General features: G+C 42.5%; 2 protein-coding genes and 1 pseudogene across 3 annotated transcripts in view; 1 reads left to right on the forward strand and 2 right to left on the reverse strand.

Annotated features, from left to right (window-relative positions):
• Positions 1 to 7,820: 7,820 nt before the first annotated feature.
• Positions 7,821 to 27,146, forward strand: LOC308287609 (myosin heavy chain, fast skeletal muscle-like; the record flags this gene model as incomplete). The annotated part of the gene is made up of 39 exons (XM_080728837.1): positions 7,821 to 8,030; positions 9,136 to 9,279; positions 10,550 to 10,706; positions 10,802 to 10,829; positions 10,927 to 11,026; positions 11,134 to 11,226; positions 11,316 to 11,379; positions 11,461 to 11,559; positions 13,951 to 14,054; positions 14,170 to 14,308; positions 14,816 to 14,934; positions 15,226 to 15,375; positions 15,464 to 15,634; positions 16,062 to 16,365; positions 16,715 to 16,779; positions 17,145 to 17,232; positions 18,556 to 18,673; positions 18,795 to 18,918; positions 19,297 to 19,433; positions 19,921 to 20,176; positions 20,633 to 20,875; positions 20,998 to 21,174; positions 21,267 to 21,412; positions 21,551 to 21,641; positions 21,730 to 22,119; positions 22,244 to 22,370; positions 22,519 to 22,637; positions 22,741 to 22,937; positions 23,031 to 23,214; positions 24,272 to 24,437; positions 24,613 to 24,737; positions 24,862 to 25,170; positions 25,344 to 25,547; positions 25,713 to 25,838; positions 25,943 to 26,113; positions 26,200 to 26,304; positions 26,400 to 26,495; positions 26,895 to 27,023; positions 27,126 to 27,146. 39 exons carry the CDS (start codon positions 7,821 to 7,823, stop codon positions 27,144 to 27,146), a joined length of 5,796 nt encoding a protein of 1,931 aa, XP_080584963.1.
• Positions 27,147 to 32,750: 5,604 nt separating this feature from the next.
• LOC308287607 (myosin heavy chain, fast skeletal muscle-like) lies at positions 32,751 to 54,812 on the reverse strand (the record flags this gene model as incomplete). The annotated part of the gene is made up of 41 exons (XM_080728836.1): positions 54,753 to 54,812; positions 52,470 to 52,509; positions 51,670 to 51,891; positions 50,462 to 50,605; positions 49,014 to 49,170; positions 48,891 to 48,918; positions 48,694 to 48,793; positions 48,494 to 48,586; positions 48,341 to 48,404; positions 48,161 to 48,259; positions 45,666 to 45,769; positions 45,412 to 45,550; positions 44,786 to 44,904; positions 44,345 to 44,494; positions 44,086 to 44,256; positions 43,355 to 43,658; positions 42,941 to 43,005; positions 42,489 to 42,576; positions 41,178 to 41,295; positions 40,933 to 41,056; positions 40,418 to 40,554; positions 39,675 to 39,930; positions 38,976 to 39,218; positions 38,677 to 38,853; positions 38,439 to 38,584; positions 38,210 to 38,300; positions 37,732 to 38,121; positions 37,481 to 37,607; positions 37,214 to 37,332; positions 36,914 to 37,110; positions 36,637 to 36,820; positions 35,415 to 35,580; positions 35,115 to 35,239; positions 34,682 to 34,990; positions 34,351 to 34,554; positions 34,060 to 34,185; positions 33,785 to 33,955; positions 33,594 to 33,698; positions 33,403 to 33,498; positions 32,876 to 33,004; positions 32,751 to 32,771 (listed from the first exon to the last, which is right to left on the reverse strand). The coding sequence occupies exons 3-41, from the start codon at positions 51,877 to 51,879 to the stop codon at positions 32,751 to 32,753; spliced, it is 5,796 nt and encodes a 1,931-aa protein (XP_080584962.1). The 5' UTR covers positions 51,880 to 51,891; positions 52,470 to 52,509; positions 54,753 to 54,812.
• Positions 54,813 to 69,784: 14,972 nt separating this feature from the next.
• The window catches only part of LOC308287608 (myosin heavy chain, fast skeletal muscle-like), a 20,968-nt pseudogene continuing 18,663 nt past the window's right edge, over positions 69,785 to 72,089 (reverse strand). The window contains exons 34-41 of the transcript in view: positions 71,761 to 72,069; positions 71,384 to 71,587; positions 71,093 to 71,218; positions 70,818 to 70,988; positions 70,627 to 70,731; positions 70,436 to 70,531; positions 69,908 to 70,036; positions 69,785 to 69,805 (exon numbers count right to left, since the gene is read on the reverse strand). The product of the transcript in view is annotated as a myosin heavy chain, fast skeletal muscle-like (transcript). The remainder of the gene's footprint in view (positions 69,806 to 69,907; positions 70,037 to 70,435; positions 70,532 to 70,626; positions 70,732 to 70,817; positions 70,989 to 71,092; positions 71,219 to 71,383; positions 71,588 to 71,760; positions 72,070 to 72,089) is intronic.

Here is a 72,089-nt window from a genome sequence, read left to right on the forward strand (position 1 = left end):
CTTTCCATCTTTCCAGATAAAGTTTATTTTGCCGTGCAGTGTTGATTTCGTCGACTAAAACTATGATGAAAAATGTTTGTCGGGGCGCCTGGTGGCCTAGTGGACCAGGCATACCATATAGGCATTGCCATTTCAGCATCAATGCCTGTCGGCGTCGCCGGTTCGATTCCCGATCCGAGCGACCTTTGCCGCATGTCACTTCCTGTCTCTCCCCCATTTCCTGTCAGTCTACTGTCCTATCCAATAAAGGCAAAAAGCCCAAATCAAATCTGCGTTTTTTCACTGACGACAACGAAATAAAAACGAAATAAAAAATAAACTGTGATGACTAAAACTAAGACTAAATATATGTGTCCCAATTTGGCTGGGAGCCAGTCATTTGAAAGCTGGGGATCATAGCTACAAAATGATATATTGGTTGTGGAGATTGACCCAACAGTTTTGAAGATATGGCTTATAGAATGATGCCATGCTGAAATACTACTTTTGAGATATTCAAGTTCTAAATAAATTTCTAACCTGCAAATGACCTGACGATCTCTCACATTAATTAAAAAAAGTCTTATTTACATGCAGAGTTAAGCTCTGGCGTTTAAGTGAAATGTAGCCTGAAATTTATGAAATGCTTTAGTGGCTTTATCACATTTTAGTGAGAAAAAAAAAAAAAAGGTATTTTCAGTCCCTGTCTAAAGCTGTACTTTCCGAGATGACTGGCTCTCAGTGAGATTGGGACACATATTGACAATTTCGCCAACAAAATAAAAACTAGACTAAAACGTTAGGGAGGGACTAGTGGAGAAGAGTAATTTTATGTTTGGTGCTCTCAGGGTGAGACGCGTTGTGAGCTTAGTAGCTCGGCTATTTTCAGCACGCAACCAAGTGAAAAATCTGTCATTACGATGCCATCAAGGCCTGCCAAAATACATTTTACTTGACCAAATCAACTGTAGATTTAGTCGCCTAAAAACGTATGATATTTAGTTGACTAAAATTAGACTAAAACTAAAACCTTTCAGGTGACTAAATTATATCTAAATTAAATTACATTTTATTCAAAAGACTATGACTAAAACTAAATCAAAATTTGCTGCCAAAAACAACATTGTTGCTCTGCCGCTCCTCCCACAGCTTTGGTGACAAGCACTTGCAGCAGCAGTGCAGCGCAGAACAACCGTGGTTGGTGGGGGGGATTAGTCATCAAACCATGTGTGAGCAGCGTGATTCAAAATAACGGCGCAGTTCGGCTAGTGGAGACGCCCCTATACTCTATAGAGCTTAACACACACACATATAACTGACACTTTTGTGCTGTGCTCAAAATAAACTTGACACTTACTTTGAAAGGCCTCTCATTTAATTTATCTTCTGTGCTGGGTGTCTTTTAATGGGTTGGCATGGTACAAAAGAGAAATTAGAATTAGTGAAAACGGCTCACAACACACTTTGAAAAGATAAAAATATACTGTCTTGTTTTGTTCACCACTAGAAAATGCAGACATAACTTAGAAGATATACTGTTTATTTACAACAGCCAAACATGTAATACAGTTGTAAAACATGGGCTGTAGGAAACAATTAAGGAAACCATAAAATGTGAATTAACGTTCATACTCAGCATTTCCTTAAAGCTTATTCGAATTCGCCTTTACTTTAACATTAAAACCCGAACTATATAACTTTATAATTTGTCGGGTTAATAAAGTCACGCGCTACGTGCCTGATAGAGATGACAGCGTCCCCACCCGGGTGCCGCCACGGGCCAATCAGAGGCAAGCGGAACGAGAGGGGCGTCTCCACTAGCCGAACTGCGCCGTTATTTTGAATCACGCGTTGAGCATGTGTGTGTGTGTGTGTGTGTGTGTGTGTGTGTGTGTGTGTGTGTGTGTGTGTGTGTGTGTGTGTGTGTAGGGCGGGGGGGGTGGTTTACTGCCCACACACAAGCTGTGTGCTGTGACCCCGCCCACTGTGCTGTGACCCCGCCCACCCAGCCACCAGACCCCCAATCTGGAACAATGAAGCTCCATATGGGAGCGCGTCGTCGATATTGCGACGTAACATTTTTGTTCGACGTTCCATTTGTTCGCCGCGGGTGAACGTTAACCTGGTGAATGCTAACCTGGTGAATGTTATAACCTGGTGAATGTTAACCACTATGCCTAAACCTAAACCAAACCCTAACCTTAGTACCGTGTTGTTTGATTTAGTTTTAGTCATAGTTTTTTCAATAAAATCATCATTTAGTCACCTGAAAAGTTTTAGTTTTAGTCTAAATTTGGTCGACTAAATATCATATGTTTTTAGGAGACTAAATCTACAGTTGATTTAGTCAACTAAAATGTATTTTGGCAGGCCTTGATGACATTGTAATGACTGATTTTACATTGGTTGCGTGCTGAAAATAGCCGATCTACAAGTTCACAACGTTGTGAGCTTGTAGATCTGCTATTTTCAGCATGCAACACCTGAGAGCAACCAAACATAAAATGACTCTCTTCAGCACTAGTCCCTCCCCCGTTTTAGTCAAGTTTTTATTTTGTTGAGGAAATTGTCAATATATTTAGTCTTAGTTTTAGTCATCACAGCTTACTTTTTATCTAGTTTTTATTTATTTTTCGTCGGTGAAAAGAACGCAGTCGACAAACATTTTTCTTCATAGTTTTAGTCAACAAAATCAACACTGCCTTAGTAATTTCCCCATTCCATATCATAATGAGTTCATATCTCTCTGTTTCATCCTTAAAGTGAGGTGGCTTCTGCTAGGTGGACGTGTGTTACTTTTTTATGAATGTGAACATTGTTTCCTGTACATTTCAGAGTATGTTAATGATGCGTGTTCAAAGTATTTAAATGTCTTTCCCCCTGTGCCACCATTCACACACACACACACACACACACACACACACACACACACACACACACACACACACACACACACACACACACACACACACACACACACACACACACACACACAGTATCGTATCGTGACCCAGAATGACTCCTGCTACTATATTTGTGGGTGCTTTTGTACAGTACTGTACAGTGCAATGCGGGATAATAATAATTACAACTTTATTTATACAGCACCTTTCTAGACATGTCTGGACAAAGTGCTGCACAAACATGAATTTAGCAAAGAGAAGTGAAAATAAAGTTACACAAATACAGTAATTAAAAGGTAAAGAAACAGATAAAAGGTTATTTACAGGAATGCTTTCTGGAACATGCGTGTTTTTAATTAAAGGACAACTTTGTTTACAACAAGGCTTCATATTTCAGATAACTATTTTAGTAATTAGAGAAAAGAAAAAGTGAGTGTTAAAATGTTTTCATTTGCTTTGTTCTATTGTTTTAGCGCGTTTACCATGCTAAAATGTGTGGCATGCGTACGCATGGGGGCATGCGTACAATTGGCTAAAATGTATTTTTAGACACAATAAGCCAGCAGTTTCTTTATTGATAATTACAGAAGTAATTAGTAACACTTCTAGCCCCCATAAGTCACTTCCAAATGATCCAACCTGGAATCTTGGATCAGAGTTGTTTTGGGGTCAACTACCCACTTGGCAGCAGGGCTCGGCTTGGCTGCTTGATGTGATGCAATCAAGCAGCTGCATGTGCTGTAACAGCAACCCTTGGACTGTATATCAGCTTGTGTGTGCAATTATTACATTACACATGTCTGTTAATGCATGTATTCATGGTGAAATGTAATGCTGAGATGAAATGTGATGAGTACAAGGAATGGAAACAACATTAGGGGGGGACACTTTTTTATGGGCCAGTCAAGGATTAAATGACAGTAGTGTCCCCACAGTGAAGTCATTCCATTTTAAGCCAGTGCCAGACTATTCATAAACATCTGAACTGTGACATGGCCAGTGTTGATTTTGTCGACTAAAACTATGACAACAATGTTTGTCGACTGTGTTTTTTTTTTTCACTGACGAAAACTAAATAAAAACGAAATAAAAACTAAGCTGTGATGATTAAAACTAAGACTAAATATATTGGCAATTTCGTCAACAAAATAAAAACTAGACTAAAACGTTAGGGAGGGATTAGTGGAGAAGAAATCTTATCATTTTATGTTTGGTTGCTCTCAGGTGTTGAAAATAGCAGATCTACAAGCTCACAACGCGTCGCAGTTGTGAGCTTGTAGATCTGCTATTTTCAGCATGCAACCAAGTGTAAAATCAGTGATTACGATGCCATCAAGGCTTGCCAAAATTTCAGTTGACTAAATCAACTGTAGATTTAGTCAACTAAAATCTTATATTTAGTCGATAAAATTTGACTAAAACTAAAACTTTTCATGTGACTAAATTATGACTAAAACTAAATTACATTTTATTCAAAAAACTATGACTAAAAGAAATCTAAATCAAAATTTGCTGTCAAAAACAACACTGGACATGACTAATGTCCAACCCCTCAAATACAAAAATAGGGATGGGCAAAAATACATTAAAAAGGGGGGGGAGGGGGGGGGGGGAGAGAAAAGAAAAGAAAAGTCAAATACTGACCAGGATACTGCAGTCTCCTGGTGACAGTATTTCACATATTATTTTTAATTTGTATTTCAAATATGTTTTTTATTGTATTTTCGCCCATCTCTGCCCAAAAAGTAACTAAATTCCCTGCAAGCCAAATGATGTCATGATGACGTCATGATAACGTCCTCCGGTGACTCCGGTGACGTTCAGAACTAGGCCAGGTCACATGGGGATGATCCTGACGTCATTAGGATGTCATATGGACTTATGGATTATTGTTATTGTTTGTAATGTTAGTTGAAATATGAGCATGTAAGGTCATATTCTGGGACATATCTGACTAGTTATGATCGGACCCTCTCTGATTAATCCAGGACGTCCGTTTTTGTGGGCAGGATTTACGGTTGTGCTAAAAATTATTCAACCCCCCCCCCCCCTCTGCAAATCTGTTTTATTGGCTAAATTCACAAACTGACAACTGAATTAAATAAATAAATCATACGAACAAGAATAGCTTTTGTCGTGTTTTTTTTTCAAATGCAATGCTAAATGACGCCACTTTCATTTTCAATTATTCAACTCTTAATTATTCCTGAAAACATCTGTAATCAACTGCAATCGACTAATCAACGGCTTAAATAGTCGCATCAGATGTGCAATCTGGCCTGACTAGAGGTTTGTTGACTTGTTGACTGTGATTAGAGCAGTTAGAAACATGACTAAGTTTAAGGAATGGTCAGAAAAGTTCAGAGAAGAGATTATTGCTTTGTAAAACAAAAGGAAAAGGATATGAAACAATTGCAAAGACACTGAATGTTCCATAAAGTACAGTTTTGAGCATAGTTGAAGTTCTAAGTCAAAGGAACGGTGGTTACACTAATGAACAAATTTGTCAACAGACAACTGCATGTTGGTTTAAATCAGGTGATATTCTAGGCCAGATCTGATTATGGTTTGACTTGATCTGATTCCTAAAAAAACAGGGGCTTACCGTGGTAGGAGATGCAGGTTTACTCAGTCTCACCAGTCTCACCCGAAGCCACCATACCAGAACCCTTCTCAGGGGCCCACGCTTTCGCGGCTGCAGCCCCCAGGCTATGGAACAACCTGCCCCTTTCGATTAGGTCTGCTCCATCTATAACTGTTTTTAAATCTCAGGTTAAAACTCACCTATTTTCTCTAGCTTTTAATCTCACCTGAGGTCTTTTAAATGTTTTGCTTTTATACCGCATATATGTGTGTTGTGTTTTCTTGTTGACACTTGTTATATGTACCGTATACAGTATATGCTCATGCTTTTATTGTTTGCTCTTTCTCTGTACAGCACTTTGGTCAATTCAGGTTGTTTTAAATGTGCTTTATAAATAAAGTTTGATTTGATTTGATTTGATCTGACCCCAATCGAGACGTCACTGAATGGTCCGGGTCCTGACGTGCTTTGCTGGGAAGCTGTCAAATTTAGTGAAGTGATTCCTCCTCAAAAGGAGCGGAGTATGAAGTAACATATCAAGTAAATAACAAGCACACCCTGCCAATAGACTACTATTTTTATACCATGGCACTGGCATGGACATTAAACACATAGCCAAGGAGCACTAGTACCAAGTATCATGTGAGTGAATAAATATAAATGGATACGATTGCAATGTCAACAGGAATGAGAGGACCTTGAAAGGCAGTTCCTACTTTTACTTTCTGCACAGCATGCAATGAACACCTAATATAAGGCATGCTGAGATGGCTGTCAGGGACCCATTGCAGAGATCATCAGAGTTCCATTTGGTCGGTGAGTGAGACTTTCCATCTGTGATGTTTTCATGGCTTCATAGTCGTATAGATGTTTTAGAGATGTCTGCTAATCATAGTCATATCCTGGTGTCAGCTTTTAATAGTTGAATAAATCTATTAGTCCTGTTATTCATTTCTAACATGACTCCGTACATAGTGCCACATAGCTGCGGACATTATTACAGACACTGAATGTTAAGTGCAGAGAATAATATGTCATATTGATGAACAGGTTTACAGTTCTTTTGTTTTAAATGATATGGTTTAGGCCAGATTGGAATTAGATATTGATCTTTCATTTTTATTTAGACGTTTCAATTATGTTATGATTATTTAAATAATAATTAGTTGTTTCACCAGATACTTTTGTACTCTTAATCAAGTAATTATTTGGAAGAGTACCTTTACATCTATGGAGTTATTATTCGTTTAAAGTAACACCATTAGTTTATTTATTTTATTTTACAGTTTGGCTAGTCTGCCCACCTGTAACCTTAATTCATACAATGGAATAAAAGTGTGAGAAAGAAATCTAGCATTGCTTCAGTACAAATAAAAAAAAAAAAAATCTAGAAGCATGGCTGTGATGACTTAAGATAATTTGGTGGAATTAAGCATAAGCGAAACACCAACAAACAAACAAACAAAGGAATAAAACATAATGGGCAAGTTACATTTAATTTCATTGCATGTAACTAATATTGAAATAACTCTTTTCAAACTTGGAACTGATGAGAAATGTTAAAATGTCTCTGGTGCAAAGTGTTGTGTGGCAAGAATGAACATTAGGATTCATATAATTAATATAATCCAGTTTGATTCATGATTATAAATTGTATTGAATCATTCAACTCCTGTTAATGTCCTCAAAATGATGTGTTTTCTCCACACTAAAGGCTGCACACAAGATTCCACCGCTACTGGTAGAGGAGAAAAGTGAGTGTTCATAATTTTCCTAATAAATCTACAATTAGCTATAACCATAAGAATAGTCCTACAATTATCTACTCAGATCTCAAGTCAGCAATTGCATAAACACCATCTATTTGTCCGCCTTCATAATAAAGTATTAATTAACACGAACGGGTACACCTTATTGTGTATCATTATTTTATGCTTTAACTATTGAACAATAGCAGATATACAAGCTCACAGCGCGGCACCGAGTGCCGCGCTGCGAGCTTGTAGATCTGCTATTTTTGAAAAATCGTGAACATTTGAATTTTGACCCGATTCTATAAGTGTCTTTTGAATCCTTCTAAGGTTTTTTGAAAAAAAAACTATGTTTCTATGTCAGCAATCTGGCCAGCCATCGTCAAAGAAAAGGTCCTTTTCACTTAACTGGAGCTCCGTTATTCTGTTCTTGACAGACTACTATGTCAGTGGTTCTCAAACCTTTTCATGTGAAGGACCCCCAAAATGATATGTATTTGGCCACGGACCCCCATCTCAAAATATTTAGTTCCAGGGACCACCCAGAAGCAACATTAATATAATTAACACCATCTATTTGTCCGTCTACAGAAAGCCGCCACCATGAGTACGGACGAAGAGATGAAGCAGTATGGCAAGGCCGCCATTTATCTCCGTAAGCCAGAGAAGGAGAGAATGGAGGCTCAGGCTTCGCCCTTTGATGCCAAAACGGCAGCATATGTGGCCGACAAAGCCGAGCTGTACCTCAAGTGTAAAATCGTAAAGAAGGACGGTGCCAAAGTCACCGTGGAACTAATTGGGGACAAGAAGGAGGTAAAGGTTTATCTAAAATCAAGTACCACTGTCTGTAAGGGCCGATGTATACTCCACTTTTAGAGCCCACTTTAAATCGGTTCGGCTCTGTTCAAACTACAATATCGTCACCTTAATAAACTAACTTGAATGAGCTGTCCTAACAACCTCCAGGTTCTGGTGCCGCCAAGCCTGTGCTGCCCACACAAAGATCTGAGCTATCCGTGTGCGAAAGATCTCCATATATGGGATCTCTGTATCTCTCAGTCCTTGTCCCCTTTTATGGGCATATTCGTTGGATCGGCGGTTCTACTGAAAAATTACGTTTTGTACAACTGTGCATCATGTAAGTACAGTAACGGCAGGGGAAGTAGCTAAGTATGTAGGCAAAGATCTGGGCTACTCTGCGTGCGAAAGTTGGAGTCTGTAGAACCAACCATGTGCTGTGAGACCTCTTTCATGTGATTTGGGCCAATTCGGCCTCGGCATCAATTAGTAGTCAGGATGGCCTATAAGTCACTGTTTGAGAAAAATGATATTTTTGGGGGGGGTGCTGCCGAGATGTTGTGACACCCAGGACCAAATTTAACTCTAAAAGTGGAGTAGGCCTACATGCAGGCCAGTGGTGTAAAGTAACTAAGTACTTTCACTTACAGTAAGTGCTAAGTACGGTTTTGAGGTACTTTTACTTTACTGGAGTATTTCCAATTACTTCTACTCCACTACATTCTAGATCCAGAAAATGTTACTTTTACTCCACTACATTTATTTGAAAACTTTAGTTACTATTTACTTTGCGGATATAAATTATAATATTATAAAAGATACATTAACCACTTTAGCCCTATTTTATGCCTATAGGCATTTGAAAATAGCCTACAAGCTCACAACGCGTCGCCAAGTGACGCGTTGTGAGCTTGTAGATCAGCTATTTTCAAACATTTTGTACTTTTACTTTTGGTACTTTAAGTACGGTACATTTTGATGCCAATATTTTCGTTGTATTTTACTTGTAACAGAGTACTTCTACATTGCAGTAATGATACTTTTATTCACGTAAAAAAATTGAGTACTTTTTCCACCACTGATGCAGGCCCTAATCACGATTATTATTATATTTTTCTAGGAAAGAACTGTGCCTGAGGCTGACGTCACCCCCATGAACCCTCCCAAGTATGACAAGATTGAGGACATGGCCATGATGACCCACCTCACTGAAGCCACCGTCCTGTATAACCTCAAAGAGCGTTATGCAGCATGGATGATCTACGTAAGGTTTTAGACTTGTGATTTTTGCGGGTCGACTTGACTCAGTAAAAAGTTGAGTTGAAGTCGACTTTACCCTTCGATGACGTCATCACATCACACACGACCCCCCAATTATGTTGGGGGGGGCCCCCCAGACGATTAACTTAATGTGCAACATTGTTTTCTCACTCAACTGTAAACAAACCAACAACGTTTAAGTATATAGACATACAGTAGAGGGTATCTTCACATTTCTTAAGTGCCAATTTAAGGACTTTTTAATACCTCTAAATTAATTAGACTATTAAACATTGTCCAAATTGTCAGATATATAGAGGCAGAAATTGTGAAAATAGCCGATCTACATGCTCACAACGCCTCGCATTGCGAGGCGTTGTGAGCATGTAGATCTGCTATTTTCACAATAGAACCATGTTATACCAAATGTAATGTAGCACTGTAATATTGGATCATTCCGTCCTTGGCAATAAGCAATCCTACTGTTTGAATGCTGTACAGAAGCACACATGGAGCAAACATAATGATAGAGGATAGAACTTCGACTTTCAACTTTCTCTGGTGGGAGTCGACTTGTGTAATGAAGTCGACTCAGTCGACTTGTTGACTTTTTCGCTAATGCCCTATTTTCTACATGCTGAGAACAGTTCATGGTTGTTGCACCTGTCGATAGGAAAGAGAGAAAAATACACAGTACAATTTATATCATCAAGTGAAACCCATAGAGAAAACAACAGTATGTAAATAACAAACTTTTTTTTTTTTGTTAACAAAAGTTAACTTGTTAATTTAGTTGATGCCTCTTCTAACTCGTAACATTAATCCCAGCGGAGATCAGTCTTTTTGCCTTTGAGTGAGTTTGCATTTCCAGAGCGGAAGGGAGCGGGTGGAAGTAGGGGGTCCAATGAGTTTCTTTAGATAGGAGGGGGTATTGCTGTGGATCCACTGATGGGTAAGAAGGCAGATCCTTGAAGGCTACTCCATCCTGAAGGAGATGGGAAGCTAGTGTAGAGAATGGAGTATGGCTGTGATATGTTCTCTCTCATCATCAGGATCCTATATAGCAGCACATGACATTCTAGCTACTCAGACTATAAATAGGCAACCACACTCGCAATTTCCCAGAATTTTATCTTTCTAGTTCTGAATGTACTGGAGCTTCTGGATGCTCATGTTAGGGACCCCGATGAGAAGTGCGTTGCAGACAGTAGTCAAAGCCTTGAGGAGACAAGGGTGAGCAAGTTAATGTTCTTTCTCTTCTCCCCTTCCTTCAGACCTACTCTGGCTTGTTCTGTGCGACTGTGAACCCCTACAAGTGGCTCCCAGTGTACGACCAGGAGGTTGTGAATGCCTACAGAGGCAAGAAGCGTATTGAGGCCCCACCTCACATCTTCTCCGTCTCTGACAACGCCTATCAGTTCATGCTGATGGGTACGTACTGTCCTAGTGAGGATAATGTAAAACATACATAACTATAACGGTCTTGTGCCGTATTTGTGACTAAAGGTTTGATTTACATTTTACAGACAAAGAGAACCAGTCTGTCCTGATCACGTAAGTTTCTGTCATCTACTAACTAGGCATTAAAAACAAGAACATTGTACACAAATTGACTAACTGCATTTCTCTGAATGTATGCATTTATAACCAGTGGAGAATCCGGTGCTGGAAAGACTGTGAACACCAAGCGTGTCATCCAGTACTTTGCAACAGCTAGTTCTGCTGGAGAGGGTGGTGCCACTAAAATCAAGGTATATACAGGTTTTAACTTTAACAAATAAATATTTTTGAACATTTTGAAAATTTGAAAAAAATCTGACCAAATGTTAAACTGGGCAATGTCTGAAACATTCCATAGGGGTCACTGGAGGATCAGATTATTGCAGCCAACCCCTTGCTGGAGGCCTATGGTAATGCCAAGACCATTAGGAATGACAACTCCTCTCGCTTTGTAAGTTTAAAAATAATGTCATTTTATGAGAATACCCGCAACAATTCCACAATGTAGAGAGATGAAACAAAGTGTGCTCTATCAAACAGGGTAAATTCATCAGAATCCATTTTGGCGGAACCGGTAAACTGGCCAGTGCTGATATTGAGACATGTAAGTATGAAGTTCACAGATGGTAAATGATATATCCCTTTATGTGAGGATTACATTTTGACTTATGTACAACCCATATAGATCTGCTGGAGAAGTCCAGAGTGACCTTCCAGCTTCCTGCTGAGAGAGGCTACCACATCTTCTTCCAGATGATGACCAACCACAAACCTGAGATCATTGGTAAGTGGAATTACTATTATAGTTTATTATTATTATAGATTATTGTCTCCGCCAGGCCGAAAGGCATGGTCGAGAGACTGTTGCACCCTGTCTGTCTGTCTGTCTGTCTGTGCAGCTAATCTCTGACGCCGTTGGCCCGGTGCGAAACTGTGCACACATACACTTCCTGGATGCCAATTCAGAACCTCTGCCCCACATTTTTCACATGGGCCTGTTCTAGCGCCACCATGAGTCAGATTTTTACAAAACTTTGAACAACTCCTACAGATTTTGTCCAAAGATCACGCAAATCGGTAGACAGTATCTCTACAGTCATGTGATCAACGTGAATCTGTCCAATTTACCATATTCCATCCCGTTTGGCTAAGATTGGCTTCCAAAGTTTGCAGGATTGCTCTGTTATGAACAAAATGCCTCAAATCATGAACACGCAGCGTGCAGTTTTCATGAAACTGGCACACACATCCCCACTTCCCAAAAGGACGATTGTTTCCTATAACTCCACCGATCAGTTTAAAACTATCTATGCGCACTCCCTAGCGGCCAAGGAAAAAACATTTGCCCTGCATTTTTCACATCTGCCTTTTATAGCACCACCAGGAGGCCGACTTATGTAAAACATATTCTTTGATATTAGTCCTTCAGATTTTATCCAAAGATTATGCATATCACTACACACTGTGTAGTGATCACTATAGATATACTGTGTAGTACACAGTATATCTATAGTGATGTGATCAAGACAGATTTTTCTGATATTTCATATTCTATCCTGATTGGCTAACATTGGGTTTCAGGATTGGTCCGTTTTGAACAAAATGCCTCAAATCATGAACGCAGCCTGTGATTTGCGTGGAATGTTGCGCACACATTCCCACTAGGCCAAGGAACAAATGCCACCCTTTTCACATTGCCTTATTATAGCGTCACCAGCAGGTCAACTTTTGCTAAACACATTTTTGGAACAAAATGCCTCAAATCATGCATGCAGCGTCTGAATGCCATGAAAGGCCCAAGAACACATGGCACCCTTTTCACATTGGCCTATTGTAGCGCCACCAGGAGGCCACAATAACCTACCTGACTTGGCGGAGAGCGCTGTTTCTAGTTGTTAAATGGAATTACTGATGCTGATGCAGTGAGATAACCCGACTCCGACCAGATGGCGGTGGAATTGAGTTCACAAGTTAAAGGACAACTCCGCCCTAAATCACTTCTAGGCTGATTTTCCTACTTCCAAAAAGACTGTCCATGGGGTCTATTAGGCACAAATGCCCCTGTTGTCCATTTTCCCCTGCAGAACCAAGCAGCTCTCATAGCATAGAGTGGAGCTTATAAGCCTATCGCTTTTACACTATTTGTTGCGGTCAAAAGTGATTTATTTTTTCATGACTGTGTTACTAGTTGTCATTACAAACACATCCATGCCTTGATTGCACCACACAAGCCACCACAATGGCAAAAATCATGTTTTGGGGTGAGCATTCGGCACAACTGCCAATCAAAGTGACTGTATTGGCCAATCACAGTGTGTCTTTTCCGGGACTTGGCAAAACACATAAAAGCATAACATCTGTTTAGCAGAGTGTCATGACTTTTGTGGGACAACGATGGCATGGATGTGTTTGTAATGACAACTAGTAACACATTCATGAAAAATAAAAACTTTTAACCACAACAAATAGTGTAAAAGCGATAGGCTTATAGGCTCCACTCTATGCTATGAGAGCTGCAGGGTTCTGCTGGGGAAACTGGACAACATGGGCATTTGTGCCTAATAGACCCCATGGACAGTCTTTTTGGATCAATATAAGTAGGAAAATGAGCCTAGAAGTGATTTAGGGCGGAGTTGTCCTTTAAGTTCACAAAGTATTGTGAACTTGTGAACTCAATACCACTGAGTGAGATTAGCATTGGTTGATTGATTGAAGACTTTATTAGAAGTTTGCATAGGAAAAGGTACAGTTTCATGACGGTACAGTTCACTGGTACAAGGTCTACTAAAAGGAGATCCATGAAAAGACTAAGCTTATTTCCACAGGAAACCATTAAAGTATCTCAGATAGTATATAGCAGTGAGAGCAGAGAGGGAAGCACGCACATCTCCAAAAGATGTTTCAGGTGCTGAACCAAAAATACACACCATAGGAAGAAGGGAAGTCCGCACACTGTTCTGTAGCTCCAGCGACAATTTTATTGAGGAGAAACAACGTTTTGACCCCGGTGCGTCTTCATCAGGAGACGACCCACCAGGGTCGAAACGTTGTATCTTCTCAATAAAATTGTCGCACAACAGTGTGCGGACTTCCCCTCTTCCTATAAGATTAGCAGTGAGAACATCAATGAATGAATAAAAAACACATGTTCACACCTTTTTTAATCCCTTTTCAGAGCAGTGTCTGATCACCGCCAACCCCTACGACTTCCCCCTGATCAGCATGGGTCAGATCGTTGTGGCCAGCATCGATGACAAACTGGAACTCGAAGCTACTGATGTCAGTGAACATTTAGTTTACCGTTGAGTTGTAGCCTACACAATTCTAATTGGATGTTTGTTGATCTAATGCTTAATTTCAATCTCTTGAATACATCTCTGCTCGTTGACATCAGGACGCTATTGACGTCCTGGGCTTCAGTCTCGAGGAGAAACAGGGCATCTACAAGTTCACCGGCGCTGTGATGCACCATGGTGTCTTGACCTTCAAACAGAAGCAGCGCGAGGAACAGGCAGAACCAGACGGCACTGAGGGTGAGAGGAATGAAAATAATGCTGTAATGCTTTGTCACAAAGATTGTATTTAGTTATATTCTAAATGAACTAAGCCAGTGGTTCTCAACCCTTTTACACTAGAAGATCTGTCTCTATACCACTATAAAAACTGATATAAATACAGTTGTGTAGACCTACCCCATCCTATTCAGCTATGCACAGTTAACACAGGAGGCCAATATATTCCTTGAATTCATGGAGATTGTTTAGTTTAGTTTGTTGCATTCCTAAGCTAATAATTTGATGACCGGGTCCATATTTAGCTACTATACTCTGTGAACTTCCCATGCAAATTGCACAAGCCGCGGAGTCTATTGAAGTTGCAACAGCACTGCTGCAGAGACTCTGTTAGAAGGATGGTTATTGGGTTTACCTACTATTCTAGATTACTGTCTCTTTGCAATTGACGTATTACCTTGTGTTTACCTTGCTTACTGTTAAAGCGTCTGATAAATACCTAAATTGCAAATTGTGTGAACATTTCAGTGGCAGACAAGATTTGCTACCTTTTGGGCCTGAACTCAGCAGATATGCTTAAGGCATTCTGCTACCCCAGAGTCAAAGTGGGAAATGAGTATGTCACTAAGGGACAAACTGTGCCACAGGTGAGTAACTTGACATTTTTGTATGTATGATATCTGATTTCATACGCACCTTACATTCTCAACGCAGCACAAGAACTCTAATGTATTTTTGCAGGATTAATCGGTAGTAGTATCTCTATAGTCATTAAACTAGTAATTATTTACTTAAGACTAGATTTGATATGATATATTACCTTGTGTTTTCCTTGCTTACTGTAAATTGGTCTGGATTAAGAGTGGCTAAATCTTTAATTCTACATTCTGAATTGTGTATTTAAATACCGCTACTAAATAACGTTCCTACTTCCTTAGGTCATGAACTCAGTTGGTGCCTTGGCCAAGTCCATCTATGAGAAGCTGTTCTTGTGGATGGTCATTAGGATCAACGAGCAGCTGAGCACACCAGCTCAGAGAAACTACTACATTGGTGTGCTGGACATCGCTGGTTTTGAAATCTTTGATGTAAGAATTGACTTGTTTTAAGTGGGATACTCATTATTTTTTGTCACAAAGTTAGGGACTAACAGGCTAATGATATTTCAACTTACAGTTCAACACCCTGGAGCAACTGTGCATCAACTTCGTCAATGAGAAACTGCAACAGTTTTTCAACCACACAATGTTTGTTCTGGAGCAAGAGGAGTACCTGAAGGAGGGAATTCCCTGGGATCTCGTTGACTTCGGCATGGACTTGGCTGTCTGCATTGAGCTCATTGAGAAGGTATACAATTATTATTATATTTGCATGTATTATCTTGGACTTGGCTATCTGCATTGAGCTCATTGAGAAGGTATCATTATTGCGACCATAGGTTGCAGTTTAGTATGTGAACGGTCACATCCTGTCCGTATGTATCTCTGTCTGTCTGTCACGCCTGACACTGTGGTGCTATGGGTTTGTCCCTCTGACAAATAACCCCATTGACTTGAATGGGAAAATACAAAAACGGAGAACCACACTTGCAATTTCCCAACATTGCATCTTTCTAGTTAGTGTCATATACTATTGTTATCAGCTGGAGTTTACGGAGTAACATATAGCTTCATTGAGAAGGTAAACAATTATTTTGTGCTTTAATGGACATGATTTTAATATTTTTTTTAGTTTGTTTTTTGTTGATTTGTCTCTTTTGTCTCCTCTACAAAAGCCCTTGGGCATCTTCTCCATCCTTGAGGAGCAGTGCATGTTCCCTAAGGCTACGGACAAATCCTTCGCCGAGAAGTTGATTGACCAGCATCTTGGGAAGAACAAGGCCTTTGAGAAACCCAAACCAGGGAAAGGCAAAGGTGAAGCCCACTTCTCCCTGGTCCACTACGCTGGAACCGTGGACTACAGCATCACAGGCTGGCTGGAGAAGAACAAGGATCCACTTAATGACTCTGTGGTGCAGCTGTACACCAAGTCTTCAGTTAAACTGCTTGCAACACTGTATCCCGCACCTGAGCCTGAAGGTAAGTTTATTCATAGAATAAAATGTGTTCAGTTAAAATGCTGGGTGTACTGTATCCCCCACCTGAGCCTGAAGGTAAGTGGCAGAGCAATGGTGTGCGCAGGTCTCTGGTGTGGCTATTCTGGCTATTCTGACGGCAGACCCCTGACCAAGTTTGGTGGGCAACGGTGCAACATGTTACGTTTGTATGCCCACCCACCCGACCAAACAACTTCTAGGCAATTTAAACAAATCATCCACCTGGGCCTGAAGTTACTATTATATTAATATACTATAAACACTCTGACAAGAAGAGAGGCATTTTTATTGTGTTTAACTAATGATAACTCATGATTGTAACATGTAAACAGATACTACAAAGAAAGGAGGCAAGAAGAAGGGTGGCTCTATGCAGACTGTGTCAAGTGCTTTCAGGGTAAGAATATGTATTCATTATTATTAACTTTAAATTCCTGTACGAATATTTATTATAATTTTTTTTTCCAACATTACATTATTGTAAGAATGAAGCATTATTATTATCAACATTATATCCATGTATGAAATATGCAGGTATTTTCATGTTGAAATTAAACTATTTCTGTATCACATGTTGTAAGCTTGTAACTCTGCTTTAAAATGGGGCTTAAAGTGGTTAATTTATGTTTTAGGGGGGAAATAATCTGGAGAGTAACTAGTATCTAATGAGTTCAAATAATTAGTAGTAGTTTAGGGAAAAAGTACAATGTCGTATGAGCTTCTACTAATAATAAGCTTAATTGTCTCATTATGTCTCAACAGGCAAACTTGGCGTTGCTGATGACCAACTTGCATCGCACTCATCCTCACTTTGTGCGTTGCCTGATTCCCAACGAGTCCAAGACTCCAGGTAAACAGAAAATAAACATTTAAACAGTGATAGTCATTTAACGCAACTTTGGCCAGTGTGTACAGTAACTATTTTGTACTGATTGTGACCGTAGGTCGCAGTTACTTCTATACTATCCAAACCTCCACCGGCTGTCAGTCCGTCTGTCCGTCATGTCACTCGTCACACGTCACACTTTCCCCCTACTCATATCTCCGCCACTGTTGGCCCGATCCATGCCAAAATTTCCACACAAACTCCTTGCCTGCCAAACTACAACCTCCAAGGACCCCCAGAGCTCCAGGGCCCTGGGGGACCCCCAGGTGTAAAAAATGACCAAATGTGCAAAAAAGACCAAATGACCACCCCAACGGGGCTCCACACGGGGAATTCCCGGGGACCACCGACACCTGGTGCTCCAGAACGGATGCAAAAGTGGTGGCGCCCCCAGTGGAGGACCCCCTCCACTGCAGCGCACATAAAATGCCGTAACTCGGGCTAGGATCGACCGGGAGAGCCGGGGCCGGTACCTATTCGTCCACTTCGGCGGCGCGGAGACCCCACCCCTCATTTCTCACATGGCCCTCTTCTAGCGCCACCATGAGGCCGATTCTTGCAAAACACATTTTTGGACACTGCTCCTACAATTTTTGCCCTAAAATCACGCAAATCGGTACACAGTATGTCTACACTCATGTCATCAACTTGGATCTGTCCCATATAGCGCCACCTTCAGGCCGATTTTTTAAAACACATTTTTGGACACTGCTCCTACAATTTTTGCCCTAAAATCACGCAAATCGCTACACTGTATTTCTACACTCATCTCATCAACATGGATCTGTCCCATATAGCGCCACCTTCAGGCCGATTTTTTAAAACACATTTTTGGACACTGCTCCTACAATTTTTGCCCTAAAATCACACAAATCGCTACACAGTATGTCTACACTCATGTCATCAACATGGATCTGTCCCATATAGCGCCACCATCAGGCCGATTTTTTCAAACACATTTTTGGACACTGCTCCTACAGATTTTGCCCTAAAATCACGCAAATCGGTAAACAGTACGTCTACGCTCATCTCATCAACATGGATCTGTCCCATTTAGCACCACCTTTAGGCCGATTTTTTAAAACACATTTTTGGACACTGCTCCTACAATGTTTGCCCTAAAATCACGCAAATCGCACAGTATCTCTACAGTCATGTAATCAAAACGCATCTGTCCCATCTAGCGCCACCATCAGGAAGATTTTGGAAAGACTTTTTTGTTTGCCTATTTGTGGAGATAAGCGACTAGGGAGTCTTACTGGTAATAATGAAGCAACATGTTTACAGGGCTGATGGAGAACTTCCTGGTCATCCACCAGTTGAGGTGTAACGGTGTGCTGGAGGGCATCAGGATCTGCAGAAAGGGCTTCCCCAGCAGAATCCCTTATGCTGACTTCAAGCAGAGGTATTTATTATTCCTTACTTTTTTAGTTCCATTCATATTCATGCAAAATTACCCACTTTTACAAAACGGGTACAGAGTACTGAACGTCAGCGGAAAATGACCATGAACTTTTACAAATCAGGTACAAAGTACTGAATGCCAGCGCATGCCCCGAAGGCGCGTTTATGGACAACAAGAAAGCCTCTGAGAAGCTGCTTGGCTCCATTGACGTACCTATAGATGAGTACAAGTTTGGACATACCAAGGTAAACACACTCCCAATCTGGTTTAACATTATCCAGAGAGGACTAAAAGTAGATTTTACGGTTGTTTAGTTACAGTGTTTGTGACATTGCATGCAGGTGTTCTTCAGGATGTTTAGTTACAGTGTTTGTGACATTGCATTCAGGTGTTCTTCAGGTTGTTTAGTTACAGTGTTTGTGACATTGCATTCAGGTACTCTTCAGGATGTTTAGTTACAGTGTTTGTGACATTGCATTCAGGTGTTCTTCAGGATGTTTAGTTACAGTGTTTGTGACATTGCATTCAGGTGTTCTTCAGGATGTTTAGTTACAGTGTTTGTGACATTGCATTCAGGTGTTCTTCAGGATGTTTAGTTACAGTGTTTGTGACATTGCATTCAGGTGTTCTTCAAAGCTGGTCTGCTGGGTGTCCTGGAGGAGATGCGAGATGAGAAGCTGTTTACTCTGGTCACCATGACTCAGGCTCTTGCAAGAGGTTACGTCATGAGGAAGGAGTTTGTCAAGATGATGGCTAGGAGGTACTTTGAAAACATCAATTCAATATTGAGTACAATTTTAAGTAAACATTGCCATTGCTCAATAAAACAAATGTAAAGCGTCAATAAAATAGCAAACATTGCCAAGCAAACTTTTGGTGACGGAGGCAAGGTAAAAAAATCCCATTAAATGGAGAAGAATACCAACAGCAATAACAACGACGACAACAGTAACAACTATAATGATGCGATAATAGCAGAAATAACTAGAAGTGTGGTTGCACTGGGTTGTGGTCAGCGGGATACGAGGAATCCGCTGGGAAAAGAATGTGGGTTTAGAGTTTTTGAGCGGTAATCTTGGAGGGATCTAAGCTCCAACATATGGCGTTGTCTGGGAGGCGAAGCACGGCCTACATGTTGGCACAAAGCGCTCAAAGTTTGTTGTACGCCCAGGGTCACATTGGCCTAGCTTCGCGGGACAATTAATGAAATTAACTTCCACTCACTTCACACTAACTGTTTTCCACAGAGAGGCCATTTACACCATCCAGTTCAACATGCGCTCATTCGTGAATGTGAAACACTGGCCATGGATGTTGGTCTACTACAAGATCAAGCCTCTCCTGCAGAGCGCTGAGACAGAGAAAGAACTGCAGAACATGAAGGAAAACTATGAGAAGATGAAGGTTGACTTGGCTGCTGCCCTGGCCTCCAAGAAGACCCTGGAGGAGAAGCTGATCGCTATAACGCAAGAGAAAAATAACCTTGCGACCGCAGCGGCATCAGTAAGTAGTTACACTTGAACAGGAAATGTTGTTAAAAAGTCATATTGTATAATCAAACTACAGGTATCTTAAAATCTTTTAACTAATGTAGATGTGTAGTAGACCATGGCAGAGGATGCCTGGATGGTCGAACGACGGTTCGACCATGCTACTCACCCACACACTAGTATATTCTTTTGGAGGAGGTTGATAGCCTCAACTACTATAGTATATCCTTCTGGAGGAGGTGGATGGCCCCCATCTTCTTCCTTGTCCTCACCTCCGCCACCGCCTCTGTACTGTCCCAGCTCTAACAATGATAGAGCCTGCCTTTTTCACCAACTTGTTCAGTCTGTCAATGTCGCTTGTGTTCATGTACCCCCTCCCCCAGAAAGCAGCTGCAAAGAAATCTCATATATCTCTACCCAGAACAAACGCTGACATGTTCCCTCATTTACCCTTTCCATTGACAACCAGGGTGACGAGGCTCTGAACGATGCTGAGGAGAGATGTGAGGGTCTTATTAAAAGTAAGATCCAGTTGGAGGCCAAGCTCAAAGAGACGACCGAGAGACTGGAGGACGAGGAGGAAATGAACGCTGAGCTGACCGCCAAGAAGAGGAAGCTGGAGGATGAATGCTCTGAGCTCAAGAAGGACATCGATGACCTGGAGCTCACCTTGGCCAAAGTGGAGAAGGAAAAACACGCCACTGAAAACAAGGTTCAACATTATACTCTCTAGCTGTAAAGTTATGGAGCAACAATGATCCATTCATGATTATACACTCTAGCCGTCTTAACAAGTTATAGAACTATAATGATCCATTCCTTCATGTTAATTAGGTGAAGAACCTGACCGAGGAGATGGCCTCTCAGGATGAAGGTCTTGCTAAGCTGACCAAGGAGAAGAAGGCCCTCCAAGAGGCCCACCAGCAGACCCTGGATGACCTGCAGGCAGAGGAAGACAAAGTCAACACTCTGACCAAGGCCAAGACCAAGCTGGAGCAGCAAGTTGACGATGTGAGTTTTACCAAAGTCAAGCATGTGTTTTAAATACATTATGTTTATTGTTACACTGAATGATGATGTGCAAATCGTCCATCGTTGTGCAGCTGGAGGGTTCTCTGGAGCAAGAGAAGAAGCTCCGCATGGACCTGGAGAGAGCCAAGAGAAAGCTGGAGGGTGATCTGAAACTGGCCCAGGAATCCATAATGGACCTGGAGAATGACAAGCAGCAGAATGACGAGAAGACAAAGAAGTAATGTGGACCACAATTACGGACGGACGGACGGACGGACGGACTGACGCAACCTATGGTTGCAATTATATCAACTATATGAATTGCCATGGAGACGAACTACCACTAAAATATGACGTATATTCCTGTATTCCACAGGAAGGACTTTGAAATCGCCCAGCTTCTGAGTAAGATTGAGGATGAGCAGTCTCTGGGCGCCCAGCTGCAGAAGAAGATCAAAGAACTTCAGGTATTTTCCCAGCTGTAATTAATGAATTATAATAAGTAAGGGTGAATTTTTATTTTCAGATGTTAATCTGACATCATTCATTTGAAAGGCTCGTATTGAAGAGCTGGAGGAGGAGATCGAGGCAGAGAGGGCCGCTCGTGCCAAGGTGGAGAAGCAGAGAGCCGACCTCTCCAGGGAACTGGAGGAGATCAGCGAGAGGCTGGAGGAGGCTGGTGGAGCCACGGCCGCTCAGATCGAGATGAACAAGAAGCGTGAGGCGGAGTTCCAGAAGCTACGTCGTGACCTTGAGGAGTCCACCCTGCAGCACGAGGCCACCGCCTCCGCTCTCCGTAAGAAGCAGGCTGACAGCGTGGCTGAACTGGGTGAGCAGATCGACAACCTCCAGAGAGTCAAGCAGAAACTTGAGAAGGAGAAAAGCGAGTACAAGATGGAGATCGATGACCTGTCCAGCAACATGGAGGCTGTCGCTAAGGCAAAGGTAGAAGAGAATGCTTGTGTGTAATTCTTGTCAAAACACTTGTTCAACAAACAGATCGTGGGGGGAAAAACTAGGGTATACATTGCAGCTTACTTCAGTGATTGGATCCAATGTTATTCAACAGGGAAATCTTGAGAAGATGTGCCGCACCCTTGAGGACCAACTCAGTGAAATCAAGTCCAAGAGTGATGAGAACGTTCGCCAGTTAAATGACATTGGAGCTCAGAAAGCGAGACTGTTGACTGAAAATGGTAAATGTTCACTGTAAAACCTACATGGGTTTTCAATGGTATTTGAGCAAATTCCGAAATTAGAGACAATGCTTTGATTGGCAGTTATCCCATGTATTCAACAAAGATTATGTAAATGTTTGGAACTAATATTCAAATTTCTAACTAGGTGAGTTTGCTCGTCAACTTGAAGAGAAAGAAGCTCTCGTCTCTCAGCTCACCAGAGGCAAGCAGGCCTTCGTCCAACAGATTGAGGAGTTGAAGAGACACGTTGAAGAGGAGGTTAAGGTAAGGAACAGGCGTTTCTTCACTTTTTCTTATGAATAGGCCTAATAACATCTGTCTGTAATTTCATCCAGTTGACATTATTTTGTCATCTTTCTTTCGACAGGCAAAGAATGCCCTTGCCCATGCTGTGCAATCAGCTCGCCATGACTGTGACCTCCTGAGGGAGCAGTTTGAGGAGGAACAGGAAGCTAAGGCAGAACTCCAGAGAGGAATGTCCAAGGCCAACGGTGAAGTGTCTCAGTGGAGGGCCAAGTATGAGACTGATGCTGTCCAACGCACTGAGGAGCTGGAGGAAGCTAAGTAAGTCATCAGTGTTTTTACAATCATCAGGTACCGCTCACTGTACAACATATTGCTCACGATAACTTGATTCCATTCGACACTGATCAACAGGAAGAAGCTCGCCCAGCGTCTTCAGGAGGCCGAGGAGCAAATCGAGGCTGTGAATAGCAAGTGCGCCTCTTTGGAGAAGACCAAGCAGAGACTCCAGGGTGAAGTGGAAGACCTCATGATTGATGTGGAGAGGGCCAACGGTTTGGCCGCCAACCTTGACAAGAAACAGAGGAACTTCGATAAGGTGCTTTGACAGACATTATTTTAAAACAAATTAATTTCCTCCTTAAAGTGGTGTAAATGACACATTCTATTACATATTCTGTGCAGGTCCTTAAAGTGGGGTAAACGATACGATTCAAGGTTCACGATTTACAATTTCACGATTTTTTTTCTCTAACCCCCCCCCCCCCCAGCTATTAATCTCATACAGTATGTTTGTACTACATTTTCATACCATTTATTTAACTACATTTCCAAAGTAGCATACTTTCCATGTACTCAAAAGTAAAAGTACTCAATGTCTGTGCAACAACTGTAAACATACTTTCTTATTGTTTAGAACCTAGCTACAGGGTTAACATGTAAAAAAACGTAATTTTTGATGCTATTCTAGCCCCCACAGTTAGTACCAGCCATGAACCAGCGACAACAGCCCTGCTATTCGGGCTCAGCCCTATTAGCACGACTGGTTGTGCGTTGGACTGGCGAGTGGGAGTCCCGGGTTCAATCCCCGCTTCCATACATCACTACAATCTGGCGTAGTCGGCAGGACGAGGAGCGTGATATCCTCGCGTGAGGGACAGGTCCACGTCGTGTGCGGCGGTCCACAGCGTGAAGTGTGGAGCACGAGGGCGCGCTCCAAAGATCGGGGGGGTGATTGTAGCCCCCACAGTTAGTACCAGCCATGAATCAGCGACAACAGCCCTGTTAATCGGGTTCAGCCCTATTAGCACGACTGGTTGTACGTTGGATTGGCGAGTGGGAGTCCCGGGTTCAATCCCCGCTTCCACGCATCATTACACTATATTAGAATAGAAGTTGACCTATGTGACAGTGCAGAAACATAATTGCCTTCCTTGATGCATTAATGATGCGTCAACCTGGTCACAGACACACAGACCTCCCCCAGCAGTGCTCTGAACTAATCGCTCTCCAAAAGCCATTGAATACGATTTAATATGATTAAGTTAAACTCACATTTCATATCAGACACACCCTAATTCATTAGCCCCCCCAATTTCTTTTTTTTAATCGTTACATGCCTATAAATGACACATTTCATCTCAAATGCTGTGCAGGTCCTGGCAGAATGGAAGCAGAAGTTTGAAGAGGGTCAGGCCGAACTGGAGGGAGCTCAGAAAGAGGCTCGTTCTCTCAGCACTGAGGTGTTCAAGATGAAGAACTCCTACGAGGAGTCTCTGGACCAACTGGAGACCATGAAGCGTGAGAACAAGAACCTGCAACGTAAGTCTTCTCTACAGTACATCCTTCTTTTAATAACGTACAAAAAAAGAAAAGAAAAGAAAACATTAAATGTTCAAGATCAATTGTGGTTCAGGCTGCAACTTTATTCAAATGCAAATACAAATCCAGTTGCTTATTGGAAAGATCCTCATTCATTATTTACAAACAACTTCAGAGGAGATCTCAGACCTGACTGAACAGATCGGTGAGACTGGAAAGAGCATCCATGAGCTGGAGAAATCCAAGAAACAGGTGGAGACAGAGAAGTCAGAGATCCAGACAGCCCTGGAGGAAGCTGAGGTAAAACTAGATGTCTCTATCTTAGATTTCTTTCAATACATTTTATATTCAAACAGTGTAGCAGTATATGATGGATGTTACATTAAAAGGTCCTACAACCTTTTGCTCCCGTGTTACATTTCAGGGTACTCTGGAGCACGAGGAGTCCAAGATTCTTCGTGTGCAGCTGGAGCTCAACCAGATCAAGGGTGAGGTTGACAGGAAGCTGGCAGAGAAGGACGAGGAGATGGAGCAGATCAAGAGGAACAGCCAGAGGGTGATTGACTCCATGCAGAGCACTCTGGACTCTGAGGTCAGGAGCAGGAACGATGCCCTGAGGATCAAGAAGAAGATGGAGGGAGACCTGAACGAGATGGAGGTTCAGCTGAGCCACGCCAACCGCCAGGCTGCTGAGGCCCAGAAGCAGCTGAGGAATGTCCAGGGACAGCTCAAGGTGCAGAATACATAGTAGTTAGACAGTAGACAATAGACACATATTCAAACACAAGGTAGTTAAACAGAGACCATAGACATACCGGTATATTCAAACAATGAAACTGCTCTGAACTACAGTCACGTTCTGATGTTTCTCTTTAACACGACCACCTCGAATGTGATTTGTTTTAGGATGCCCAACTGCACCTTGACGACGCTGTCAGAGGACAGGAGGACGTGAAGGAACAGGCTGCCATGGTGGAGCGTAGGAATGGCCTCATGGTGGCTGAGATCGAGGAGCTGAGAGTGGCTCTGGAACAGACAGAGAGAGGCCGCAAAGCAGCCGAGCAGGAACTGGTGGATGCCAGTGAGCGCGGTGGCCTGTTGCACTCCCAGGTACATCCACATCAACATATTTAACATACTCCTTTCTCCTGAACGTTGTTCTGTCTACTGAGATAATGATGTCGTTAGTCGCGTCGAATGGCCTTATTTCTTTTCAGTTTAACATACATACAGTATCATGCATACCTGCGTACCTAAACTGAATCTTTGTTTTAGAACACAAGCCTTGTGAACACCAAGAAGAAACTTGAAGCTGACCTGATCCAGGTCCAAGGCGAAGTGGACGACAGTGTTCAAGAAGCAAGGAATGCTGAGGAGAAGGCCAAGAAGGCCATCACTGATGTAAGTTAGGATGATCTCCACAGCGTGTGTGATGCAGCGGCATAATTTTTGTTCTTTGCGGGACAACAAAGTATATTTGATCTTACACAAAAACTACTTTCCAGGCTGCTATGATGGCCGAGGAGCTGAAGAAAGAGCAGGACACCAGCTCTCACCTGGAGAGGATGAAGAAGAACCTGGAAGTCTCCGTCAAGGACCTGCAGCACCGTCTGGACGAGGCTGAGAACCTGGCCATGAAAGGAGGCAAGAAGCAGCTCCAGAAATTGGACGGCAGGGTAAGATATCCTTCACTTCAACAGGGCGCATAGTCAATGAAATAAGAATACATCATTTGATAATAATATATTATTCAATTGTGAAGGTGCGTGAACTGGAGGCAGAGGTTGAAAACGCACAGAGAGCCGGAGGAGACGCTATTAAAGGTGTGCGCAAGTACGAGAGGAGGGTGAAGGAGCTGACATACCAGGTACTGTATATCATATTCACTCAAATGACCATCATGCCTCTGAGAAAATTAATAGAATGCATGAACTGAGGTTATGTATTCACTCTGATCGACAGACTGAAGAGGACAAGAAGAATATGGCCAAGCTTCAGGATCTGGTGGACAAACTGCAGATGAAGGTGAAGGGCTACAAGAGGCAGGCGGAGGAAGCGGTAAGACATATATGTATTCATACATGTTTAGTTGTCGCCATGGGCATAGTGTTGTAGTCATATGGAATAACTAAAGAAATAATAGCGATAGGAATCAGTGAATATGACCAACATCAGTCCATTTTTCAGTGTCCATCGTTTGCCATGCTTCTGCAGTATGACATGCACACAGCTGCAGACGCAGGCAGTTTAAAGGAATAATGGTAACAGTGCATAATCCAAAATGGACTGCAGAAACCAATTGATTGTGTAAGCTGTAATTTCAGGCTCAGGCTGCCGAACAATATCAAGAGCACAGCCACGGTTGTGCGATTCCAATGAGAACTTCATGTGGTCCCAAAATGTATTGTTTGGACCATAATTGCTCTTTTCAAATCTTGACGCTCTATCACATTTTAGGAGGAGGCAGCCAACACTCACCTGTCCAAGTGCAGAAAGGTTCAGCATGAGCTGGAGGAGGCTGAGGAGCGTGCCGACATCGCTGAATCCCAGGTCAACAAGATGAGAACTAAGACTCGTGACTCCAAGGTAAATACCTGTTCAATATGAAAGGTTAATTAAGATGATTATCTTTAACATTTAACTGAAGACTAATGAAGAATATCTAATTGTATATTCCTATCTTTACAGGGAAAAGATGCTGCTGAATAGGTTCTCCAACTCAAGTCACCGTAAAGAGTCATAAAATATGACCCATTGTATTCAATAAAGGTGGCAACAAAAGAATATTGTGTCTATTTACTTTGTCAATCATTTTTTATTGTCAGCGTATTCTGGTTCCACTATACCATTTTATAAACAAAATAAAATACATATGTTATAAGGACAATTATCTTAAGGACTGTGGGTGGTCATATGAATTGTGATTTTTAAACTGAATCCATTCTTTTGGGGTCCAGGATTAACCTCTGCAAGGCCAGACTTCACGGTCTAAATGGGTGGGTATCACAAGAAAGTGGGAAAAATACTCACATTTTGTACTCAAGTAAATGTATCAATACAGCAATGTAAAACATACTATTTTTCAAGTAAAAGTCTGCAATTAAAAAGTACACAGGTATTGGTTTTAAAATGTACGCTATAAGTGGCAAAGTAGAAAGTACTCATTATGCACAAGTATTCAAATGTATAAACAATCTTTGAAAACCGATCTACAAGCTCACAATGCATTGTCCACAGCCATCATCAAGAAGAGAATCAATAAGATTCCAGAAGAAATTGTGAATCGAATTCACACTTTTACCTTTTGGACAAAAAAACGGTTTCACGGGGGAAGCTTTGTAGAAAAGGAAACAGCCTCATTTGGATGATGCTGCATGACGACACAATATGATGTCACAATGCGGTGTCACACTAGGAGCTATAAGAAGGATGACTTTACAATTCAAGTTGTCCGGCCGCTAGTTCTCAGTTGTAAGAAAGAAAGTGAATCAAAAGGTTGTGAATAAGCCTATAGGATCCAAAGAGATCCAAGACTCAAGGTGAGAGAAGACGTGGGATGACTATAGTAAGTGACTAGACTCTTTAAGGACATTCCGACCCCTGGAGGTGATATAAGACACCCATATAGAATCCTTCGCTACAAAGATTTGAAAAATAGCAGATCTACGAGCCTGTAGCACGGCATTCGGTGCCGAACTATGAGCTTTAATAGAAAAATTCGGCCTCGACCTGACCCGATACGCGATTTTTCGGAACCCAGCGCGAAATGTTCGGATTCTCCGTATGCGGAGATGTTGTCTGACATCAGGGTCTTCCGGAACCGACACTGTGTCTTCAGAGATCTCCATATATGGGCATAAAATGGACGCAGACAGACAGATACAGATATCTCCATATATGGGCATAAATGGACTCAGGCAAACAGATGGTCAAAACGGGTCCTATGAAAACAGGTATAATGGGGATTGCATTAAAGGGCGGGGCATTCATTCCCTATTTACATCGTTCCCGAGTTGGCCAGGTTCGGGCGGCCAAGCTTCTAGTTGTACTAATTGTTTCTGGAACTGCATGTGCAGATTTTCCCTTAGTCCAGTACCTGGCCTATATTTCCGTTTGCAATTTGGTGTGAGGGAGGTTTCTCACCTGAAGTCAGTGGGTCCCTAGACCTACTGACTGAAAAATCACAGAGGTGCTTGCCTGCATGAATGGCACAATGATGAAAATCCAACTTTATACAACAAGTAAACATCCCCATTTAACTTTAAATGGGGATTTTAAATGGGTGTTTAAATGAACAAATAAGACTATTAAAGAATAAAAGTGACAAATAAAATCACAACAACAAAATTAAATAACAATTTCCCTCAAAGTGCACCATGGAGATCTCTGCAGACACAGTGTCGGTTCCGGAAGACCCTGATGTCAGACAACATCTCCGCATACGGAGAATCCGAACCTTTCTCGCTGGTTTCTGAAAAATCGCGTATCGGGTCAGGTCGAGGCCGAATTTTTCTATTAAAGCTCATAGTTCGGCACCGAATGCCGTGCTACAGGCTCGTAGATCTGCTATTTTTGCAAATCTTTGTAGCGAAGGATTCTATATGGGTGTCTTATATCACCTCCAGGGGTCGGAATGTCCTTAACACACGGGTGACTAACCGGTCCCTTAGGCCGATTTTGAGATTTCAAAGTGCAATAACTCTCCCTGTGAAGGTCTCAGAAATTTCCCCTTCCATGACTTTTCCTAAATACTCAAGATATATGTTCTCGTTTTTTTTCCGCTTCTGAAACGTTTCCTAATTATGAAATAAAATACAATTATACCACTCTGACGGTAGTTATCGGCAGAAAAGACCACTCTCCCCCATTCTCCCCCTCCTAAGAGAATTCACACGTTTAGCGCTCCCGGAGTGCGCCTTTGTTCAAGGTAATGGATCATTTGCATTTCACTGTCAGCTTAGCAAAGACATTAAAACCACTACCTGGAAATGTTTTATTTCATAAATAGTATCAATATAATATTAATTATGAGAATCGCTATGGTGTATATAATGTAGGCCTCTTATTATTTTAGCCGTGCAGGAGCAATCATTTGCGGGGAGATGATGCTCTTGCTGACTGGGAGAAGTGTGACGCTGCTGCCACTGCACAGCGTGTTTCTAAAAGCTAAGCATCATTTCAGCTAATAATACATATAAAGAACAACTGGGTGATCTATAAGTTATCGGCCAAAATGAATATCTTGTATAGATATGCCTACACGGCACACGCTGCACCGGGAGACACGGCCCTAATCTCCCGGTGCAGTCAGCCTGTTCTGTCCGAGTGGAGACGGCTTTTAGACGGGCACGCATGTCACGGTGCCGATCAAACAATATAGGCACCCGACACTTGTGTCCTGCAAGTTTAATTTCTAATGGATAATCATTTGCTTTTCATTGTTACATGGCTAAGCAAAAAACACTACGTGAACATTTTACAGAGTGAAGAGAATGTTAATTATCTCTCTCTCTCTCTTTCTCTCTCATAATTTCTCTGCCTCGCTCTGTCTATCTCTGCTACACCGTTCCCTCTCTCTCTTTCTCCCGAGCCCAGTTTGCGCAAATGGAACCGCGGAGACCCCACCCCTCATTTCTCACATGGCCCTCTTCTAGCGCCACCATGAGGCCGATTCTTGCAAAACACATTTTTGGACACTGCTCCTACAATTTTTGCCCTAAAATCACGCAAATCAGTACACAGTATGTCTACACTCATCCCATCAACATGAATCTCTCCCATATAGCGCCACCTACAGGCCGATTTTTAAAAACACATTTTTGGACACTGCTCCTACAGATTTCGCCCTAAAATCACGAAAATCACTACACAGTATGTCTACACTCATGTCATCAACATGGATCAGGAAGATTTTGGCAAAACACATTTTTGCCCTATTTGTGGAGATAAGTGACCTACGGTCGCTTATCTCCCGATTAGGGAGTCTTATTATATATATATTTAACTATCGAGAGCGCTCTCTTTCTTTCTCTTTCCCCTCCCTCTCTGCATGCATGCGTTTGATTGATTGATTGAAGACTTTATTAGAAGTTTGCATAGGAAAAGGTACAGTTTCATGACGGTACAGTTCACTGGTACAAGGTCTACTAAAAGGAGATCCATGAAAAGACTAAGCTTATTTCCACTGGAAACCATTGAAGTATCTCATATAACATTGAATGACAGACAAATAGAACACAGTACTATGCAGTAGATATGTAAAGAAAAACAAAAAAAAAACAGTAAGTCTAAAACAAGCAGTATATACAAAGAAGGGGCAGGGGAGGGTAGGGTTGGGCTAGGTTCATTTTTTACCAGTTGCGAACGGCTGCTGCCTGTAAGTGGTTTTTCAGGGCAATTTTAAAGGATGCTAGTGATCCACACTCCTTTATGGCCTTCGGTAAAGCTTTCCACATTTTGGTGGTATAGCAGAAAAAAGAGTTTGACCCTTTGTTGGTTTTGACTCTGGGTTGAAAGTGAATCATGCGTGCATGCGTGATGTCGGGACATCACATTACCTAAACATGATTCATTGGCTGGTTTTGTGAGTTGTCTAATAATAGCTAATACGAATGAAAATCGGGACATATGAAGGCGTAATTCTTTTACTTCGCTTCATATGGCGTTGTGAGCTTGTAGAAGATTGGCTATTTGTGTAACAAAATACCCTATATTGTCAATGAACAAAACTAAGCCAAATGGAACCATACAGGTCCATTTGGTTTCATTTTACGCTCTCTCTTTCTCCCACATGAAAGGAACCTGCCTCTCTCTCCACGTCTTTTTTTTAATACTTTTTTATACCACGTCCACGATCGAACCATGCATGCGTTCGTTCCTATATATACAGCGCAAGGCATATCTCTCTCTCTCTCTCATGCATGCGTGCGTGATGTCGGGACATCACATAACCTTGCCTTTCACCGCATAATCAATAGCGCGGTGCGCCCCGCTGTGTTGGCCTTGAATCTCCCAAATCGTAAAACAAAGCCATAAAAGATATGTTTCTGGATAAACAAACGTGTCTATAACCACTCAAACTGCATGGCGCACTGTGCGCAAAGACGCTGATCATTGATTTATTCCTGCATGCAAAACCGAACTGTTTTAAAATGACTTTCAAAACTCAACAATCTGCGATAATACAAAGGCCTCGGCGCGGATGCTGGGCTGCGCTGCGAAGCGATACGAAATTAAACCAGTGACATTAAAAGTAAGATCATGCTACAAACTTAGTGTCATTTTCCCAAGCCTGTTTTTTTCCTGCTAAACCATGAAGTTAACATTGAAAGCGAGAGTATTCGTCAAAATGAACGATAAATGCAGGCGTAGTGGTAGTTTTTTATTTTCAGTCACCCAAGTGTTAAAGAGTCTAGTCACTTACTATAGTCATCCCACGTCTTCTCTCATCTTGAGTCTTGGATCTCTTTGGATCCTATAGGCTTATTCACTACCTTTTGATTCACTTTCTTTCTTACAACTGAGAACTAGCGGCCGGACAACTTGAATTGTAAAGTCATCCTTCTTATAGCTCCTAGTGTGACACCGCATTGTGACATCATATTGTGTCGTCATGCAGCATCATCCAAATAAGGCTGTTTCCTTTTCTACAAAGCTTCCCCCGTGAAACCGTTTTTTTTTCCCCAAAAGGTAAAAGTGCTGAATTCGATTCACAATTTCTTCTGGAATCTTATTGATTCTCTTCTTGATGATGGCTGTGGACAATGCATTGTGAGCTTGTAGATCGGTTTTCAAAGATTGTGTTTACATTTGAATGCTTGTGCATAATGAGTACTTTCTACTTTGCCACTTATAGCGTACATTTTAAAACCAATACCTGTGTACTTTTTAATTGCGGACTTTTACTTGAAAAATAGTATGTTTTACATTGCTGTATTGATACATTTACTTGAGTACAAAATGTGAGTATTTTTCCCACTTTCTTGTGATACCCACCCATTTAGACCGTGAAGTCTGGCCTTGCAGAGGTTAATCCTGGACCCCAAAAGAATGGATTCAGTTTAAAAATCACAATTCATATGACCACCCACAGTCCTTAAGATAATTGTCCTTATAACATATGTATTTTATTTTGTTTATAAAATGGTATAGTGGAACCAGAATACGCTGACAATAAAAAATGATTGACAAAGAAAATAGACACAATATTCTTTTGTTGCCACCTTTATTGAATACAATGGGTCATATTTTATGACCTTTTGAATACGATGGGTCATATTTTATGACTCTTTACGGTGACTTGAGTTGGAGAACCTATTCAGCAGCATCTTTTCCCTGTAAAGATAGGAATATACAATTAGATATTCTTCATTAGTCTTCAGTTAAATGTTAAAGATAATCATCTTAATTAACCTTTCATATTGAACAGGAGTATTTACCTTGGAGTCACGAGTCTTAGCTCTCATCTTGTTGACCTGGGATTCAGCGATGTCGGCACGCTCCTCAGCCTCCTCCAGCTCATGCTGAACCTTTCTGCACTTGGACAGGTGAGTGTTGGCTGCCTCCTCCTAAAATGTGATAGAGCGTCAAGATTTGAAAAGAGCAATTATGGTCCAAACAAGACATTTTGGGACCACATGAAGTTCTCATTGGAATCGCACAACCGTGGCTGTGCTCTTGATATTGTTCGCAGCCTGAGCCTGAAATTACAGCTTACACAATCAATTGGTTTCTGCAGTCCATTTTGGATTATGCACTGTTACCATTATTCCTTTAAACTGCCTGCATCTGCAGCTGTGTGCATGTCATACTGCAGAAGCATGGCAAACGATGGACACTGAAAAATGGACTGATGTTGGTCATATTCACTGATTCCTATCGCTATTATTTCTTTAGTTATTCCATATGACTACAACACTATGCCCATGGTGACAACTAAACATGTATGAATTCATATATGTCTTACCGCTTCCTCCGCCTGCCTCTTGTAGCCCTTCACCTTCATCTGCAGTTTGTCCACCAGATCCTGAAGCTTGGCCATATTCTTCTTGTCCTCTTCAGTCTGTCGATCAGAGTGAATACATAACCTCAGTTCATGCATTCTATTAATTTCCTCAGAGGCATGATGGTCATTTGAGTGAATATGATATACAGTACCTGGTATGTCAGCTCCTTCACCCTCCTCTCGTACTTGCGCACACCTTTAATAGCGTCTCCTCCGGCTCTCTGTGCGTTTTCAACCTCTGCCTCCAGTTCACGCACCTTCACAATTGAATAATATATTATTATCAAATGATGTATTCTTATTTCATTGACTATGCGCCCTGTTGAAGTGAAGGATATCTTACCCTGCCCTCCAATTTCTGGAGCTGCTTCTTGCCTCCCTTCATGGCCAGGTTCTCAGCCTCGTCCAGACGGTGCTGCAGGTCCTTGACGGAGACTTCCAGGTTCTTCTTCATCCTCTCCAGGTGAGAGCTGGTGTCCTGCTCTTTCTTCAGCTCCTCGGCCATCATAGCAGCCTGGAAAGTAGTTTTTGTGTAAGATCAAATATACTTTGTTGTCCCGCAAAGAACAAAAATTATGCCGCTGCATCACACACGCTGTGGAGATCATCCTAACTTACATCAGTGATGGCCTTCTTGGCCTTCTCCTCAGCATTCCTTGCTTCTTGAACACTGTCGTCCACTTCGCCTTGGACCTGGATCAGGTCAGCTTCAAGTTTCTTCTTGGTGTTCACAAGGCTTGTGTTCTAAAACAAAGATTCAGTTTAGGTACGCAGGTATGCATGATACTGTATGTATGTTAAACTGAAAAGAAATAAGGCCATTCGACGCGACTAACGACATGATTATCTCAGTAGACAGAACAACGTTCAGGAGAAAGGAGTATGTTAAATATGTTGATGTGGATGTACCTGGGAGTGCAACAGGCCAGCGCGCTCACTGGCATCCACCAGTTCCTGCTCGGCTGCTTTGCGGCCTCTCTCTGTCTGTTCCAGAGCCACTCTCAGCTCCTCGATCTCAGATACCATGAGGCCGTTCCTACGCTCCACCATGGCAGCCTGTTCCTTCACGTCCTCCTGTCCTCTGACAGCATCATCAAGGTGCAGTTGGGCATCCTAAAATAAATCACATTCGAGGTTTTCGCGTTAAAGAGAAACATCAGAACATGACTGTAATTCAGAGCAGTTCCATTGTTTGAATATGAGTATATTGTCTACTGTCTAACTACTATGTATTTTGCACCTTGAGCTGTCCCTGGACGTTCCTCAGCTGCTTCTGGGCCTCAGCAGCCTGGCGGTTGGCGTGGCTCAGCTGAACCTCCATCTCGTTCAGGTCTCCCTCCATCTTCTTCTTGATCCTCAGGGCATCGTTCCTGCTCCTGACCTCTGAGTCCAGAGTGCTCTGCATGGAGTCAATCACCCTCTGGCTGTTCCTCTTGATCTGCTCCATCTCCTCGTCCTTCTCTGCCAGCTTCCTGTCAACCTCACCCTTGATCTGGTTGAGCTCCAGCTGCACACGAAGAATCTTGGACTCCTCGTGCTCCAGAGTACCCTGAAATGTAACACGGGAGCAAAAGGTTGTAGGACCTTTTAATGTAACATCCATCATATACTGCTACACTGTTTGAATATAAAATGTATTGAAAGAAATCTAAGATAGAGACATCTAGTTTTACCTCAGCTTCCTCCAGGGCTGTCTGGATCTCTGACTTCTCTGTCTCCACCTGTTTCTTGGATTTCTCCAGCTCATGGATGCTCTTTCCAGTCTCACCGATCTGTTCAGTCAGGTCTGAGATCTCCTCTGAAGTTGTTTGTAAATAATGAATGAGGATCTTTCCAATAAGCAACTGGATTTGTATTTGCATTTGAATAAAGTTGCAGCCTGAACCACAATTGATCTTGAACATTTAATGTTTTCTTTTCTTTTCTTTTTTTGTACGTTATTAAAAGAAGGATGTACTGTAGAGAAGACTTACGTTGCAGGTTCTTGTTCTCACGCTTCATGGTCTCCAGTTGGTCCAGAGACTCCTCGTAGGAGTTCTTCATCTTGAACACCTCAGTGCTGAGAGAACGAGCCTCTTTCTGAGCTCCCTCTAGTTCGGCCTGACCCTCTTCAAACTTCTGCTTCCATTCTGCCAGGACCTGCACAGCATTTGAGATGAAATGTGTCATTTATAGGCATGTAACGATTACAAAAAAAAAAATTGGGGGGGGTAATGAATTAGGGTGTGTCTGATATGAAATGTGAGTTTAACTTAATCATATTAAATCGTATTCAATGGCTTTTTGAGAGCGATTAGTTCAGAGCACTGCTGGGGGAGGTCTGTGTGTCTGTGACCAGGTTGACGCATCATTAATGCATCAAGGAAGGCAATTATGTTTCTGCACTGTCACAACTTCTATTCTAATATAGTGTAATGATGCGTGGAAGCGGGGATTGAACCCGGGACTCCCACTCGCCAATCCAACGTACAACCAGTCGTGCTAATAGGGCTGAACCCGATTAACAGGGCTGTTGTCGCTGATTCATGGCTGGTACTAACTGTGGGGGCTACAATCACCCCCCCGATCTTTGGAGCGCGCCCTCGTGCTCCACACTTCACGCCGTGGCCCGCCGCACACGACGTGGACCTGTCCCTCACGCGAGGATATCACGCTCCTCGTCCTGCCGACTACGCCAGATTGTAGTGATGTATGGAAGTGGGGATTGAACCCGGGACTCCCACTCGCCAGTCCAACGCACAACCAGTCGTGCTAATAGGGCTGAGCCCGAATAGCAGGGCTGTTGTCGCTGGTTCATGGCTGGTACTAACTGTGGGGGCTACAATAGCATCAAAAATTACGTTTTTTTACATGTTAACCCTGTAGCTAGGTTCTAAACAATAAGAAAGTATGTTTACAGTTGTTGCACAGACATTGAGTACTTTTACTTTTGAGTACATGGAAAGTATGCTACTTTGGAAATGTAGTTAAATAAATGGTATGAAAATGTAGTACAAACATACTGTATGAGATTAATAGCTGGGGGGGGGGGGGGGGGGGTTAGAGAAAAAAAATCGTGAAATTGTAAATCGTGAACCTTGAATCGTATCGTTTACCCCACTTTAAGGACCTGCACAGAATATGTAATAGAATGTGTCATTTACACCACTTTAAGGAGGAAATTAATTTGTTTTAAAATAATGTCTGTCAAAGCACCTTATCGAAGTTCCTCTGTTTCTTGTCAAGGTTGGCGGCCAAACCGTTGGCCCTCTCCACATCAATCATGAGGTCTTCCACTTCACCCTGGAGTCTCTGCTTGGTCTTCTCCAAAGAGGCGCACTTGCTATTCACAGCCTCGATTTGCTCCTCGGCCTCCTGAAGACGCTGGGCGAGCTTCTTCCTGTTGATCAGTGTCGAATGGAATCAAGTTATCGTGAGCAATATGTTGTACAGTGAGCGGTACCTGATGATTGTAAAAACACTGATGACTTACTTAGCTTCCTCCAGCTCCTCAGTGCGTTGGACAGCATCAGTCTCATACTTGGCCCTCCACTGAGACACTTCACCGTTGGCCTTGGACATTCCTCTCTGGAGTTCTGCCTTAGCTTCCTGTTCCTCCTCAAACTGCTCCCTCAGGAGGTCACAGTCATGGCGAGCTGATTGCACAGCATGGGCAAGGGCATTCTTTGCCTGTCGAAAGAAAGATGACAAAATAATGTCAACTGGATGAAATTACAGACAGATGTTATTAGGCCTATTCATAAGAAAAAGTGAAGAAACGCCTGTTCCTTACCTTAACCTCCTCTTCAACGTGTCTCTTCAACTCCTCAATCTGTTGGACGAAGGCCTGCTTGCCTCTGGTGAGCTGAGAGACGAGAGCTTCTTTCTCTTCAAGTTGACGAGCAAACTCACCTAGTTAGAAATTTGAATATTAGTTCCAAACATTTACATAATCTTTGTTGAATACATGGGATAACTGCCAATCAAAGCATTGTCTCTAATTTCGGAATTTGCTCAAATACCATTGAAAACCCATGTAGGTTTTACAGTGAACATTTACCATTTTCAGTCAACAGTCTCGCTTTCTGAGCTCCAATGTCATTTAACTGGCGAACGTTCTCATCACTCTTGGACTTGATTTCACTGAGTTGGTCCTCAAGGGTGCGGCACATCTTCTCAAGATTTCCCTGTTGAATAACATTGGATCCAATCACTGAAGTAAGCTGCAATGTATACCCTAGTTTTTCCCCCCACGATCTGTTTGTTGAACAAGTGTTTTGACAAGAATTACACACAAGCATTCTCTTCTACCTTTGCCTTAGCGACAGCCTCCATGTTGCTGGACAGGTCATCGATCTCCATCTTGTACTCGCTTTTCTCCTTCTCAAGTTTCTGCTTGACTCTCTGGAGGTTGTCGATCTGCTCACCCAGTTCAGCCACGCTGTCAGCCTGCTTCTTACGGAGAGCGGAGGCGGTGGCCTCGTGCTGCAGGGTGGACTCCTCAAGGTCACGACGTAGCTTCTGGAACTCCGCCTCACGCTTCTTGTTCATCTCGATCTGAGCGGCCGTGGCTCCACCAGCCTCCTCCAGCCTCTCGCTGATCTCCTCCAGTTCCCTGGAGAGGTCGGCTCTCTGCTTCTCCACCTTGGCACGAGCGGCCCTCTCTGCCTCGATCTCCTCCTCCAGCTCTTCAATACGAGCCTTTCAAATGAATGATGTCAGATTAACATCTGAAAATAAAAATTCACCCTTACTTATTATAATTCATTAATTACAGCTGGGAAAATACCTGAAGTTCTTTGATCTTCTTCTGCAGCTGGGCGCCCAGAGACTGCTCATCCTCAATCTTACTCAGAAGCTGGGCGATTTCAAAGTCCTTCCTGTGGAATACAGGAATATACGTCATATTTTAGTGGTAGTTCGTCTCCATGGCAATTCATATAGTTGATATAATTGCAACCATAGGTTGCGTCAGTCCGTCCGTCCGTCCGTCCGTCCGTAATTGTGGTCCACATTACTTCTTTGTCTTCTCGTCATTCTGCTGCTTGTCATTCTCCAGGTCCATTATGGATTCCTGGGCCAGTTTCAGATCACCCTCCAGCTTTCTCTTGGCTCTCTCCAGGTCCATGCGGAGCTTCTTCTCTTGCTCCAGAGAACCCTCCAGCTGCACAACGATGGACGATTTGCACATCATCATTCAGTGTAACAATAAACATAATGTATTTAAAACACATGCTTGACTTTGGTAAAACTCACATCGTCAACTTGCTGCTCCAGCTTGGTCTTGGCCTTGGTCAGAGTGTTGACTTTGTCTTCCTCTGCCTGCAGGTCATCCAGGGTCTGCTGGTGGGCCTCTTGGAGGGCCTTCTTCTCCTTGGTCAGCTTAGCAAGACCTTCATCCTGAGAGGCCATCTCCTCGGTCAGGTTCTTCACCTAATTAACATGAAGGAATGGATCATTATAGTTCTATAACTTGTTAAGACGGCTAGAGTGTATAATCATGAATGGATCATTGTTGCTCCATAACTTTACAGCTAGAGAGTATAATGTTGAACCTTGTTTTCAGTGGCGTGTTTTTCCTTCTCCACTTTGGCCAAGGTGAGCTCCAGGTCATCGATGTCCTTCTTGAGCTCAGAGCATTCATCCTCCAGCTTCCTCTTCTTGGCGGTCAGCTCAGCGTTCATTTCCTCCTCGTCCTCCAGTCTCTCGGTCGTCTCTTTGAGCTTGGCCTCCAACTGGATCTTACTTTTAATAAGACCCTCACATCTCTCCTCAGCATCGTTCAGAGCCTCGTCACCCTGGTTGTCAATGGAAAGGGTAAATGAGGGAACATGTCAGCGTTTGTTCTGGGTAGAGATATATGAGATTTCTTTGCAGCTGCTTTCTGGGGGAGGGGGTACATGAACACAAGCGACATTGACAGACTGAACAAGTTGGTGAAAAAGGCAGGCTCTATCATTGTTAGAGCTGGGACAGTACAGAGGCGGTGGCGGAGGTGAGGACAAGGAAGAAGATGGGGGCCATCCACCTCCTCCAGAAGGATATACTATAGTAGTTGAGGCTATCAACCTCCTCCAAAAGAATATACTAGTGTGTGGGTGAGTAGCATGGTCGAACCGTCGTTCGACCATCCAGGCATCCTCTGCCATGGTCTACTACACATCTACATTAGTTAAAAGATTTTAAGATACCTGTAGTTTGATTATACAATATGACTTTTTAACAACATTTCCTGTTCAAGTGTAACTACTTACTGATGCCGCTGCGGTCGCAAGGTTATTTTTCTCTTGCGTTATAGCGATCAGCTTCTCCTCCAGGGTCTTCTTGGAGGCCAGGGCAGCAGCCAAGTCAACCTTCATCTTCTCATAGTTTTCCTTCATGTTCTGCAGTTCTTTCTCTGTCTCAGCGCTCTGCAGGAGAGGCTTGATCTTGTAGTAGACCAACATCCATGGCCAGTGTTTCACATTCACGAATGAGCGCATGTTGAACTGGATGGTGTAAATGGCCTCTCTGTGGAAAACAGTTAGTGTGAAGTGAGTGGAAGTTAATTTCATTAATTGTCCCGCGAAGCTAGGCCAATGTGACCCTGGGCGTACAATAAACTTTGAGCGCTTTGTGCCAACATGTAGGCCGTGCTTCGCCTCCCAGACAACGCCATATGTTGGAGCTTAGATCCCTCCAAGATTACCGCTCAAAAAATCTAAACCCACATTCTTTTCCCAGCGGATTCCTCGTATCCCGCTGACCACAACCCAGTGCAACCACACTTCTAGTTATTTCTGCTATTATCGCATCATTATAGTTGTTACTGTTGTCGTCGTTGTTATTGCTGTTGGTATTCTTCTCCATTTAATGGGATTTTTTTACCTTGCCTCCGTCACCAAAAGTTTGCTTGGCAATGTTTGCTATTTTATTGACGCTTTACATTTGTTTTATTGAGCAATGGCAATGTTTACTTAAAATTGTACTCAATATTGAATTGATGTTTTCAAAGTACCTCCTAGCCATCATCTTGACAAACTCCTTCCTCATGACGTAACCTCTTGCAAGAGCCTGAGTCATGGTGACCAGAGTAAACAGCTTCTCATCTCGCATCTCCTCCAGGACACCCAGCAGACCAGCTTTGAAGAACACCTGAATGCAATGTCACAAACACTGTAACTAAACATCCTGAAGAACACCTGAATGCAATGTCACAAACACTGTAACTAAACATCCTGAAGAACACCTGAATGCAATGTCACAAACACTGTAACTAAACATCCTGAAGAACACCTGAATGCAATGTCACAAACACTGTAACTAAACATCCTGAAGAGTACCTGAATGCAATGTCACAAACACTGTAACTAAACAACCTGAAGAACACCTGAATGCAATGTCACAAACACTGTAACTAAACATCCTGAAGAACACCTGCATGCAATGTCACAAACACTGTAACTAAACAACCGTAAAATCTACTTTTAGTCCTCTCTGGATAATGTTAAACCAGATTGGGAGTGTTTTTACCTTGGTATGTCCAAACTTGTACTCATCTATAGGTACGTCAATGGAGCCAAGCAGCTTCTCAGAGGCTTTCTTGTTGTCCATAAACGCGCCTTCGGGGCATGCGCTGGCATTCAGTACTTTGTACCTGATTTGTAAAAGTTCATGGTCATTTTCCGCTGACGTTCAGTACTCTGTACCCGTTTTGTAAAAGTGGGTAATTTTGCATGAATATGAATGGAACTAAAAAAGTAAGGAATAATAAATACCTCTGCTTGAAGTCAGCATAAGGGATTCTGCTGGGGAAGCCCTTTCTGCAGATCCTGATGCCCTCCAGCACACCGTTACACCTCAACTGGTGGATGACCAGGAAGTTCTCCATCAGCCCTGTAAACATGTTGCTTCATTATTACCAGTAAGACTCCCTAGTCGCTTATCTCCACAAATAGGCAAACAAAAAAGTCTTTCCAAAATCTTCCTGATGGTGGCGCTAGATGGGACAGATGCGTTTTGATTACATGACTGTAGAGATACTGTGCGATTTGCGTGATTTTAGGGCAAACATTGTAGGAGCAGTGTCCAAAAATGTGTTTTAAAAAATCGGCCTAAAGGTGGTGCTAAATGGGACAGATCCATGTTGATGAGATGAGCGTAGACGTACTGTTTACCGATTTGCGTGATTTTAGGGCAAAAATTGTAGGAGCAGTGTCCAAAAATGTGTTTTAAAAAATCGGCCTGAAGGTGGCGCTATATGGGACAGATCCATGTTGATGAGATGAGTGTAGAAATACAGTGTAGCGATTTGCGTGATTTTAGGGCAAAAATTGTAGGAGCAGTGTCCAAAAATGTGTTTTAAAAAATCGGCCTGAAGGTGGCGCTATATGAGACAGATCCAAGTTGATGACATGAGTGTAGACATACTGTGTACCGATTTGCGTGATTTTAGGGCAAAAATTGTAGGAGCAGTGTCCAAAAATGTGTTTTGCAAGAATCGGCCTCATGGTGGCGCTAGAAGAGGGCCATGTGAGAAATGAGGGGTGGGGTCTCCGCGCCGCCGAAGTGGACGAATAGGTACCGGCCCCGGCTCTCCCGGTCGATCCTAGCCCGAGTTACGGCATTTTATGTGCGCTGCAGTGGAGGGGGTCCTCCACTGGGGGCGCCACCACTTTTGCATCCGTTCTGGAGCACCAGGTGTCGGTGGTCCCCGGGAATTCCCCGTGTGGAGCCCCGTTGGGGTGGTCATTTGGTCTTTTTTGCACATTTGGTCATTTTTTACACCTGGGGGTCCCCCAGGGCCCTGGAGCTCTGGGGGTCCTTGGAGGTTGTAGTTTGGCAGGCAAGGAGTTTGTGTGGAAATTTTGGCATGGATCGGGCCAACAGTGGCGGAGATATGAGTAGGGGGAAAGTGTGACGTGTGACGAGTGACATGACGGACAGACGGACTGACAGCCGGTGGAGGTTTGGATAGTATAGAAGTAACTGCGACCTACGGTCACAATCAGTACAAAATAGTTACTGTACACACTGGCCAAAGTTGCGTTAAATGACTATCACTGTTTAAATGTTTATTTTCTGTTTACCTGGAGTCTTGGACTCGTTGGGAATCAGGCAACGCACAAAGTGAGGATGAGTGCGATGCAAGTTGGTCATCAGCAACGCCAAGTTTGCCTGTTGAGACATAATGAGACAATTAAGCTTATTATTAGTAGAAGCTCATACGACATTGTACTTTTTCCCTAAACTACTACTAATTATTTGAACTCATTAGATACTAGTTACTCTCCAGATTATTTCCCCCCTAAAACATAAATTAACCACTTTAAGCCCCATTTTAAAGCAGAGTTACAAGCTTACAACATGTGATACAGAAATAGTTTAATTTCAACATGAAAATACCTGCATATTTCATACATGGATATAATGTTGATAATACTAATGCTTCATTCTTACAATAATGTAATGTTGGAAAAAAAATTATAATAAATATTCGTACAGGAATTTAAAGTTAATAATAATGAATACATATTCTTACCCTGAAAGCACTTGACACAGTCTGCATAGAGCCACCCTTCTTCTTGCCTCCTTTCTTTGTAGTATCTGTTTACATGTTACAATCATGAGTTATCATTAGTTAAACACAATAAAAATGCCTCTCTTCTTGTCAGAGTGTTTATAGTATATTAATATAATAGTAACTTCAGGCCCAGGTGGATGATTTGTTTAAATTGCCTAGAAGTTGTTTGGTCGGGTGGGTGGGCATACAAACGTAACATGTTGCACCGTTGCCCACCAAACTTGGTCAGGGGTCTGCCGTCAGAATAGCCAGAATAGCCACACCAGAGACCTGCGCACACCATTGCTCTGCCACTTACCTTCAGGCTCAGGTGGGGGATACAGTACACCCAGCATTTTAACTGAACACATTTTATTCTATGAATAAACTTACCTTCAGGCTCAGGTGCGGGATACAGTGTTGCAAGCAGTTTAACTGAAGACTTGGTGTACAGCTGCACCACAGAGTCATTAAGTGGATCCTTGTTCTTCTCCAGCCAGCCTGTGATGCTGTAGTCCACGGTTCCAGCGTAGTGGACCAGGGAGAAGTGGGCTTCACCTTTGCCTTTCCCTGGTTTGGGTTTCTCAAAGGCCTTGTTCTTCCCAAGATGCTGGTCAATCAACTTCTCGGCGAAGGATTTGTCCGTAGCCTTAGGGAACATGCACTGCTCCTCAAGGATGGAGAAGATGCCCAAGGGCTTTTGTAGAGGAGACAAAAGAGACAAATCAACAAAAAACAAACTAAAAAAAATATTAAAATCATGTCCATTAAAGCACAAAATAATTGTTTACCTTCTCAATGAAGCTATATGTTACTCCGTAAACTCCAGCTGATAACAATAGTATATGACACTAACTAGAAAGATGCAATGTTGGGAAATTGCAAGTGTGGTTCTCCGTTTTTGTATTTTCCCATTCAAGTCAATGGGGTTATTTGTCAGAGGGACAAACCCATAGCACCACAGTGTCAGGCGTGACAGACAGACAGAGATACATACGGACAGGATGTGACCGTTCACATACTAAACTGCAACCTATGGTCGCAATAATGATACCTTCTCAATGAGCTCAATGCAGATAGCCAAGTCCAAGATAATACATGCAAATATAATAATAATTGTATACCTTCTCAATGAGCTCAATGCAGACAGCCAAGTCCATGCCGAAGTCAACGAGATCCCAGGGAATTCCCTCCTTCAGGTACTCCTCTTGCTCCAGAACAAACATTGTGTGGTTGAAAAACTGTTGCAGTTTCTCATTGACGAAGTTGATGCACAGTTGCTCCAGGGTGTTGAACTGTAAGTTGAAATATCATTAGCCTGTTAGTCCCTAACTTTGTGACAAAAAATAATGAGTATCCCACTTAAAACAAGTCAATTCTTACATCAAAGATTTCAAAACCAGCGATGTCCAGCACACCAATGTAGTAGTTTCTCTGAGCTGGTGTGCTCAGCTGCTCGTTGATCCTAATGACCATCCACAAGAACAGCTTCTCATAGATGGACTTGGCCAAGGCACCAACTGAGTTCATGACCTAAGGAAGTAGGAACGTTATTTAGTAGCGGTATTTAAATACACAATTCAGAATGTAGAATTAAAGATTTAGCCACTCTTAATCCAGACCAATTTACAGTAAGCAAGGAAAACACAAGGTAATATATCATATCAAATCTAGTCTTAAGTAAATAATTACTAGTTTAATGACTATAGAGATACTACTACCGATTAATCCTGCAAAAATACATTAGAGTTCTTGTGCTGCGTTGAGAATGTAAGGTGCGTATGAAATCAGATATCATACATACAAAAATGTCAAGTTACTCACCTGTGGCACAGTTTGTCCCTTAGTGACATACTCATTTCCCACTTTGACTCTGGGGTAGCAGAATGCCTTAAGCATATCTGCTGAGTTCAGGCCCAAAAGGTAGCAAATCTTGTCTGCCACTGAAATGTTCACACAATTTGCAATTTAGGTATTTATCAGACGCTTTAACAGTAAGCAAGGTAAACACAAGGTAATACGTCAATTGCAAAGAGACAGTAATCTAGAATAGTAGGTAAACCCAATAACCATCCTTCTAACAGAGTCTCTGCAGCAGTGCTGTTGCAACTTCAATAGACTCCGCGGCTTGTGCAATTTGCATGGGAAGTTCACAGAGTATAGTAGCTAAATATGGACCCGGTCATCAAATTATTAGCTTAGGAATGCAACAAACTAAACTAAACAATCTCCATGAATTCAAGGAATATATTGGCCTCCTGTGTTAACTGTGCATAGCTGAATAGGATGGGGTAGGTCTACACAACTGTATTTATATCAGTTTTTATAGTGGTATAGAGACAGATCTTCTAGTGTAAAAGGGTTGAGAACCACTGGCTTAGTTCATTTAGAATATAACTAAATACAATCTTTGTGACAAAGCATTACAGCATTATTTTCATTCCTCTCACCCTCAGTGCCGTCTGGTTCTGCCTGTTCCTCGCGCTGCTTCTGTTTGAAGGTCAAGACACCATGGTGCATCACAGCGCCGGTGAACTTGTAGATGCCCTGTTTCTCCTCGAGACTGAAGCCCAGGACGTCAATAGCGTCCTGATGTCAACGAGCAGAGATGTATTCAAGAGATTGAAATTAAGCATTAGATCAACAAACATCCAATTAGAATTGTGTAGGCTACAACTCAACGGTAAACTAAATGTTCACTGACATCAGTAGCTTCGAGTTCCAGTTTGTCATCGATGCTGGCCACAACGATCTGACCCATGCTGATCAGGGGGAAGTCGTAGGGGTTGGCGGTGATCAGACACTGCTCTGAAAAGGGATTAAAAAAGGTGTGAACATGTGTTTTTTATTCATTCATTGATGTTCTCACTGCTAATCTTATAGGAAGAGGGGAAGTCCGCACACTGTTGTGCGACAATTTTATTGAGAAGATACAACGTTTCGACCCTGGTGGGTCGTCTCCTGATGAAGACGCACCGGGGTCAAAACGTTGTTTCTCCTCAATAAAATTGTCGCTGGAGCTACAGAACAGTGTGCGGACTTCCCTTCTTCCTATGGTGTGTATTTTTGGTTCAGCACCTGAAACATCTTTTGGAGATGTGCGTGCTTCCCTCTCTGCTCTCACTGCTATATACTATATGAGATACTTTAATGGTTTCCTGTGGAAATAAGCTTAGTCTTTTCATGGATCTCCTTTTAGTAGACCTTGTACCAGTGAACTGTACCGTCATGAAACTGTAGCTTTTCCTATGCAAACTTCTAATAAAGTCTTCAATCAATCAACCAATGCTAATCTCACTCAGTGGTATTGAGTTCACAAGTTCACAATACTTTGTGAACTTAAAGGACAACTCCGCCCTAAATCACTTCTAGGCTCATTTTCCTACTTATATTGATCCAAAAAGACTGTCCATGGGGTCTATTAGGCACAAATGCCCATGTTGTCCAGTTTCCCCAGCAGAACCCTGCAGCTCTCATAGCATAGAGTGGAGCCTATAAGCCTATCGCTTTTACACTATTTGTTGTGGTTAAAAGTTTTTATTTTTCATGAATGTGTTACTAGTTGTCATTACAAACACATCCATGCCATCGTTGTCCCACAAAAGTCATGACACTCTGCTAAACAGATGTTATGCTTTTATGTGTTTTGCCAAGTCCCGGAAAAGACACACTATGATTGGCCAATACAGTCACTTTGATTGGCAGTTGTGCCGAATGCTCACCCCAAAACATGATTTTTGCCATTGTGGTGGCTTGTGTGGTGCAATCAAGGCATGGATGTGTTTGTAATGACAACTAGTAACACAGTCATGAAAAAATAAATCACTTTTGACCGCAACAAATAGTGTAAAAGCGATAGGCTTATAAGCTCCACTCTATGCTATGAGAGCTGCTTGGTTCTGCAGGGGGAAATGGACAACAGGGGCATTTGTGCCTAATAGACCCCATGGACAGTCTTTTTGGAAGTAGGAAAATCAGCCTAGAAGTGATTTAGGGCGGAGTTGTCCTTTAACTTGTGAACTCAATTCCACCGCCATCTGGTCGGAGTCGGGTTATCTCACTGCATCAGCATCAGTAATTCCATTTAACAACTAGAAACAGCGCTCTCCGCCAAGTCAGGTAGGTTATTGTGGCCTCCTGGTGGCGCTACAATAGGCCAATGTGAAAAGGGTGCCATGTGTTCTTGGGCCTTTCATGGCATTCAGACGCTGCATGCATGATTTGAGGCATTTTGTTCCAAAAATGTGTTTAGCAAAAGTTGACCTGCTGGTGACGCTATAATAAGGCAATGTGAAAAGGGTGGCATTTGTTCCTTGGCCTAGTGGGAATGTGTGCGCAACATTCCACGCAAATCACAGGCTGCGTTCATGATTTGAGGCATTTTGTTCAAAACGGACCAATCCTGAAACCCAATGTTAGCCAATCAGGATAGAATATGAAATATCAGAAAAATCTGTCTTGATCACATCACTATAGATATACTGTGTACTACACAGTATATCTATAGTGATCACTACACAGTGTGTAGTGATATGCATAATCTTTGGATAAAATCTGAAGGACTAATATCAAAGAATATGTTTTACATAAGTCGGCCTCCTGGTGGTGCTATAAAAGGCAGATGTGAAAAATGCAGGGCAAATGTTTTTTCCTTGGCCGCTAGGGAGTGCGCATAGATAGTTTTAAACTGATCGGTGGAGTTATAGGAAACAATCGTCCTTTTGGGAAGTGGGGATGTGTGTGCCAGTTTCATGAAAACTGCACGCTGCGTGTTCATGATTTGAGGCATTTTGTTCATAACAGAGCAATCCTGCAAACTTTGGAAGCCAATCTTAGCCAAACGGGATGGAATATGGTAAATTGGACAGATTCACGTTGATCACATGACTGTAGAGATACTGTCTACCGATTTGCGTGATCTTTGGACAAAATCTGTAGGAGTTGTTCAAAGTTTTGTAAAAATCTGACTCATGGTGGCGCTAGAACAGGCCCATGTGAAAAATGTGGGGCAGAGGTTCTGAATTGGCATCCAGGAAGTGTATGTGTGCACAGTTTCGCACCGGGCCAACGGCGTCAGAGATTAGCTGCACAGACAGACAGACAGACAGACAGGGTGCAACAGTCTCTCGACCATGCCTTTCGGCCTGGCGGAGACAATAATCTATAATAATAATAAACTATAATAGTAATTCCACTTACCAATGATCTCAGGTTTGTGGTTGGTCATCATCTGGAAGAAGATGTGGTAGCCTCTCTCAGCAGGAAGCTGGAAGGTCACTCTGGACTTCTCCAGCAGATCTATATGGGTTGTACATAAGTCAAAATGTAATCCTCACATAAAGGGATATATCATTTACCATCTGTGAACTTCATACTTACATGTCTCAATATCAGCACTGGCCAGTTTACCGGTTCCGCCAAAATGGATTCTGATGAATTTACCCTGTTTGATAGAGCACACTTTGTTTCATCTCTCTACATTGTGGAATTGTTGCGGGTATTCTCATAAAATGACATTATTTTTAAACTTACAAAGCGAGAGGAGTTGTCATTCCTAATGGTCTTGGCATTACCATAGGCCTCCAGCAAGGGGTTGGCTGCAATAATCTGATCCTCCAGTGACCCCTATGGAATGTTTCAGACATTGCCCAGTTTAACATTTGGTCAGATTTTTTTCAAATTTTCAAAATGTTCAAAAATATTTATTTGTTAAAGTTAAAACCTGTATATACCTTGATTTTAGTGGCACCACCCTCTCCAGCAGAACTAGCTGTTGCAAAGTACTGGATGACACGCTTGGTGTTCACAGTCTTTCCAGCACCGGATTCTCCACTGGTTATAAATGCATACATTCAGAGAAATGCAGTTAGTCAATTTGTGTACAATGTTCTTGTTTTTAATGCCTAGTTAGTAGATGACAGAAACTTACGTGATCAGGACAGACTGGTTCTCTTTGTCTGTAAAATGTAAATCAAACCTTTAGTCACAAATACGGCACAAGACCGTTATAGTTATGTATGTTTTACATTATCCTCACTAGGACAGTACGTACCCATCAGCATGAACTGATAGGCGTTGTCAGAGACGGAGAAGATGTGAGGTGGGGCCTCAATACGCTTCTTGCCTCTGTAGGCATTCACAACCTCCTGGTCGTACACTGGGAGCCACTTGTAGGGGTTCACAGTCGCACAGAACAAGCCAGAGTAGGTCTGAAGGAAGGGGAGAAGAGAAAGAACATTAACTTGCTCACCCTTGTCTCCTCAAGGCTTTGACTACTGTCTGCAACGCACTTCTCATCGGGGTCCCTAACATGAGCATCCAGAAGCTCCAGTACATTCAGAACTAGAAAGATAAAATTCTGGGAAATTGCGAGTGTGGTTGCCTATTTATAGTCTGAGTAGCTAGAATGTCATGTGCTGCTATATAGGATCCTGATGATGAGAGAGAACATATCACAGCCATACTCCATTCTCTACACTAGCTTCCCATCTCCTTCAGGATGGAGTAGCCTTCAAGGATCTGCCTTCTTACCCATCAGTGGATCCACAGCAATACCCCCTCCTATCTAAAGAAACTCATTGGACCCCCTACTTCCACCCGCTCCCTTCCGCTCTGGAAATGCAAACTCACTCAAAGGCAAAAAGACTGATCTCCGCTGGGATTAATGTTACGAGTTAGAAGAGGCATCAACTAAATTAACAAGTTAACTTTTGTTAACAAAAAAAAAAAAAAAAAAAAAAACGAACTAAAAGTTTGTTATTTACATACTGTTGTTTTCTCTATGGGTTTCACTTGATGATATAAATTGTACTGTGTATTTTTCTCTCTTTCCTATCGACAGGTGCAACAACCATGAACTGTTCTCAGCATGTAGAAAATAGGGCATTAGCGAAAAAGTCAACAAGTCGACTGAGTCGACTTCATTACACAAGTCGACTCCCACCAGAGAAAGTTGAAAGTCGAAGTTCTATCCTCTATCATTATGTTTGCTCCATGTGTGCTTCTGTACAGCATTCAAACAGTAGGATTGCTTATTGCCAAGGACGGAATGATCCAATATTACAGTGCTACATTACATTTGGTATAACATGGTTCTATTGTGAAAATAGCAGATCTACATGCTCACAACGCCTCGCAATGCGAGGCGTTGTGAGCATGTAGATCGGCTATTTTCACAATTTCTGCCTCTATATATCTGACAATTTGGACAATGTTTAATAGTCTAATTAATTTAGAGGTATTAAAAAGTCCTTAAATTGGCACTTAAGAAATGTGAAGATACCCTCTACTGTATGTCTATATACTTAAACGTTGTTGGTTTGTTTACAGTTGAGTGAGAAAACAATGTTGCACATTAAGTTAATCGTCTGGGGGGCCCCCCCCAACATAATTGGGGGGTCGTGTGTGATGTGATGACGTCATCGAAGGGTAAAGTCGACTTCAACTCAACTTTTTACTGAGTCAAGTCGACCCGCAAAAATCACAAGTCTAAAACCTTACGTAGATCATCCATGCTGCATAACGCTCTTTGAGGTTATACAGGACGGTGGCTTCAGTGAGGTGGGTCATCATGGCCATGTCCTCAATCTTGTCATACTTGGGAGGGTTCATGGGGGTGACGTCAGCCTCAGGCACAGTTCTTTCCTAGAAAAATATAATAATAATCGTGATTAGGGCCTGCATCAGTGGTGGAAAAAGTACTCCATTTTTTTACGTGAATAAAAGTATCATTACTGCAATGTAGAAGTACTCTGTTACAAGTAAAATACAACGAAAATATTGGCATCAAAATGTACCGTACTTAAAGTACCAAAAGTAAAAGTACAAAATGTTTGAAAATAGCTGATCTACAAGCTCACAACGCGTCACTTGGCGACGCGTTGTGAGCTTGTAGGCTATTTTCAAATGCCTATAGGCATAAAATAGGGCTAAAGTGGTTAATGTATCTTTTATAATATTATAATTTATATCCGCAAAGTAAATAGTAACTAAAGTTTTCAAATAAATGTAGTGGAGTAAAAGTAACATTTTCTGGATCTAGAATGTAGTGGAGTAGAAGTAATTGGAAATACTCCAGTAAAGTAAAAGTACCTCAAAACCGTACTTAGCACTTACTGTAAGTGAAAGTACTTAGTTACTTTACACCACTGGCCTGCATGTAGGCCTACTCCACTTTTAGAGTTAAATTTGGTCCTGGGTGTCACAACATCTCGGCAGCACCCCCCCCAAAAATATCATTTTTCTCAAACAGTGACTTATAGGCCATCCTGACTACTAATTGATGCCGAGGCCGAATTGGCCCAAATCACATGAAAGAGGTCTCACAGCACATGGTTGGTTCTACAGACTCCAACTTTCGCACGCAGAGTAGCCCAGATCTTTGCCTACATACTTAGCTACTTCCCCTGCCGTTACTGTACTTACATGATGCACAGTTGTACAAAACGTAATTTTTCAGTAGAACCGCCGATCCAACGAATATGCCCATAAAAGGGGACAAGGACTGAGAGATACAGAGATCCCATATATGGAGATCTTTCGCACACGGATAGCTCAGATCTTTGTGTGGGCAGCACAGGCTTGGCGGCACCAGAACCTGGAGGTTGTTAGGACAGCTCATTCAAGTTAGTTTATTAAGGTGACGATATTGTAGTTTGAACAGAGCCGAACCGATTTAAAGTGGTACTTGATTTTAGATAAACCTTTACCTCCTTCTTGTCCCCAAGCAGTTCCACTTTGACTTTGGCACCGTCCTTCCCTACGATTTTACACTTGAGGTACAGCTCGGCTTTGTCGGCCACATATGCTGCCGTTTTGGCATCAAAGGGCGTAGCCTGAGCCTCCATTCTCTCCTTCTCTGGCTTACGGAGATAAATGGCGGCCTTGCCATACTGCTTCATCTCTTCGTCCGTACTCATGGTGGCGGCTTTCTGTAGACGGACAAATAGATGGTGTTAATTATATTAATGTTGCTTCTGGGTGGTCCCTGGAACTAAATATTTGAGATGGGGGTCCGTGGCCAAATACATATCATTTTGGGGGTCCTTCACATGAAAAGGTTTGAGAACCACTGACATAGTAGTCTGTCAAGAACAGAATAACGGAGCTCCAGTTAAGTGAAAAGAACCTTTTATTTGACGATGGCTGGCCAGATTGCTGACATAGAAACATAGTTTTTTTTTCAAAAAACCTTAGAAGGATTCAAAAGACACTTATAGAATCGGGTCAAAATTCAAATGTTCACGAAATAGCAGATCTACAAGCTCGCAGCGCGGCACTCGGTGCCGCGCTGTGAGCTTGTATATCTGCTATTGTTCAATAGTTAAAGCATAAAATAATGATACACAATAAGGTGTACCCGTTCGTGTTAATTAATACTTTATTATGAAGGCGGACAAATAGATGGTGTTTATGCAATTGCTGACTTGAGATCTGAGTAGATAATTGTAGGACTATTCTTATGGTTATAGCTAATTGTAGATTTATTAGGAAAATTATGAACACTCACTTTTCTCCTCTACCAGTAGCGGTGGAATCTTGTGTGCAGCCTTTAGTGTGGAGAAAACACATCATTTTGAGGACATTAACAGGAGTTGAATGATTCAATACATTTTATAATCATGGATTAAATTGGATTATATGAATCCTAATGTTCATTCTTGCCACACAACACTTTGTAAGAGAGACATTTTAACATTTCTCATCAGTTACACAACTGAGAGTGATTTCAAAATGATTTACATGCAATTAAATACATAAAATTAAACTCGCCCATTATGTTTTATTCCTTTGTTTGTTTGTTTGTTTGTTCTTTGCTTATGCTTAATTTGACCAAATTATCTTAAGTCATTACAGCCTGCAGTGCTTAATTTGTGCCGGAACAAGCCGGATCTTGTTCCGCTACCTTGCTTTTACGGACCGGGACCTATTTGATTGGATCCGCCACCTATTCGATTTGGAATCAAGGATCCGGGACCTTCCCTGCACAAAAAGAACAGATCTACAAGCTATCCACCCATATCAACCAGAGATGCAATATGGCTTGTAGGTCTGTCAGCGCAGCAACTTGCGCACAGTTATGACGCGGCCGTTGACTGGATCAGATTCAGCTGCGCTGCGCTGTGGCTGTGCTGAAGGCTGTCTAACGGCCGGGAGCCGAGAGGGGGACAGACCTGTTACCAGCCCGGCACGCTTACATGTGTGGATCATGCGACGTTTACATTTAAAAAGCAATCGATTGCTTTAAATCTGGAGCGGAGCGTGGACAATAAAAGCACGGTTTTGTGCACGTTATGATAAAGCATTTGCATATCACCCGCAGCACATTCAAATCTCAAGCACTGACTGTTGCTGTTAGCCAGTTAGCGTAGCCTAGCCTTCACGTTAGCCAAACAAACTGGAGCTCTGGTCGTTAACGTTATGTGCTCACTGCTCAGCCTCTCCCCTGTTAATAAATAAAACTACACTTTGACGTGTACTCAACGAAACAGACTGTTTTAGGGAGCAGCTGAATGCCCAATATAGTGGGAACACCCAGCTAGAGCCCCCCACCTCATGTCTAAAATACACTTTTTAGCCAGAATCCAGAAAAGAAAATATTTATTATTTAAGCCAGGATAATATAGGCAGGGGTCTTCAACAGGGGGTTGCTCAGAGTCCTCAAGAGTTACTACAGGGGGTCTATCCTTGTGTGATTTATTAACTTAAATCACACAAGGTAACACAGTAAATCACTACTGACTTAAACCCCTATCCCTTTATTCTGAGGGGTAGGGTGTAGGGGAAAGAGCAGACCATACAGAGCATGGGGTAAAATTACTGACAGTTTAAATGTCTGGTAAATGCACTGATCACAGCTGTCAAATAAAGTTTGTATGACTGATTGGAGACTTATTTTTCCAATAAATTGGATTCTGTTTTAAAAGGAGCTGGCTAAACAGATCACATCTATTTTCTTTTGCCGGTTAAAAAAAAGTAATATAACTTAATATAGGCCTATTATAGATATTACTGTTGATTCCGCAATAATGTTATACTTGGTGTATTCGGAAAATGTGCACCGGGTGTGCATGCACGCGTGCATGTGCGTGCAGGTGTACGTGCACGCGTGCATGTGCGTGCATGTGCGCGTGTGCACACAAAACCCAGGATCCCCCACCTTTTCATTTACAGCCATGCCTCTTGATTATGTTTTTAAACTTGTATTGAAGCAAATCTCTTTCTCACACTTTCATTCCATTGTATGAATTAAGGTTACATTCAGAGACGGGTAGAATAGCCAAACTATAACATTAAATAAAATAAATAAATAGATGGTGTTATTTTAAACTAATAATAACTCTATAAATGTAAAAGTACTCTTCCAAATAATTACTTGATTAAGAGTAAGAAAGTATCTGGTGAAACAACTAATTCTTATTTAAATAATCATAACATAATTGAATCGTCTAAATAAAAGAAGAAGAAAAATAAAAGATCTAATTTTTATTCCAATCTAGCCATATCACTGTAAGTTACAAGTACAAGTACAAAATAACTATAAATCTGTTTAACAATATAACATAAATTATTCTGTCCACTTAACATTCGGTGTCTGTAATAATGTCTGCAGCCATGTGGCACTAAACGGAGTCATGTTAGAAATGAATAGCGAACACGACTAATAGATTTATACGACTATGAAAAGCTGACACCAGGAAAACATTTATATGACTATGAATAGCTGACATCTCTAAACAACAATAAACGGCTATGAAGTAAAAAAAAATATGACAGATAAAGTCTCACTCACCAACCAAATGGAACTCTGATGATCTCTGCAATGGGTCCCTGACAACCATCTCAGCGTGCCTTATATTAGGTGTTCATTGCATGCTATGCAGAAAGTAAAAGTAGGAAGTGCCTTTCAAGGTCCTGTTGACTGACGAGGTTACTGTTGACATTGCAATAGTATCAACATGGTAATGCTTCTTGGCTAAGTGTTTTATGTCCTGTCCAGGCCAGTGCCATGGTATAAAAATAGTACAAATGGCAGGGTTATTTACTTGTATGCTACTTCTTACTCCACACCATTTGAGGAGAATCACTTCACTAAATCTGACAGCTTTAGTTATGTCTTGGGCAGAGATGGGTGAAAATACAATAAAAAAGTATTTGAAATACAAATTAAAAATACAATGTGAAATACTTACAAGGATATCCTGGTGACACTATCCTGGTCAGTATTTGACCATGTGCTGACCAAGTATTTAGATTTTATTTATTTATTTATTTATTTGAAATACCTTTTATGTATTTTTGCCCATCTCTGTTTTTTTGGGGGGTTGGGCTTTAGTCATGTCACAGTTGAGATGTTTATGAATAGTCTGGCACTGGTTTAACATGGAATGACTTTCCTGTGGGGACACTACTGTCACTTAATCCTTGACTGGCCCATAAAAAGTGTATCTCCTAACGTTATTTCCATTCCTTGTACTCATCACATTTCATTTCAGCATTACATTTCACTATAAATACATTCATTAACAGACTCTGTAATGTAAAAATTGCACACACAAGCTGATACAGTCCAAGGTTTGCTGTCACAGCACAGGCAAGCGAGCCCTACTGCCAAGGGGTAGTTAACCCCAAAACAACCCTGATCCAATATTCCAGGGCAGCAGTGGCAGTGGCCGCTTAGGAACCAAAAGGTTCCCTTTTTAATCCCGGGGTCCCCCAGAGTTAGTGTCGAAGTGTCCTTGAGCAAGACACTGAACCCCTAATCGCTCCCGATAAGCAGGTTGGTGCCTTGCATGGGTGAATGTAATGTGAATACATTTTGGATTATTGGTCAATGGATCAGAAATGCAACAAAAACAAATTCTCCATGATTTTATGGGGTGAGCAATTGATAGAAGAAAAATAGGGAGCGTTTAGCTGTTTCTATGTGTCATATTTTCGACACCCAAACCTAACCCTTACCCTAACCCTAACCTCCGTGGGGTGAGTCGCTAACCCTCCCGATGCTCGGTTGTCGAAATGATGGTCGTTCGAAAGAGCGAGATTTCACCAAAAAATATGTGGGTGACCTACCTCTTAAAGCTGGCTTCAGGTTTTATCTGCCTTTATTGATAGACGAACAGTAGACTGAGAGGATACGGGGAGAGATATGGGGGGGTAACACGCAGCAAAGGTCGTCGGGTTCGGGACTCGAACCCGCAACACCAGCCTATACTATAGGTGCCCAGATGGCTACACCAGCCGCCCGGGCAAGGAGTTTTACATTCCTAATACATTTGGAAATCTTTTTGCCTCACACACTACAGGAAAAAACTTATCAGATTATTTTATAGGATTAATGCAAGCACAGCACCTCCGCATAAACAACGCACACACGCACCGACGCACACGCTGTGTGTGTGTGTGTGTGTGTGTGTGTGTGTGTGTGTGTGTGTGTGTGTGTCTGTACCTGCCCCACCATAGATTAGACATAGAAAGGTATAGATGCCTCCTCCGGCTCTGGGGCGTTTGTAAAAAAGTATTGGCAATTTTTAAGGCAAGCTTCTGGAATTCTGAAGCACGATTCCGCGTGCCGCACAGAAGGGGACGTTCGGTAGGCCAATCAGAGGCGGTACTCCCTCTGTCCCAGAGGCACTTGCTTTGGAAATGTAAACATTTGTTTTCTCATGCTAATAAACAGTGTTGCAGTGCTGATTCAATGTTTGGGGGTACGCGGTTTTCAAGAAGTCACGCGCACGTCGCTTAACACCTACTATACAGGTCTATTGATATGCATACTGGCTTGTTTCTTTGTTAAAACACCCTGTTGTGACAATAAAGCTTTCGTTGTTGTGGTGTGAACTTGGGGGTTTTTGGCATCAATGCATGTCCGTTTGCGTGAGAGGCGTGACCCTAGGGTGACCATATTCTGAAAATCCAAAAAGGGGACACTCTACCCCGCGCATATATATATATATATATATATATATATATATATATAAATATATATATATATATATGTTACAGTTAGTTTGAGATTCAGTTAGATTGAGAACAGGAGCGCTCGTTTTTGTGCACAAGGTGGAGCAGGCGCCGCCTCCTTCAGGGAACTAGGAATAATTTGACTGAGGGTTAGGTTTAGGCATAGTTTTACTGAGGTTAGGGTTAGGTTTGGGGTTAGGGTTAGGTTTAGGGTAAGGGTTAGGGTTAGGGTTAGGGTTAGGGTTAGGGTTGAACATCCAGGTGAACAAAAACAAGCGCTCCTACCCCAATCTAACTGAGTTTTTTTCAAAATAATTTATATTAGACCTACTAGTTTACAGCTCAATTATGTTATTAGTTATGTATTCATTTTTGAGGGGGTTCCAATTGGACCCTTTACAAATCTATTAATAGGCTAGAGAGATCCACTGATAAAGTATGCCTTTTGACTCCTGTATGAACGTTCAGCTTTGTTACTAAATAAAAGAGAGGTAGCCCATTATTCAAACCGCCGTTCTGCTTTACAAGGTTGTACAAAAGATTCTGTCAATTTAGTTAGCAGAAGAGCTCTCACCTCGCACAGACTGTCTTGTAGGCTACTTTGCAATGTTTATATGGGCTTGAAGCAGAAGAACTTTTATTTGTAAATGCCTAAATAGACACAGAAGAGTAGGCTACCAGCTTTGCTGACAGAACGCTCTGCTTCTCATTGTTGGTCACTGGCACTTTTTGTGCATTTCATCAGTGAAACAGCAATAATGGCGTTTGCAGTTCGTTCGTTTGGCTTGAGCAGCGCGAGCTGCTGTTGAGCTCGCGCTGCTCTGCCTCTGATCTGAAAGCGAGACAGGCTGAGGGAGGGAGGGATCGCAGCGCAGGCAGAGAGTAGTATGAATAATACACGTTCCGGGGTTAGGGGTGGAAACCCGCCTCTCACAGTGTGTTTCCAAACGAACCATTGAACGTGCATTGTAAATGCCCGTGCTTTAACTGTGATATGCGCGAAACCCCGGACATTTGAAGGAATTTATAAAACCCCCCCGGACAGGCCGGACAGCCCCCTAAAAGAGGACATGTCCGGGCAAAAGAGGACGTATGGTCACCCTACGTGACCCCTGCTCAGAAAAGATATGGGGCTGCGGGGGCGCGTGCCCCCGGACTATTTCAACACTGCCAATGACGCTCTTTTGAATTGAATTGAAGTCCCGGAAAAGATGTTCTGTGATTGGCCATCAGTCACTTTGAGTGGCAGCGTGCTTTCCACACTTCCACACTTACGCCAATATTTTTTTACAGGTCGTGCCATTGAAATGAGGTATCTAGCTTTTAACACATCGGATGCCCACGTTAATTCAGGGTTTACCCTCACAGGGGCCCATCGCCTCCATGGCAACACGTCATTTACGTACCTTCGCGTCGTGGAAAAAGTATCCGTAATACGTTGAGTAAATGTAATCCAAGTATGTCCAGTTTATTTTCACGATGATCTTTTCTTTCAGTCAGGACAGCTTTTTACCAATCTTGGGCCACAGCGTGTGTATCACGGGCGGTAGAAAGGGTCGCGTTTTGTTGAAAAAGCTAGACCAGGAGAGGAATCCGCCATGTTACGTTACCTCCGCAGCGTCATTGGGAAAATAGTATCCATGATACGAGTAAATGTAATCCACGGATGTCCTGTTTATTTTTACGATAAAGTTTTCTTTCAGTCAGGACATCTTTTTATCAAACCTGGGCCACAGCGTTTGTGTCACGGTAGGTAGAAAGGACCGCGCATTGAACATGGTGATTGAAAAAGCTAGACTAGGAGAAGAATCCGCCATGTTACGTGTATCTCCGCCGAGACTCCGTTACTGGGAAAATACTAGTATCCATGATACATCCGAGTCGTGCTAGCCTGCGAGGGGACGATAGAGTGCAGGATAGGAACAGAAGCTTGTGATTGCCTGCATGGAGACTGCACATCCTGGTCACATGTACCGCGCTGCATTTTGGGAAATGTAGTGTTTTTCCCATATTGTTGGCGTTTGATCACCGTGGTAGAGCCTTCATTTCGGTAGCAATGTACAGTAACTACAGTATTGTAAAACGCGTCAAACGCGTCGTGGGCACTGGGGCTGGGCGTCCAGAGACATCAAAGAGATTGGCGTGTAGACACCACGTGGGCACCCGATGTGTTAATATCTATGTGCCCCACATGGTCAGAATTTGTATCCCTGTCTGTGGCAGACAGACAGGGCAAGACATTTTTTTGCCAGGTTCTGTGTATTATTCTTCTGTCATTTAATGTCTCTATGAATTGAGTACAAAAGGACCCCAATGTAAACAAGCCATTGTGCTTTCTTGGGTCTAAATCCTATTATTAGACCTTGTATCTGAACTGTACTGTCTTGTGCTTTTCCTATGCAAACTTCTAATAAAGTATTCAATCAATCAATCAATCAATCAATCAATCAGACAGACAGACAGACAGACAGACAGACAGACAGACAGACAGACAGACAGACAGACAGACAGACAGACAGACAGACAGACAAGTATTTGCCTTACTGTTTCCCTTATATATTTTAATTAAAAACATGCATGTTCCAGAAAGCATTACTGTAACCTTTTCTTTGTTTTGTTACCTTTTACTCATTTGTATAAGGTCACTTTATTTTCACTTCTCTTTGTGAAAATCTTATTTTTTGTCCCATTCTGTCCCAAGTTTGTGCAGCACTTTGTCTAGAAATGTCTAGAAAGGTGCTGTATAAATAAAGATATTAATATTATTATCCTGCATTGCACTGTACTGTACAGTCATAAAAGCACCCACAAATAGGAGCAGGTCATCCTCGGTCACGATAGTGTGTGTGTGTGTGTGTGTGTGTGTGTGTGTGTGTGTGTGTGTGTGTGTGTGTGTGCGTGCGTGTGTGTGTGTGTGTGTGTGTGTGTGTGTGTGTGTGTGTGTGTGTGTGTGTGTACAGGGAATTACTACTTTGTGGGGACCCCATGTCCCCACAAAGATAGTACAATCGGAGGAAAAAACCTTGTGGGGACAAATTAATAGGTCCCCACAAGGTGTTTAGGGGTTAGGTTAAGGGTTAGGGTTAGGGTTAGGGTTAAAAATGAATGGAATGTCCCCACAAATATAGTAGACTATGTGCACAAAGTAGTAATTGCAAACCTGTGTGTGTGTGTGTGTGTGTGTGTGTGTGTGTGTGTGTGTGTGTGTGTGTGTGTGTGTGTGTGTGTGTGTGAATTCAATCTTTACACACACACACACACACACACACACACACACACACACACACACACACACACACACACACACACACACACACACACACACACACACACACGCACACCTCAGAGACTATAAGGTTTCAGATCCTCAATTATTTTAAATCATTTGCCTCCTGGTGCGGCCAATAAAGCAGACTAGCACACACTGCTGCTGACTGCTGAGACACTCTTCATTACATCCAGACTGGACTACTGCAATAGCCTCCTATATAGTGTCACTAGCCTCACATAGCCAGACAGATCTGCCCTTAGAGGATTAGGTCTGGCAAGTTGTGAGGAACTGCAAATATAAGGCGTCATATCACCTTTAGCGACTCTGATTGGTTGTAGGTTTGAATATTTTTTAAACCGCCCGTTGGAGAAAAAAAGAGGACACCAACCAGGGCCCAGTATGCAAATATGGGTGTATCACCTTTGCGCTACTCTGATTGGTTGTAGGTCTAACTCCTAGAGGTCTGTTTGATATATAAACTTTATTACAGGCTCAGGGCCCACAGGGTAAAGACAACACATTACAAAGATAATAAAATAAAATAAAAGAGTACATTCACCAAGCCCACACCGGAGCTACAAGAGGTACTCATACTGTCAATGTTCACCGAGCCCCACCGGAGCTAAAGAGGCACTCATGCCAGTGTCCTCTAATGGAAGACGTGTACCTGACAGAGCTATGTCCAGGGTCTGTCATCTGCCCAATTAATCCATTCAAGGAGCGATCCAGTCTGCAAATGAACTTGTAAGTCAGGTTCCTCAACAGAGCCATGAAGGTGGTAAGACCCAAAGTAACAAAGAGCTCACTGGCTCTTGTGCTCCTGGGTTTCTTCAACAGTATACGAAGGCAGTCATTGTAGGCTATACTTGCAGCTTCCGTAAGCTCTCTCTCTTATACTTCACCCACAGAGGGGCTGTATATAGAGGGGTGCAGTAAGCTCTAAACAGGTTTACTTTAACCTCTGTAGTACAATGGTGAAATTTACGAACCAACATGTTTGCTTGTACATAAAGCATTCTCCTCTGTCTTGACATATCATCATCATCCTCTAGGGTGTCTGTAATGTTATATATATTATATAATATGCCCAAGATATTTTGTACTTTTTGAAACACACATTGTTTGGCCAGACAGGTAAAAGGCAGGAAACTTGATTTTTTGAAGTCATCCTTAGTTCTACAGATCAGGACCATGCTCTTCTTAGCATTATACTTAATATCAAAGTCAATCCCATAATTAGTACAGATATTGAGCAGCTGTTGGAACCCACTGCTACTCGGGGAAAGTATAGTTAGGTCGTCAGCATACATAAAATGATTTATAAGGGTTTCTCCGACCAAACAACCTGTACTGCACCCTCCCAGCTGTTTAGACAGGTCGTCCATATATAAGTTAAAGAGGGCAGGGCTTAAAATCCCCCCCTGTCGGACTCCATTACCCACCTGAAAGGGGGTGGATAAGGTGCTTCCCCATTAGACTTGCATTTTCTGGTGAGAATACCAATAAACAAGAATTCGAATTAAGCAGCTAGGCACACCCCTAAGCTTGAGCTTATTAAAAAGCTTATAGTGATGGATACAATACAAAGCTCTGGATGCATCAATATATCCAACAAGCATTGTAGAGCCCTGCCTTCTATAGGTCTCCACTGCTTCTTTCAGAGCGTAAATACATAAGTCTGTACTATGCTTAGGCTTAAAGCCAAACTGATTGTCAGTCGTAGTTATATATACACTTAATCTGTCCAGGAGTAGTTTTTCAAAAACCTTGGACAGTATACTAGCTAAAGCTATGGGTCTGTAGTTGTCTTTACTTCCTACTTTCCCAGCCTTGTCTTTTATTACAGGGACCAGAACTACACTCAGCATGGAGTCAGGTAAAGTACCATGAGTCAACATCCCTGTGAAACAGAGAGACAGCAACGCTGCCAATCTGGGACCAGCTAACTTTAAGTTTTCTGTCATCAAGTTGCTCTATGACTTTAAAAACCTCATGGATATTAAAAACAGTGCTTTGTTCTTCCATTATGCCTACATAGTAAGGCTCACCTTTGACACTATTGAACAGCGTTTCATAATGCTGTCTCCAGAGGTCAGCGATGCCAACTGGATCTGTTACCCCCTCTATGTTACATGGGAGAGCTGCTTTTGCCCTGTTTAGGGACTTTACCTCTTTCCAAAAATGAGTGATATCATTATTAAGCAGATTGTCAGCCATAGAGTGAGCACACAGAGCCTGCTCTTGCTTAGTTGTTGTACCGTAATGCAGTAGCGCAGATCCAATAAATGCATAGGGGGGGACCTGCGCGCGCAAAGCGCGCGCCGCCGCGCGCGCGAAGCGCGCCCGATTTTGTTTTTTTTGCATGCAGAGATCGGTTTTCGGGCAGTTTTACCCCCTCATTTTCCTTCAGATACAGGCATTAACGGTTTTATGATGTATTATTTATTTACTTATCAAGTTATCACTAGTACTGCAATAACCAACACAACCAAAAGCTTAAAACACACTTCAACACAAACACTGACATTAAACAGTCCTCTCGTCATAACCAACGTTTCTTTCATGTTTCTATGGTTAACTTTTTACCTCAAGAACGCCGACTATAGCAGCAATTTGGCACAGCGACCGTTCATCACTCAAAACACTGGCCACAATAAAATACAGTATCCCTACTCAGAACTCAGAAGCATGACAGCCGCTCAGCTGTCAGAACACTGAACACACAATACAATAATACAGTCCACAAGCAGTTGGCACAGGTTAGAACAGGCCGCCAGTCCAGAACACAATACGGTATAAATGTCATTCATTACCCGGCTTCCTCCTCCCCCTCCTCCTGTCCTCCGGCTCCAGTCCTCTCGTCACACAGACACAGCCCAAGTAACAACAAAGTAGACTAATCCTTTAGCTTCCTTGTCCGGCCAGGGTGGCAACAAAAACAAAGTAATCCTTTCCTTGTCCAGGGTGGCGGCATTCCTTATTAACTATTTGAAATGGCAGAACCAAAGTTATAAATATTGTGTTCTATTGAGTTTGAGCTGCAGCAGCAGGAAGTTCTCTTCCTTCTGTCGTTCCTTCTGTCGCTTTCATTTCTTGTTGCCAGATTTTGCAAGAGAAACAAGCAGCCAGCTATATGAAAACCACCCTGGAATATTGTGGTTTTTATATAGCTGGCTGCTTGTTTCTAAGAACTTGGCAACACAGACCAAACCATTTTGCAGGAAAACAGAGGGGTGTTCTCATATAATAGCATCTATAAATCATTCAAAAAGCATCTTCGATCGTGTTTAGTGCATGATTTCAGAATTTAGACCACTATGTCCCTGACTGGGGGGGACAGGGGGTCTTCTGGAAGTGAATGGAGGGGACGAAATTGAACCTGGAAGGTGACAAAAACACCTTGTCCCCCCGCCATTTGCGCCTATGCCATAATGCATATTTGTACTTTGCATTGGTTTTCTTTTTATGTTCTAGGACCGGTCCCAGTCTGGGCCTACCAGCTATTACCCACCATAGTTTTAATCTTTTTGTACCCACTAAACAATGTCCGTCTATTATACGTCTAGGCTAAATTCATACCGAATTTTGCCCTGCTATTTTTAATTTTTATTTTTTTTAACAATATGTTTATTTTTGTTTTTCATTTTTTAAGAGACATACAAAACAACATATACAGGACAATAATATGCTACATAAAGATGAAACAAGCAAAAAAGAAAATACAACAACATACAGAGAAAAAAAATAAACCAAAAAACCTGACACTAACACGACACATAAGAGTATTAAATAATTATAAAGAGCACATATACTATTTACACTATTTACACCCAGAGTCCTATGCCGTATGGCCGGACAAATGACTGCAGAGGAAATGCAGCTACCCCACACCTGGTTCCTCCATTAAATAAGAGAGATCATTGCATCTTGTTTGTTTTTGAGAGTGTATGTGATTCTCTCTAATGGAAGGCACAGACAGTTCCTTAAACCACTGAGCGATGCTAGGTTTCCCTGTCTTTTTCCATGAAAGGGCGATAACCCTTTTGGCTTGTAGGAACCCAAGATCCAGAAGTTTTATCTCGTTGTTTGGCTATTTTTTGTATATTTTTAGACCGAATCTAGACCTTTGAATTTTAAAACATTATTCACTAAATTTTGATTGCGACCGTAGGTCGCAATCAATATTTAGTGAATAATTTACTACAGATTTACTACAGAAACTACAGAAACCTCCACCGGCTGTCTGTCTGTCTGTCTGTCTGTCTGTCTGTCTCTCCGTCACACGTCACACGTCACACTTTTGCCCTGCTCATATCTCCACAACCGTTGCCCCCATCCATGCCAAATTTTGCACACACACTCCTTACCTGCCAAACTACAACCTCCAAGGACCCCCGGAGCTTCAGGGACCCCCAGGTCCCTGGGGGACCCCCAGGTGTAAAAAATTACCAAATGTGCAAAAATGACCAAATGACCACCCCAACAGGGCTGCTCACGGGGAATTCCTGGGGACCACCCACTCCTGGTGCTCCAGAACGGATGCAAAAGTGGTGGCGCCCCCAGTGGAGGACCCCCTCCACTGCAGCTCACATAAAATGCCGTAACTCGGGCTAGGAGCGTCCGGGAGAGCCGGGGCCGGTACCTATTCGTCCGCCAAGGCAACGCGGCCCTCTTCTAGCGCCACCTTCAGGCCGATTTTTAAAACACATTTTTGGACACTGCTCCTACAGTTTTTGCCCTAAAATCACGCAAATCACTACACAGCATGTCTACACTCATGTCATCAACATGGACCAGGAAGATTTTGGAAAAACAAATTTTTGCCCTATTTGTGGAGATAATCTCCCGATTAGGGAGTCTTACTGGTTAATAAAACAATTGTACGTTACATATATGATCTCCAACTGTCGGATTAAACAAATTAATATAGCCATTGATACATGTACACTGTAGTTTATATTTAGACGTCTACGCGTGGGCGCCTGATTCGAGTCCGAGTCCCCTACGGCAGTGGAGCTGCGGTCAGCGAAAGCCTAGAGCTCGGAGCATGTTCAACCGCTACACTTAGGCTCATTTTCCCACGTTTAGAATTTTTAACATTTTCTCCTGGGGCCTGCGAACGGCGTGGCGGGGCCCCGGCGCTCCATGGGCGGCCAGGGACCCCCCCTGAGAAGCGGACCCCTCCCCGGCCGGACCACGCCGCGTGGAGTGGAGCATTGGCTTGTAGATCGGCTACTTTTGGCTATTTTTCCATATTTTTTTCCAGGGGGTCCCCGGAACTCCGGGGTCCCGGCTGTGGCCCTGCCCCCGGGGATCCCCTGGGAATCGAGCAGCGAAGGCCTCTCAAATCCCACTCATGTTGTCAATGATAATGTCATATTCAAATAGGACGAAACACTAAGTTTAGACGTCTAAAAAACTTGCATATCTATACCTCTGGTAGACCATTTTTTATACATATAAACTTAGACGTCTAGTATAAGTTTAGACGTATATTAGACGTCTAATATACCTAAAAATGTTTGCTGGGTAACCACCCCTTGGTAAATAAAATTACACTGAGAAGAACCAGACTAATATCCACACAGTGATATTGTCTGGCTATGCAAGGCTATGGCGTCACCAGGAAGGTTCTCAAGAAACTACAGTATGTACCAGCAAGACGGGCGAGAACCGAGAAGAAGTACTCGCTCAGAGCCAGGTAGACCATCCTGTCATACTCTGTGATGACCGGGTCCACCGCACTGTTCACCAGAGGGGACTGCTGTTCAGACAGCTCGAAAAACATACCCTACACACACACACAAAAACACACACACACGCACACACAAACAAACACACACACACACACACGTATCCACGCATGCATGCATGCACGCACGCACGCACGCACGCACACACGCACGCACGCACGCACGCACGCACGCACACACACACACACACACACACACACACACACACACACAGAGACACAGACGTTGTGTTTGCCAACGAGGCTAAAGACTTTGACCTGCACGTATATATATACGCTGTTTGGTAGGATATGTGCCACTTTTGACCCCAAGTTCTTGGGTTAGATCCTGGGCACCGCTAATTCAGCGTACGAGTATCAAAACTTGGGTGTGACAAGTCATGCGATAAGTACATGGAAGCTGATGATAGCTGTTGCGGTCCACCTCAGCAATCCATCTCCCAGAGGTCTGGTGTGTTGTGAAATGGCAACACGTTCTCACCCCCAAGGCGTCAGATGCCTGACTCCCTATCAAGTCCCCTCAGAAGAGGGAGAGAGGAGCACTCGTCAACAAACACAGTTCCAATACTTGTCTTGTGTGCATGGCTCAGGGAACGAATGTACTTTACAAACGAGATGCCAGCACTCACTTTAGAATGACTTCTTTCATTTTATTTCATTTTTGCCCCAGCAGCTACAACAAGTGGACGTTTCGACCCTGCCGGGTCTTCCTCAGAGTCCTATGAGCAGACCCCAGAGAGTTGTTGTCTGCTTCGCATTACTGCTATAATACACCCCATACTTCCAGAGTACTGGCAGCAGTATGGCACTGGTGAGAATCTGCACATGCTTCCACTTCATCAAGCAGTCTCTCATCTTGGAGCACCACATCAAGACAGTGATCAAGGCACATATGCCTTGGAGACTGAAGATGACTGCATGGGCCAGGTGGGGATTAAACATGCAGTTATGGCTTCTGACCAATTACAATATCTAACAAACTTTGGAGAGCAAAAGACCTTGACAGAACAAGACACAGCATTGGTAGTAGAGAAGTACAACTGCTGAGACCAATAAGGCACCTTTTCAGTGTATTTCTTGCCACCTGCTTGCAACAGCCAAGGAACCTGAGGAAAGACTAGAACCAATGGAACATGGATGGATGGAAGGAACACTTCGACTTTAGTCCACTCCATGCCATGTCTGAAGCATGACCCTTTCGATAGCTGCCTTGCTGATTGAGTTGTGCATCATATTTTGCCATGGAACAAATGGAGCAAAATCCATCCTGTAATACCCATCATACTAACGTGCATGAACACAATCACAATATGGTGCACTTTGAGGGAAATTGTTATTTAATTTTGTTGTTGTGATTTTATTTGTCACTTTTATTCTTTAATAGTCTTATTTGTTCATTTAAACACCCATTTAAAATCCCCATTTAAAGTTAAATGGGGATGTTTACTTGTTGTATAAAGTTGGATTTTCATCATTGTGCCATTCATGCAGGCAAGCACCTCTGTGATTTTTCAGTCAGTAGGTCTAGGGACCCACTGACTTCAGGTGAGAAACCTCCCTCACACCAAATTGCAAACGGAAATATAGGCCAGGTACTGGACTAAGGGAAAATCTGCACATGCAGTTCCAGAAACAATTAGTACAACTAGAAGCTTGGCCGCCCGAACCTGGCCAACTCGGGAACGATGTAAATAGGGAATGAATGCCCCGCCCTTTAATGCAATCCCCATTATACCTGTTTTCATAGGACCCATTTTGACCATTTGTTTGCCTGTGTCCATGTATGCCCATATATATGGAGATATCTGTCTGACTGCGTCCATGTTATGCCCATATATGGAGATCTCTGTATCTGCCTGACAGTCGGCCGAGCGTCTAGTCGAGGACCGGCCTACTCGGGAACGATGTAAATAGGGAATGAATGCCCCACCCTTTAATGCAAACTCAATTATACCTGTTGTCATAACCTGTTTTGACCATCTGTTTGCCTGAGTCCATTTATGCCCATATATGGAGATATCTGTATCTGTCTGTCTGCGTCCATTTTATGCCCATTTATGGAGATCTCTGCAAACACAGTGTCGGTTCCGGAAGACCCTGATGTCAGACAACATCTCCGCATACGGAGAATCCGAACCTTTCGCGCTGGGTTCCGAAAAATCGCGTATCGGGTCAGGTCGAGGCCGAATTTTTGAAGCGGTGGAAACCGCTTCCAATGAATGGCTTTGTGTGTATCACGCTCATATATGGTCATTTCAGTCCAGAATGAACAGGCTTTTTCAAAAACAGAATGTCCGTTTAATTACCATATATGGTGATCTCAGTCCAGAATGAACAGGGTTTTTCAAAAACAGAATGTCCGTTACCTTATGTCCATATATGGTCACTCCAGGCCAGAGTGAACAGGTTTTTCCTGTCCCGTACGTGTAAAATATCAGTCCAGAATGAATAGGCTTTTTCAAAAAGTAAAATGTGTGTCCCATGTCCATATATGGTCATTTCAGTTCAGAATGAATAGGCTTTATATGTCCTGTACATCTAGAATATGTGTGCGGTGTCCCTCCCGGTCAGATAAATGGATACTTTGAGGATTGGTCAAGCTTCACATGATAATTTGGCCTTCAGGGTTTATCTGTCTTATTTAAACACTTTATATTTATTTATGTATTTATTTAATTACAAATTCTTATTTTAATGTATGTGTTTTAATCTATTTTATTTTTTAAACCTATTATACCAACTGTCATACCAGCTCTCCAAATACATTCAGAATAGAAGTTTTATCTGTCCACCGCTTCAATTCGAACCGAGGTTTGATTTTTCTATTAAAGCTCATAGTTCGGCACCGAATGCCGTGCTACAGGCTCATAGATCTGCTATTTTTGCAAATCTTTGTAGCGAAGGATTCTATATGGGTGTCTTATATCACCTCCAGGGGTCGGAATGTCCTTAAAGAGTCTAGTCACTTACTATAGTCATCCCACGTCTTCTCTCACCTTGAGTCTTGGATCTCTTTGGATCCTATAGGCTTATTCACTACCTTTAGATTCACTTTCTTTCTTACAACTGAGAACTAGCGGCCGGACAACTTGAATTGTAAAGTCATCCTTCTTATAGCTCCTAGTGTGACACCGCATTGTGACATCATATTGTGTCGTCATGCAGCATCATCCAAATAAGGCTGTTTCCTTTTCTACAAAGCTTCCCCCGTGAAACCGTTTTTTTGTCCAAAAGGTAAAAGTGCTGAATTCGATTCACAATTTCTTCTGGAATCTTATTGATTCTCTTCTTGATGATGGCTGTGGACAATGCATTGTGAGCTTGTAGATCGGTTTTCAAAGATTGTGTATACATTTGAATACTTGTGCATAATGAGTACTTTCTACTTTGCCACTTATAGCGTACATTTTAAAACCAATACCTGTGTACTTTTTAATTGCGGACTTTTACTTGAAAAATAGTATGTTCTACATTGCTGTATTGATACATTTACTTGAGTACAAAATGTGAGTATTTTTCCCACTTTCTTGTGATACCCACCCATTTAGACCGTGAAGTCTGGCCTTGCAGAGGTTAATCCTGGACCCCAAAAGAATCACAATTCATATGACCACCCACAGTCCTTAAGATAATTGTCCTTATAACATATGTATTTTATTTTGTTTATAAAATGGTATAGTGGAACCAGAATACGCTGACAATAAAAAATGATTGACAAAGTAAATAGACACAATATTCTTTTGTTGCCACCTTTATTGAATACAATGGGTCATATTTTATGACCTTTTGAATACGATGGGTCATATTTTATGACTCTTTACGGTGACTTGAGTTGGAGAACCTATTCAGCAGCATCTTTTCCCTGTAAAGATAGGAATATACAATTAGATATTCTTCATTAGTCTTCAGTTAAATGTTAAAGATAATCATCTTAATTAACCTATCATATTGAACAGGTATTTACCTTGGAGTCACGAGTCTTAGCTCTCATCTTGTTGACCTGGGATTCAGCGATGTCGGCACGCTCCTCAGCCTCCTCCAGCTCATGCTGAACCTTTCTGCACTTGGACAGGTGAGTGTTGGCTGCCTCCTCCTAAAATGTGATAGAGCGTCAAGATTTGAAAAGAGCAATTATGGTCCAAACAAGACATTTTGGGACCACATGAAGTTCTCATTGGAATCGCACAACCGTGGCTGTGCTCTTGATATTGTTCGGCAGCCTGAGCCTGAAATTCCAGCTTACACAATCAATTGGTTTCTGCAGTCCATTTTGGATTATGCACTGTTACCATTATTCCATTAAACTGCCTGCGTCTGCAGCTGTGTGCATGTCATACTGCAGAAGCATGGCAAACGATGGACACTGAAAAATGGACTGATGTTGGTCATATTCACTGATTCCTATCTCTATTATTTCTTTAGTTATTCCATATGACTACAACACTATGCCCATGGCAACAACTAAACATGTATGAATACATATATGTCTTACCGCTTCCTCCGCCTGCCTCTTGTAGCCCTTCACCTTCATCTGCAGTTTGTCCACCAGATCCTGAAGCTTGGCCATATTCTTCTTGTCCTCTTCAGTCTGTCGATCAGAGTGAATACATAACCTCAGTTCATGCATTCTATTAATTTTCTCAGAGGCATGATGGTCATTTGAGTGAATATGATATACAGTACCTGGTATGTCAGCTCCTTCACCCTCCTCTCGTACTTGCGCACACCTTTAATAGCGTCTCCTCCGGCTCTCTGTGCGTTTTCAACCTCTGCCTCCAGTTCACGCACCTTCACAATTGAATAATATATTATTATCAAATGATGTATTCTTATTTCATTGACTATGCGCCCTGTTGAAGTGAAGGATATCTTACCCTGCCCTCCAATTTCTGGAGCTGCTTCTTGCCTCCCTTCATGGCCAGGTTCTCAGCCTCGTCCAGACGGTGCTGCAGGTCCTTGACGGAGACTTCCAGGTTCTTCTTCATCCTCTCCAGGTGAGAGCTGGTGTCCTGCTCTTTCTTCAGCTCCTCGGCCATCATAGCAGCCTGGAAAGTAGTTTTTGTGTAAGATCAAATATACTTTGTTGTCCCGCAAAGAACAAAAATTATGCCGCTGCATCACACACGCTGTGGAGATCATCCTAACTTACATCAGTGATGGCCTTCTTGGCCTTCTCCTCAGCATTCCTTGCTTCTTGAACACTGTCGTCCACTTCGCCTTGGACCTGGATCAGGTCAGCTTCAAGTTTCTTCTTGGTGTTCACAAGGCTTGTGTTCTAAAACAAAGATTCAGTTTAGGTACGCAGGTATGCATGATACTGTATGTATGTTAAACTGAAAAGAAATAAGGCCATTCGACGCGACTAACGACATGATTATCTCAGTAGACAGAACAACGTTCAGGAGAAAGGAGTATGTTAAATATGTTGATGTGGATGTACCTGGGAGTGCAACAGGCCACCGCGCTCACTGGCATCCACCAGTTCCTGCTCGGCTGCTTTGCGGCCTCTCTCTGTCTGTTCCAGAGCCACTCTCAGCTCCTCGATCTCAGCCACCATGAGGCCATTCCTACGCTCCACCATGGCAGCCTGTTCCTTCACGTCCTCCTGTCCTCTGACAGCGTCGTCAAGGTGCAGTTGGGCATCCTAAAACAAATCACATTCGAGGTGGTCGTGTTAAAGAGAAACATCAGAACGTGACTGTAGTTCAGAGCAGTTTCATTGTTTGAATATACCGGTATGTCTATGGTCTCTGTTTAACTACCTTGTGTTTGAATATGTGTCTATTGTCTACTGTCTAACTACTATGTATTCTGCACCTTGAGCTGTCCCTGGACATTCCTCAGCTGCTTCTGGGCCTCAGCAGCCTGGCGGTTGGCGTGGCTCAGCTGAACCTCCATCTCGTTCAGGTCTCCCTCCATCTTCTTCTTGATCCTCAGGGCATCGTTCCTGCTCCTGACCTCAGAGTCCAGAGTGCTCTGCATGGAGTCAATCACCCTCTGGCTGTTCCTCTTGATCTGCTCCATCTCCTCGTCCTTCTCTGCCAGCTTCCTGTCAACCTCACCCTTGATCTGGTTGAGCTCCAGCTGCACACGAAGAATCTTGGACTCCTCGTGCTCCAGAGTACCCTGAAATGTAACACGGGAGC

This window comes from Nannobrachium achirus (assembly GCF_963921795.1).
Source record: "Nannobrachium achirus genome assembly, chromosome: 6".
NCBI lineage: Eukaryota > Metazoa > Chordata > Actinopteri > Myctophiformes > Myctophidae > Nannobrachium > Nannobrachium achirus.